The following is a 72,089-nucleotide window of genomic DNA, read 5'->3' on the forward strand; positions in this document are numbered from 1 at the left end:
CGCGGCTCAGCTGCTGTTCTCTCTAAACATAAAACCGTATGAGTGTTGTGTGAGTGTGAAGTGTGAACTGCTGCTGCTACGTGGTAATTTTGAGGTTTGTTTTTGTGTTATTTTCTTCCCCCCCTCTGTCCTAGTGGCCAGAGGTTGTAGCTGACTGCTCTAAGGGGTAGACCACAGGCTGAGGGGGGCTATTCTTTTTTTTGTTGTTGTTTAGTTTGTTTCCTCTTCCCTTTGTTAGTCTGTCCCCCCCCCAAATTCACACTGGATCCGATCCCCTTTAGCTCCCGGTACTAGTCCAGCCCTACTGGCCCCTTATGATCGAGCTTCCAGGGTACGCAGCCTCCTTGTTGAAACAGTCACTTGAGAGTGTAGTGAAAGTGTGTGAGATCTATCTGAGTCAGTGTGTGGGACTTTTGACTGTGTGCCACCTTACGGGTTTATTTGCCCCACTCGTGTGTAACAGGGGTTGCAGTGCTAAATACTTTGGACTATTTGTGTTCTGCCTTAGGGGTCATTTCCCTTCACGTGTGTATTACGAGGCTGGCCCTGACTGTTCCCTCTGTTCGGCCCAGTAGGCTAGCGCCGACCCGGGCATTGTAGGAGCCAGTGTGTCTTTGTCCAAACTTTCCCCCCAATGTATTTGTTTATTTATGTCTAACCTGTTGCAACACTTCATATAAATTTTAATGTGTATTTAATAAAATCTGTATTTTTATACTTTTCTTAACTACCGTTGTTGTGTGGACATTTGGGACAGAGTTCCCCTTGCTCTGAAAGTGTGGTTTCAAGGGGTGGCGTAGTCTTTACTGCAGGGGGCGCTATATCTACAAAGTCTACCGTAGGGGGCGCTACATCTGGTAATGAGCTATGATGCAGTTCGGCAATAACCAAATGGAATGTTCAATGGATCAACGGATGTCCCAGGCTGTCAAGCCAGAGCCGTTATGTGATTATCTAAATCAAACATGTCAATGTCGCGTCCAGAGCAAATACAGCGAATTCAAAGCGAAACTTCTTTTGCTACCTAGGCTGCGTGGTTCGCTCCTGGTCTGAACGCGGCATAAGTGCACTTACTGCAGTAAGTCTGAAAATGATATTGGTGAGATGAAAGAAATAGTGACAACAATGCAATAATACACATGAATAACAGATCATCACCTTGCGAGGTTCCATGGTAAAAGTGAGAATTCAAAACTGAGAAAGAGAGGCAGAAGATATTTGAATTGAATATATTGTTTATACAGACAAGCCATGCAAAATTAATTTAGCATTACACATCACTTATCAAGTGGCGAACATGCCAAATCTAAACTCTCACTCATTCTCTTTATACATACTCATACACTTCATACATTCACTTTAGGGAACAAGCTAATGTTGCATGAGCCCCCTTCTCTGCATGACATTGTGCACAAAGGAGTGACCTGTTGTGCAAGCGACTGTTTTGACATTGTGTTATTTTCATCCTGCTATCATGTGGGCACAATCTCCACTGCAATGCAGTGGCTATATTGCAATGTTAAGTTACTCTACTCTTCAATGTATTGTTCAAACAAAACAAAGACCACTGGCTTATATAGTGTTGTTGTGGTATTGTAAAGGCAGGGTGTCCCCAAAATGAATATTTAGTACTTTATTGTCAGTGCCTCTTCTCAAACTGTTATGGTAAGCACACGGCTGGAAACATGAAATTGTGATTGGCAGTGGATGGATACAATGAATCCCAAATTAGGCAGATTCAAGGACTTAGTCTCAATGTAGGCCAATGTTATCTGATGGGAAAGAACCTCCAGGCTTGAGAGTACACTTGTACAATGAACACAAAAAAAATACTAATTGAAGAAAAGCGTGTGACTTGCGTTATCAGACAGCCTGTACTGGAAGGGATGTCAGAGTGAAGAGAGGCGATGACAATGTAAAAAAGGATGTATTCTATTGTTTCACTACAAAATACCTGTACGGAGTTAAATAAACACCCACTTTACATGTGATTTGAAGTGTGAATACATTTTTCGGACAGCCTGTCTATGATGTAGGACTTGATATTAACTTCATTGTTCACCAGCAAGCGCAGCTATGAGTAAACCGACCGGTAGGCAGGTGCGAATGTCAACCACTGAATGTTACCACACCCACTCCCACACCACACGCACACTGTCTCTCTCTCTCACACACAAAACAGTTAAGCACGCATAAAAATGCACACAAAAACATTGTCTTTGCTTTTGAAACACACAGAGAGAGGGGAAAATTAAACATACAGCAGTGTCTTTTCTCGCTCACTCCTTTTCCAATAAAAAAGATATGTAGCCTATCAATAAACCTCTCTCTCTGTGCCTCAATGTCTCTGAAAAGCATGCGCAGCGCACCTAACATATATCACTGTCTATCTTGTCTCTTTCACTCCTTTGTTAAAAAAAAATATATATCCGCTCTCTCTTTCTCTCTCCCTCTCTCTCCGTTCATATACTCACAGATGAGCAGGAGTAGGGGTTGTGTATATGCATCCATAATAATCCTGTGACTATGTGATCCTCATTGAGTGTCTCACCCAACAGCGGTAGCCAAGGCGCAAAATATGGGTAGTCATGGGTACAATACTTCCTGTTTAACGGCGTTATGCAGAGAATCAGAAATCCACACGGCATATTTTCACCTTTCACCCGTTCACCACCAACCAACTCCACACGGGTCTGTGTGTAAACCCTTGCCGTAACAAAAAGTAATTGTGATGAAATGCAGATAGATGGCAATATCGATATTTAGACCTGTGAAGATGTTACTTTATAATACACTTCACAGTGGCCAAAAATAGTATGATCTTACTCCTCCAAGAGTTTCAGTTTAGTTTTGTAGTGCCAACTGATGCTGTGACAGGAATGAGGAAGTTTAGGTTGTGTTTGTAATCATGGCAGAATGACACATGTAGTCAGCACTTTGTGAATGATACGGCTTAGCTCTTTTACTTTATGCTCTCTCTTTCTCTGTGTCCACTCTTTACCCCACCCCACCCCTTTAATGTGGTAACAGTAAAAAGGGTCTGTCTCTGTCTCTGTCTCTCTCTCTCTCTCTCTCTCTCTCTCTCTCTCTCTCTCTCTCTCTCTCTCTCTCTCTCTCTCTCTCTCTCTCTCTCTCTCTCTCTCTCTCTCTCTCTCTCTCTCTCTCTCTCTCTCTCTCTCTCTCTCTCTCTCTCTCTCTCTCTGCGTTTTTCTTTCTCTTCCTCATTCTCCCATTCCCTCTTTTGCTCCTTCTCTCTGTGTATGTGCTGACTTCAGTACACGTGACTTCAACTCCTTTTTTTTGAGAGAGAGAGAGAAGCAGCCATGACAACTTAAGCAATTGCTGAACTGTGTGTGAGGCCTAAATCACAATGAATAATTTCCAGAAGTATGTCATTGTCAGTGTGTGTGTGTGTGTGTGTGTGTGTGTGTGTGTGTGTGTGTGTGTGTGTGTGTGTGTGTGTGTGTGTGTGTGTGTGTGTGTGTGTGGGTTTCACCTCAGAATAGACGTCTTTGGGCTGTTTGATTTTGCCTAGACAGAGAGAGATTTCATTTTTTGTGCGTTTTTTGGGTTAGCCCACAGAGGAAGCACTTTACCCTCAGGCCTGTTCCCTCGAAACACACCACACTGATCTGCAACAGGAAGTCTTAGACCACACGTCAATTCTTACTTTCCCCTCGTTGTGCTTTCCTGTTGCTCAACACTGTTCTCATCCGTTTTTACTCTTTGCAAATGCATGCCACAGGATGTGCATCATTATTATGAATTAATACTAAAAAAGAAATAATAAACTAAGGACTGTAACGCGCTCAACTCAAACAAAATAAACAACTGGGTGCTCGTTCCTCGAGAATATATGAAATAAAGAAAAGCAGGACAGCACTCCAAGTTTATGCGGTTTATTGCCCGTCAGACGTTTCGGGGTCAACCTTCTTCAGTGTCGGGCCCGAAGAAGGTTGACCCCGAAACGTCTTACGGGCAATAAACCACATAAACTTGGAGTGCTGTCCTGCTTTTCTTTATTTCAAAAGAAATAATAAATAAATAAACAAAAATATATATGGCTAAATAGAGCTTTTCAATATACACTCAAAGACTCTTTACAGAACATTTATATTATAAAAAACAAAAAATGAACATTGTGTTGTGGAATTTTACTAATGTAAACTCAATTAAATAAACAAAGATTATCACTGCAACTTTTGAAGAAAGTTCTTTGTTTGGAGAAAACAGTTGGAGCCAGAGAAGGAGACGCAGAGAACGTGTCAAGACATCAACCCGAAAGATTAGGCCACAGCATCCTCTTACTTCACAAGTAGCTTTGCTAGCTTATTCTACATATTAGTCGTATATACTCCACATAACTTACAACTCCATCTGTTTGCTGTCCATATTTGGTACTAGGCTACACCTCTACCTTATTTCTAGAACAGTTGACTGAAACCTACGGCCAGTTTTGTCTGGTCAGCGAGCAGGACACCATATACATAGTCAGGCACTTCTAGAATGGAGCCACTTAGTCTGCTCTTCAGTTGGATTTCCTGTCACTGAAGACATTCTTCTCTACTGCTATTCTACTCTATTTACAGTAACACACTGTAACTAAACACATTATTGTCAAATTAGACTCAGTGCTGTACATAATACCACCAGAGATTGAACCAACATGGTTTCCGAGGTAAAAATGACAAAGTAGTGACATTCTGCCTACTCACCAAGGCACGCAATATCAAAAGGCAGACTACTGAAGGATGTCTGTGTATCACTCCATACGGCACACTGATATTGGCCAGCCTCCTCTGGCAGTGAGATGGTAATGGTGTTGGTCATACTAATTTTCTCATTGTTGTCCTTGTACCAGCTGTAACTGTAATACTGCTCCGAATCACCACACGGAGTGATGTCACACCTGAGAGTGACTTCATCTCCAGGATGGAAGGGGGGCTGTCTGGACACTACCACAACTTCAGCTGTAGGGGGCACTGTGGTAATAATAATAATAATAATAATAATAATAATAATAATAATAATAATAATAATAATAATAATAATAATAATCATAATAATAACTGTATCTGTATAGCACAGTATCATACAAGGTATGCAGCTGCAAGTGCTTAACAAATAGATATACATCAATGCTGAAAATGAAAATAAAAAGTGAAGTAGAAAAGAGAGACAGAAACAAGAAAGAATAGCAAGAAGACAAGAGAAGAGACTAGACAGAATAGAGAAAATAAGTAGATAGGTACATACGTAGATGTAAAGAAAATGAAATAAGTTTAAAGAGCTTAAAGAGGACATAAGTAGAGATTACAGAGGCATAAGGTCCACAAGGGTTAGGCCCAGGATAAGTGATAAATAGTCACAGTGAATGGGGCGCTCAGATGTGGCCCCTGGTGGCAACAGGGGTGAGGAAAAACTCCCTTATCACTTGATTCATGGGTGCATAGAGAAACATACCTCATCTTAGTTTAAAGTGACAACAGACAAACCAAGCTCTTAATTAGACATTGGGATAGAAAAAAAACAAATGCTTCCAATGTGCATGGCAAAAACATTTAATGCAATTATTTTCACCATATCCCCTGATGGCTACAAACAAAATAAGGGCAGTTTAAGTTATTAAACAGGGAATGGTCCCAGGTCAAAAAAATGTGTACTTAAGTGTACTTTAAATATATTTAATTTTCTGAAAGTATGTTTTAAGTACACTCTACTTATCAAGTACAGTACTTAAGTATGGTATTTAAAAATATACTTATAGTTAAGTGTATTTTAAATATATTTTAAAATAATTTGTATTATTAAAGTTATGTACTTAAATATAGTTTTATAAAATATACTGTTAGTGTATTGTACTTTAAATGTATTTTAAGTATATTTGTATTTTAAAAGTAATGTGCTAAGTGTAGTATTGTCAAATATACTATTAGTGTATTGTACTTTAAATGTATTTCAAGTATATTTGTATTTTAAAAGTAATGTGCTAAAGTGTAGCATTATACAGTATACTGTTAGTGTATTATATTTTAAGTGTATTTTAAGTATCTTTGTATTTTAAAAGTTATGTACTTAAGTGTAGTATTATAAAATACACTATTAGTGTATTGTATTTAAATGTATTGTTAGTACAATTGTATTTTAAAAGTCATGTACTTAAGTGTAGTGTTATGAAATACACTATTATTGTATTGTATTTAAATATATTTTAAGTACATTTGTATTTTAAAAGTAATGGGCTTAAGTGTGGTATTGTTAATTATACTAGTAGTATATTCAATTTTAAGTCTATTTAAAGTACATTTGTATTTTAAAAGTAATGTGTTAACGTGTAGTATTATAAAATACACTATTAGTGTATTGTATTTAAATGTATTGTAAATACATTTGTATTTTTAAAGTAATGTGCTTAAGTGTGGTATTGTTAAATATACTATTAGTATATTCTATTTAAATGTATTTTAAGTACATTTGTATTTTAAAAGTAATGTGCTAAAGTGTAGCATTATAAAGTATACTATTAGTGTATTATATTTTAAGTGTATTTTAAGTATCTTTGTATTTTAAAAGTTATGTACTTAAATGTAGTATTATAAAATACACTATTAGTGTATTGTATTTAAATGTATTGTAAGTACATTTGTATTTTTAAAGTAATGTGCTTAAGTGTGGTACTGTTAAATATACTTTTAGTATATTCAATTTTAAGTCTATTTTAAGTACATTTGTATTTTAAAAGTAATGTGTTAAAGTGTAGTATTATAAAATACACTATTAGTGTATTGTATTTAAATGTATTGTAAATACATTTGTATTTTTAAAGTAATGTGCTAAAGTGTGGTATTGTTAAATATACAGTTGAGGACGATATTATTAGCCCCCCTCCTGAAATTAGACATTTCTCTTGATTTCTCAGTAAGAATGACCATTATTAACCGTTTCTGTTATTCTGGAAACAAATACACTGATGGAGATAATGTTCAATGAGTTGAATTTGGATTTTTCTATTGTTACGATGAGTTTAAACAAAAAAGGGCAAAAATGACAAGGACAAAATGATTAGCCCCCTGATCATTAATAGTCAATATGGCGGCATTTATGAACCAAAACTGACAACAGGCTCTGATAAGTTGCTACCTAGGTTGGCACATGCCCCACTAGGAATTTTGGCCCATTTCTTCACTGCAAAGTGTTCTAGCTGGTCCAAATCGCAGGGAGGCTGAGCATAGACATTAACTCTGTGCATAGACTCTCTGTGGGATTGAGGACTAGACTATGAGCGGCTCATTCCAGTATCATTGTTTTAGTGTCCTTGAAGAACCTTAACTAATTTAAATGTATGTTTTGGGTTATAATGTTGTGGAAGACCCAACAATCCAGCTGCAGACCCAGACTCCCTGTGTCTGAGGCTGAATAACAGACTAAACTTGATGCCCCACCACTGTGTGTAACTGTAGAAACTGCTTGGCCTCATTAGACTAAAGAAGCATTGGACACCTGCCTAGATGATTGTTATTGACCTGGCCTCACCTGGAGTTTTTTCCCCCACCAAGAAAGACAGTTGTTAGGGCTTGTCATCATATTGGGCTTTGTGGCCATCATCACAGAAGAACCCATTTACTAAAGGCAGTGCATATCAGAGTGTTATTGAGCTTTGCCTGTGAACATTTGAAAGTCAAAAATGAGTTTTGAACATCTCTGCTTTCATCTGATGATATTCAATTGCACCTGCTTTGATGCATGAATTCTGCTTCTGTCAAGTGAAGAAAGGGATAGGCCTTGAATCGTTATAAGATGGTTTCCACAATTAAACATGGTGGTGGATGCATCATTCTGTGGCAGCCTCAGCCACAGGAAACCTTGTTTGGGTGTACGGCACCATAAAAACTTAAAATTATGATAGAATGTGGAAAGTGACCTTGCAAAAATATGCTCATAGAGGGAGCTAAGATCTTCACTGGATCTTTCAATAAGATAATAACCCAAAACTTGCATCCAAAATAGTTCAAATGTTCCTCAAGGATACTAAAACCATGGTCATGGAGTGGTTCAGACCTCAATCCTTTAGATAGTATTTGAAGAGTGCTGAAAATGAATGTCCATCCTCAACATCCATGCCATTTGGACCAGCTTAACTATTTGCGATGAAAAAAATGGGCCAAAATCCTTGGTAGGACATGTGCCAACATAGTTAACAACTAATCAAAGTGCCTGGTGTCAATTTTTGTTCATAAATGGCACTGTATTGACTATTAATGATAAGGGGGCTAATAATTTTGTCCTTGCCATTTTTACACTTTTTTGTTTAAACTCATTGTGAAAATGGAAAAGTCCAAATTTAACTTATTGGATACTATCTCCATGGTGTATTTATTTCCAGAATAACACACATTTATTAATAATGATCATTCTCAATGATCAATGAAGAGATATGTCTAATTTCAGGAGGGGGGGCTAATAATATCATCCTCAACTGTACTATTAGTATATTCTATTTAAAGTCTATTTTAAGTACATTTGTATTTTAAAAGTAATGTGCTAAAGTGTTTTATTAAAAAATACACTATTAGTGTATTGTATTTAAATGTATTGTAAATACATTTGTATTTTTAAAGTAATGTGCTTAAGTGTGGTATTGTTAAATATACTATTAGTATATTCTATTTTAAGTCTATTTTAAGTACATTTATATTTTAAAAGTAATGTGTTAAAGTGTAGTGTTATAAAATACACTATTAGTGTATTGTATTTAAATGTATTTTAAGTACATTTGTATTTTTAAAGTAATGTGCTAAAGATTGTTTTTAGAAAATACACTATTAGTGTTGTGTATTTAAATGTATTGTAACTATATTTACAAAATAAATAAACTAATTACTGGCCAAAGTACAGTCATTTTCCTAGCAAAAAATGTCTATATCTGGAACATGGACAAGAACCTCAATTTATGATGATGATGAATGACTCCCCTTTTTCCAGCATGAATTTTGGAAATAAACTACAAAAAAATCATACACAGTACACCATTATAGTAATGTATGGTATTAGAAAATGTACTGCTAGTTTAATGTATTAAACTTTGTTCTTAAAAAATGTACTCAAACATAGTGTTAGAAAATATACATTATCAGTTATATATACCTAAACTTTATTTTACGACCTTTACAAATATGCATATTTTTTTGCATACTTACTATATTGCCTTTTTGACACTAATATTAATTGTTTTTAATGAAATGTACTCACTTATAAAGATTTTATGTTATTTTTCTTGTTGTCTTGAACCACTTCAAGTGTATTTTAAGTGTATTTGTATTTTTAAAGTAATGTGCTTAAGTGTTGTATTTGAAAACATACTGTTAGTGTAGTATATTTTAAGTGTATTTTAAGTGTATTTGTATTTTAAAAGTAATGTGCTAAAGTTTGGTATTAGAAAGAATAATTGAAACGTACTTAAAGTTAAGTATGATTTTAGTATATTAAGTACACTTGTACAAAGTTTGATTTTTAGTACCAAAAAGTCAACTTAAAATGTGTTAAAGCTCTACTTAATTATATTTCAAGTGTATTTAAGTATACTATAAGTTGTCCCAAAATAACATTCTTTAAATACACACTTTTGAAGTATATTTTAAATACAAAAATACATACTTATTAAGTATATTAAGTACACTTTTTTCACCTGGGTACTTTTTTAAACCATCATTTTAGTGTATTTTAACCTAGGCTTATTTATTCATTATGCTTTGTAACATTAAATAACCTTCCACCTTCCATTTTGTTAATGTATTTTCATGGTAAAAACACCATATTGAAGAGCACAAACAGATCTTAAAAAGGCATGTAAGGCCTTACCTATTAAACTTTTAAGCACAATACTGAAGTCTGTACTTAAGTTGTGTTATTAGTGTATTAAGTGCACTTTAAGTGTACTTTTTGGTGCACAAATTAAACATGTAAAAGTGTCTTTAATTCGATAAAAGCATACCACCACCAATGATTTCTAAGTATTATAATTAAGTATATAAAAGTATACTTAAAGTGTACTACTCAAGACTATTACTTCAAGAACGTAATTGTGCCTGTGAAAAAACAGGTAGTTGTGGTCTAGTGGTTAGAGTGCAGGTCTGTGGTTCAGTGAATTGTGGGTTCGAATCCTGATTGAGGCAGTGGTTGTTGTCTGAAGTGAAGGTGAAAGGAAGGTTCATGTGAATGGCTGATGGTTGTGAACAAGACAATGTACAATGGAAATGAGTAACTGGGGATTACATTAATGTTTTTTTCATATACTTTTGAAATATATTTAAAGTGTACTTAAAATAAATATATTTGAAATGTGCTTAAAGTAAAATCTACTTGTAGTATACTTAAAATACATTTAGAGTCAATACACTTAAAATGTACTTAAAGCGATTTTTGTGAATATATTTGAAATGTACTTAAAGTAAGTATGTTTTTAGTATATTAAGTACACTTGTACAAAGTTTGATTTTAGTACAAAAAAGTCAACATAAAATGTGATTAAGCTCTACTTAATTATATTTCAAGTGTATTTAAGTATACTATAAGTTGTCCCAAAATAACACAACTTAAGTATGTACTTCTGCAGTATACTATAAAGTACTTTCTCATGACATTGAAATAGATTTCTAATGTACTTAAAATGTGCTTATCCGCATGCTAAAGTTCACATTAAACACATTTTAAAGTGACTTGGTTAGTATACTTATAATGTACTTAAAGTTAAATATATTTTTAGTATATTAAGTACACTTGTACAAAGTTTGATTTTAGTACAAAAAAGTCAACTTAAAATGTGATTAAGCTCTACTTAATTATATTTCAAGTGTATTTAAGTATACTATAAGTTGTCCCAAAATAACACAACTTAAGTATGTACTTCTGCAGTATACTATAAAGTACTTTCTCATGACGTTAAAATAGATTTCTAATGTACTTAAAATGCACTTATCCACATGCTAAAGTTCACATTAAACACATTTTAAAGTGATTTGGTCAGTATACTTATAATGTACTTAAAATTAAGTATGTTTTTAGTATACTAAGTACACTTGTACAAAGTTTGATTTTAGTACAAAAAAGTCAACTTAAAATGTGATTAAGCTCTACTTAATTATATTTCAAGTGTATTTAAGTATACTATAAGTTGTCCCAAAATAACACAACTTAAGTATGTACTTCTGCAGTATACTATAAAGTACTTTCTCATGACGTTAAAATAGATTTCTAATGTACTTAAAATGCACTTATCCGCATGCTAAAGTAAACATTAAACACATTTTAAAGTGACTTGGTTAGTATACTTATAATGTACTTAAAGTTAAATATATTTTTAGTATATTAAGTACACTTATACAAAGTTTAATTTTAGTACAAAAAAGTCAACTTAAAATGTGTTTAAGCTCTACTAGTACAGCAAATAACTCAAACAATCTTTCACTTGGTGATACAAGCATCAAATTTGGTTCAGAGGTGCTTCAGACCCTACTCTTTTAGAAAAGGTCGCTATCCAGGTGAAAAAACAAAATGGTGGCCATTTTCCAAGATGGCCGCCATGCAGATATGAATTAGCAACTGAAACAACTGTTCAAATGGTGATACAAGCACTGGAATTGTCATAGATACTCCTTAGACACACTTCTTTTGAAAAGGCATGCAGGCCACTTGAAATCCAAGATGGCCGTCCATTTTCCTAGATGGCCACAATACATATTAGGGAATCGGTTATGGGACAAAAAGGGCACTACTGTTACGGAGCTGACAAAAGCGTGAAACTTTGCACGATGCTTCCTTAGGACCCCCTCAATGATTTAAGCCTAGGAGCCCAAGTGAAATGCTCAATTTTCATATCAATCAAGTGAATAATACATGTACATATCATGTGTCAGCTTGGATTATCTACCTCTATAAGGTCATTACAAAATAATATATATATTGAGTTGTTGAGTTGATATATTGTGTTCAGATATGTATATCTCAAGTCCTAAGTGTACTGTGGAGTGATAGGGGCCTTTATGCTTGGGAAATTATGAATAATCAATGTGCAATACACCATACAGTATATTGACAAATACTTTATGTATTGTATGTATTAGCAAAATGGTTTTCTGGTCTACTTTGTGCTTAAACTTAGATGACATGTTGGCTACCTAACCACTTAATGTATTGATTGCTTGTTATTTTTTATTTGTGCGTTAAAACATATCTGCCTGCCTTCCCTCTCTCACACACTCAAGTCTTTCAAAAACTTTAAACAACAGCATGTGGAAATGCCATTGGCTTTGGAGGGATACAGCTGTCAAAGTAGCCTACAAGTCATCAAGACTATACTGTACTGTACTGTGGCGTAGTGTACTCTGCTATACTGTACTGTACTGTACTCTATTGTACTGTACTATACTGTACTGTAATGTGATATACCACACTGTACTGTACTGTACTGCACCGTACTATATGCTACTGTACTTTTACTTTACTATACTGCACCGTAGGCTACTGTTGTATGCTACCGTACTGTACTGTACTGCACCGTACTGTATGCTACTGTACTGTACCATACTGTATGCTACTGTACTTTACCGTACTGTATGCTACTGTACTGTGCTGTACTGTAGTGTATTGTACTGTACTGTACTCTACTGTACTGTAATGTACTTTACTATACTGCTCCGTACTGTGTGCTACTGTACTGTACTGTAATGTACTGTACTACACTCTACTGTACTGTATGCGACTGTACTTAACTGTATGCTACTGTACTGTCCTGTACTGTACTGTAGTGTACCATACTGTATGCTACTTAACTATACTGTACTGCACCGTACTGTATGCTACTGTACTGTACTGTACGCTACTGTACTGTACTGTACTGTAGTGTACTGTACTGTACTGTACTATACTCTACTCTACTGTAATGTACTTTACTATAGGCTACTGCTCCGTACTGTATGCTACTGTACTGTACTGCAATGTACTGTACAGTAGAACTACACAGAACTGAAACATTTAGAGCATTCTGAGGTCATGTACAATATGATGCAAAATTATGTAGTGGGAATGAGTTATGTTACTGTTACCACTCAAAATCTTGAATTATAGTATATACCATATGAGAATTGTTTTTTAACATAGATATTTCTCTTAAAGGTGGCAAAGACCTACGGTAGGTAACATGTTGTCCATCAGCTGTCATTTTTGAAGTAGCAATTGAAATACTCAATGATTACTGAGTTTATTGTAATGCAACTTGTGACACAAGTACTAGGTGAGGACTTGTTTGCAAATTCAGGAGGAAAAAAAACAATTCGCACACCTCTGCCTACTTACTCAAGACCTACTTAGAAATCATTCCCATTTGATTTGAACTGAAGATATAGCCTACATGTACTGTATATTGAGTGATCTGAAATGCTATTCTTAAAGACTGAAATGCAGTCACTATAGACATAATGCTACTTGTGAAAATGTAGAATTAGGTGATCGTATGGGTTCTTCATACACATGGAGAGGTATTGTCCTTTACCCTCTCTCATACACATTAAAACATATCTGTTATGGAAATTAGAGGATGGAGAACCTGCTACCTTGGACATCATCTTGACACTTCCCAATTCAGATGCAGCTGAGCGAGCATTAGCAGCAGTCTATTCTCACCATAGTTTTAGTGTGGGAAATGCTCATTTTAATTCAGACCAAGAATCTTCTCAACATTTTCACAATGTTACATTTGCTGTCAAACATGTAAGAACAGACTCACCCATACTTTCACACTATGAACATTTTGGTAGTTGCAGCAATCTGGTCAAGCAGGCTACCCCTGCCCTTGCTTCATCTCTGCTGAGTTCAGGACTATATTAACATCGGCAGCTAAGTAAAATGTCATGTAATAACAAGGTAATGCATGACATATTGTATATGACATGGTAGAATGTTTTTCTTTTTCCGAGGGCTCCGAGGCTAGAATTACAGCATATACCCTAAAGAAACACCATGCAAAGTTTGGTGCTTTTGTCACTTCCGTAACGGTATCTGTATTATATCTGTATTGCGGCCATCTTGAAAAATGGCAGCCATCTTGTTTTTCCACCTGGATAGCGACCTTTTCTGGGAAAGTAGGTCCTGAAGCACCTGTGAACCAAATTTGGTGCTTGTATCACCAAGTGAAAGATTCTTATGGAATATTGACTTAACATCCTTCACTATACTTAATTATATTTCAAGTACATTTAAGTATACTATAAGTTGTCCCAAAATAACATTCTTTAAATACACACTTTTGAAGTACACTTTAAATACAATAAAACGTACTTATTAAGTATATATTAAGTACACTTTTTTTTACTTGGGGTGATTTATGTAATTGTCAGTCAAGAGTTTGTTACATTACTTTAAAGACTTGGAAGGTGCACACATTTTACATAGTAAAACACATATCATGGAAGTGATTGAAGTAATGTCCCTTCCTTAAAACTAACCATTTGTAAACTAAAAAATGACAAAGTCAAATGTATTGAGCATGAAATAATAGACTAACCATTGGAGGTGATATTAAAAGGTGGACTCCTTGAGGTTGCTATGGGATGAACATTTCTCCATCCATTGCAACTGTACTGACTCGACTCTTGAGGGAGAGTGATTGTGATGGTCTGTGCCTTCTTATTGGAAATAATTGTATTGTTTCTATACCAGTCATAGGAGTACCAGTCAGTGTACTCTTCAATGTCACACCTCAGAGTGACTTCATCTCCTGGACAGTAGGGGGGCTGAGGAGACACTACCACCACTCTGGCTGTAGGGGGAGGTGTGGATGCATCTGGAGCTATGAGGAAGGAGAATTCACAATGAAACGGCTCTAGTTAGTCCGCCATACATCTTACATTGGCCTATTATATATTTTTTTTTGAGCTTCTCTATTTTCAAGTGGTTGAGAAATTACTGTGTAAAGGACTTCTCAGGAGTGTAACCCGTGTGTTTTTGTCATGTAGCCTATGGACAAAATCATGCTCAATATTTGAACCTGACAATCTTGGATGCACCGAACACATGCTATCATTTACTTATTCATTTTTGAGTCCTAGCTCATTTAAAATAGCTCCATACAAAATAAATGCTTAAAAACTATATCTATCATCACCTTGGGTCTCTTGAGAGAAGACACAGGAACTCATTGCTGGAGAGAGAGAGAGTTATTTTTTGGTTGTCCTATGCCTCCTGAACAATTTCCCTTGCAATGATCATTGCAATGCAATGATTCCCTTGCCCAATGGCTCGATTCCAACCAAACCCGTCATATTGCACTTCTGAATTGAAATTCCAACAGTGCCAACATGACAATCTTTCAACACAGTAAGCCAAATCAACCCATTATTAGCTTCAGAAAGAATAAAATGAAGGTTTTTGAGCGACCATCTCACTCTCCTGATCTCAACATCATTGAGCCACTCAGGGGAAACCTCAAATGTGAGGTTCCAGCAATACACCGACAAATATTATAGGAAACAACCATTCTGCCAGGAAGAATGAGCTGTTATGTCACCTGAGAAAATTAAGAGCCTTATCCACAACTACCACAAACAATTTAGAGTGGTCCCTGATGTTAAACAGTGCCATATTCAGCATCAGAAACTAGGGTATTTAAACTTTTGAACAGGGTCATTTGGGCAGTTTGGGTTGTAATCATGCTTTTGAAAGAGTAAACAAAGAAGATTGCTAATAAATGTCTTAAGCCAGTCACTAGCAATGAGTGAAAAAAAGGTTTTGTGTAATCCTTCATATTTTGTGAGAAATTGCCAAGAAAGCGTATATTCTGCTGGGGTTTGTAAACATATGAGCACCACTGTATATAGCTTGAAGCTTGAAGCATTGAGCTACTGTGCATCTTAACGTGAGACGCAAGTATGTATCATGCATGTCATGCGCTTCAAGACTCAAAAAATGGCATGGCCTTTCCACTACCCATTAATGCATAATTCTGGCCAAAATACAGGGATGTCTAGCCTTCAGAATCAGAATGCTACGACTACAGAATGTAAGGAGCCCTATCTCACGCCTTTCGTAAAGTCTTCACGAAAATAATATATTAATTTTCGTGGTGCATTCACGTTATTGCCCGCCTTTCGTAAAGTCTTCACGAAAATAATAGATTAATTTTCACGCTGCCTATTCACTTGAATTGCCCCACTGCTGCTGTGGTTATCCAAACGTCTGCAGGGGCAGGGAGGGGGTGCTGACAGAACACTGCTGATACACTCGGGACTCACTAATTCGACGCCCTTTCGGTACTTACGCCTTATGTCCCCTAAACCTAAACCTAAACCTAAACCTAACCCTAACCCTAACCCTACTTAACCCCAAACCTAACCCTAATCCTAACCTTAACCCTAACCTTAACCCTTACCTTGACCCTAAACCTAACCCTAAATTGCTTGTTTGAAATGTTTGATTACCATGTGACGGTAGGCTACCGAAAGGGCATCCAATTAGTGGGTCGCCTGTAAGTAACCGGCTACTGGCACACTGCCCTTTCACGCGTCTCCGCAGGCGGGGTTTAGTCAAAAGATGCTTGCACGCGGTTGGAGCAACCTCATATGAATGACATGACACTTCGACCACTCACGTTGAAGCTTTGTGACGTAGGACGTGTCGTCACGTAAGCGCCGTCAGGTCGGGAACCAAAACAGAACAACGTCCTTTAGAAAATCAACTTGAGGTATTTTGGATAACACCGCTGAAATTGCTGCTTCCATCCCGACGCATGATAACTCCTCGCACGCCGCCATTACTGTTGTGATTCAGGGAGGGGGCGGGCACAGCCGAACTACCCTGGGGGAGGGTGTTGCGTTCGATAAACGTCATACCCACTGAAATCCCTCCCTACGATCCTGATTCGTCGAGCTGCCCCGTTTATTTCGTAAACGGAGGAGGAGAGCGAATCACAGGTGCACCAGAAGTTTGTGTAGCCCAGCCCCCTGGGTGTCAACACATAGCTTCTGGTTCACCAGGAAAGGGTCGCTAGGCAACAGTCGGGCAATTCAAATGAATAGGCAGCGTGAAAATTAATCTATTATTTTCGTGAAGACTTAACGAAAGGCGGGAAATAACGTGAATGCACCATGGAAATTAATCCATTTTTTTTTTCGTGAATACTTCACGAAATGAGTGAGATACAGTTGAATGTAAGGCCCTTAAGTCGTGTGTACATTAAAATGTGTATGCTACAATATGTTAGTAGAATATACTGCAGTATGAAAGCCCTCTCAGTCCATTCTCTGTGAATTCGTTCAACAAGGCATTTTGCCCAGACTATGCTCACAGAACACATGAACTCATGATAGCCAGGCGTGTTAGTCAATGATCAGTTCGAGATGTCTGTTCCAGGGCTTTAATAACCCACGTCGTCATAGTCTTCTCCATTATCGAGAAAAAATGACAATGTGGATTTGCTCATTTATTTGTATTTGATATTGACCACAACAATGATTTGACTGGTACTACTACATTTTTGTTTGATAACTGGACAAATTATGCATATTGCTATAAACTCAGTGTCAGTTTCTGCAATTAGTCAGTAATCTTTATCACATTTTCTGAAATGCAGAATTACAATTCATGAATAACCCATCATAAGGAAAAAAATACCATTAAACTCACAGAATTGTAAGCTTACTTTGCTGCAGATTTATGTAGTCTGTGTTTAGGCTGTTATAGACATCACTAGTCCCTGGAAACACAAAATGGTAATTTGTTTATAATTTAAGTCATTTCTGACATTTAATGTGTAAAAAATGTTAACATTGATGGGGTCTGTCTCACCTCTTTGCAGTGGCATGTATTGTGACTGGGTCCCATCTCCTCCTGCTGGGTCATTCTGGTCCTGATCTGATGTGTGATTGGTGCCTCCCTGCTTTTGGCCACTAGAGGGGGTTAGAGAACTGAAGGGATATGTCACCGTCTGAATGATGAAGTGAACGCCCAACCAGGAAAGTCCAACTCCCATAGTCATTGTGACACAGCACTCAACAGCACACAAGTGCACACCGCACACAACAAAAATGCATTCATGCCTCACCCATGCAAGTGGATAGCCCCCAATGGCGCCTGAAAAGAAACAGTGCAGCGGGACGGTACCATGCTCAGGGTACCTTAGTCATTGAGGAGGATGGGGAAGAGCACTGGTTAATTACTCCCCCCACCATCCGGATCGGGAGTCGAACCGGCAACCTTTGGGCAACAAGTCACTCCCGTTACTACTTCACCCTGCTTCACTAACAGGGACACTTCTTCCCCACTCCCTCCTACTCTGCCTATGGTCATCACTCCCACCATCATCAACAATGCAGCCGTACCTCCACCAATGCACACAGCAGGCTCACAAATCCCCACTACATCTATCCCCCTACCCTGCTCCTCACTTCTGCGTCTTGGAAAAACTTACCCATCACCCACCCCTTTCCCACTCCCCCCTTACCCCAACCCAGCACTTCCACAGCCGACAATCACCACTGATCAAGTTATAGGGACACTGAAAAGACTTAAGTCCAAGGCGGCCGGCCCTGATGGCATCTGTGCAAGACTGCTAAAGACATGTGCTGAGGAATTAGCTGAGCCCCTTCATCACCTTTTCAATAGGAGTCTTCAAGAAGGCAAAGTTCCTATCTTGTGGAAAACGTCATGCCTGGTACCTGTTCCAAAGAAAACTCACACCAAAGAACTTAATGATTACAGACCGGTTGCCCTCACCTCACACCTAATGAAAACTTTTGAACGAGTGCTGCTGCGCTACTTTCTCAAACCCCAGGTACGCCATGCACTGGATCCTCTGCAGTTCGCCTACCAAGAGAACGTGGGAGTGGAGGATGCTATCCTGTATCTCCTTCACAGGGTACATGCTCACTTGGATAAGGGTGGCTGTGCTGTGAGAATCATGTTTTTTGACTTCTCCAGCGCATTCAACACCATACAACCACTGCTGCTGAGAGTGAAATTGGTGCGGATTGGAGTGCAGCCTAGCCTGGTGACCTTGATCACTGATTACCTCACAGAGCGGCCCTAGTTTGTGAGGATGGGTGACATAACATCGGAGACAGTGATTAGCAGCACAGGAGCGCCACAAGGAACGGTTCTCTCCCCCGTGCTCTTCACCCTGTATACCAATGACTTCAGCTACAATTCTGGGACATGCCACATGCAGAAGTTCTCAGACGACACTGCAATTGTGGGGTGTATAAGAGACGGTCAGGAAGAGGAGTACAGGGGATTGGTGGATGACTTTGTAGGATGGTGCCAATCAGCTGCACCTGAACACCACCAAAACCAAGGAAATGGTGATCGATTTCAGGCGCTCCACCCCGCCCTTGGTGCCTGTTTCTATTGGGGGAGAGAATGTGGAGACTGTCTGTACTTACAAGTACTTAGGAGTGCACCTTGACAATAAGCTGGACTGGTCCACAAATTCTGATGCACTTTACAGGAAAGGCCAAAGCAGGCTCTATTTCCTCAGAAGGCTGAGGTCCTTCAATGTCTGCAGCCAACTTCTGCTTATGTTCTACCAGTCTGTCATGGCCAGTGTGCTCTTCTACGCTGTGACTTGCTGGGGTGGAAGCATTAGGAAGGGCATGGAGCTCGAGTCACTCACCTCAACAGCTGAGAGCAGAACACTGAGCAGACTGGACTCTATTATGGACCATCACAAACACCCCCTTCACAACACGTTCACTAACCAACTGAGTCTGCTCAACCAGACTCTGTGCCCTCATCTGCAGGACAGACAGGCTAAGAAGGTCCTTTGTCCCACGGGCCATTCAACTGTTTAACAGTGTGTCTGTGTCTGTGTCTGTGTTTGTGTCTGTGTTTGTTTTTATGTAGCTACTTAACACCTGAATTTCCCCCTGGGGATCAATAAAGTTTCTCTACTCTACTCTACTAACCCTTTACCCATGACTGCCCAAAATGTTAAAGAATAACTTCTGCCAATTTCAATATGCTGTTGTATTGCTCACACGCTACCCTTGACTTGTAAGTACCCGGTGATGCAGCATTCTTCAAGTCAGCCCTTTCCGAGATCTGAGCTATTCTAATGGGGGCAGATTGTGTTTACATTCAACATTTTCTTAACATAGGCCTACTACAAACACTATCCTAAAAGGTATCGCTGTTGTTCGTCTGCTGATGTTGCATAACCTTTTGGATGCTATTGGGAATAAATCAAGATGTTTTTTTAAATGTAAACATACACCTGCTCCCATTACAATGACCAGGATCTCTGAAAAAAGGCTGAAGAAGAAAAAAAAAACGTTGGTACTGACAAGTCCAGGGTAGTGTGAGTATTACAACTGCATGTTGAAATAGGCAGAATTTACCCTTTAATGATAAATGATAATATGACATGTCGATGCTTTTAGTGGAAAGGAAACTCAATACCAATTGACTTCATTTAGATTCAACAGTTTAATGACATAGTAAAGGGTAGAGATACTTGTTTGGGGATTCACACTCACCTTTGTGCTGTTTGACCTGTGAGGCCTGTGGAGAAATGAAACCAAATCATGTTTTAAACAGTATAGTATATTTTATATTCCTCATGAATGTCAAATACCAGTACCTTAAAACTTACGTTTGATCTTTTGGTGGTGATGCAGCAGGAGCGGTGTTGTGATACCAAGGATAATGAGTCCAATGATCACAATCACAAGTACCAGAGGAAAGGATCCAGAAGGTCCAACCACATTGGTGAAATCAGTATCTTTTGGGTGATAGAAATGTGTTATATTTGATAGCTGAGATCTTTCAATTTAACCCCTTTGCGCAGAGTCTGTGTTATAACCTTACTGTCAACAAAATTGTAATGGCAACATCTTAGTCTGTTACTTAAGGCTCTCGTTAATGTCATAGCAATGTTGGTATTAATGTAATTTAGTATTTTCAGCAAATGGTGAATAGGGCCGCTGGTGAGCCCATCTGCGCAAAGAGGCTGTGTGGTTGTAGAGTGTTTTACCCTTTACTGTGATCCAGCTCTCTGGTGACTCTCCTTTCTCTGAGCTCTTGCACTTGTAGAGGCCCTCATGTGACTTTGAGACTGCAGGGACGGTCATCTCTCCTGTACTGGAGGTGTGGAGGAGTGTCCCATCTTTATAGAAGTCAGCACTGATGTCAAATGGCTGATTGCGATATCTACAGCGCAGAGTCAGAGGATCTCCCTCAGTCACAGGATGGACAGGACTCTCCAGGATCACATCACCATCTAAACAGAAGACAGCAACATGACTTACCTAATTTTTCATCAAAATGTATGAGTTAGATTGGTGAACACATTATAATAATAATAATAATAACAATAATAATAATAATAATGATGATAATACTAACAATGATAATCATAATCATAACAAAATAATAATAATAATAATAATAATAATAATGATAAAAATACTTCGTGTCTTTTACATGATTCCAAAGCAGATGCATGTGGATATATGCACAACAACAACAATCATTGAAACAATAATATCTTCTTCTTCTAATCTTATACGGCAAATCGTATTGTAATGGTGGACTAAATGATCACCATCTGATCTCCTCGCCAGACTCAGACTGATACCAGTAAACTCCACTGTCTGATGGATGTGCTAAGTCAGTGTTGCAGTTGAATCTCGCTGGTTCTGTCCATGTCCAACCAAAGGGACACCTCCCCACCTCCCTCCATCTATTGAACCATCTGAATGACTTTCCAGTGGAGTTTCCATTACCCCACATCCCAGGGAAAGAGGATTAGGTAAAAAGTGTTGTTTTCTCTTGGGACTGACAACCATAACAGATGTAAAAGAATCATCTAAATGAAGAGTATGCTAAGGCATGTGAAAAACAGAACAAAGCTAATTTTCACAAAGATAACCTTTTATGAATAGTGTATATGGACAGTAGTGTCTGATCTGTGATCCAGAGAGGATCATGTTGGCTGAACTCTGTCTTATCGGCTGGTTCTCCTCTCTCTGCTCTGCACACATCTCTCTGTGCACACATCTCTCTGTGCACACATCTCTCTGCACACAGACTCCTGTGTGTCTGAGAGCAGCAGGGCTGAGAGTGTAGGAGCCACCAGCTCCTCTGCTGCTGTTTGGGCTGTTTCTACAAAGTAGGCCTATCTTCTGCATTCATGCCTCACATAATCCAACCCAGGCAACGGGGGCTTTGTGCAAAGCCTCTTGTTTTTGTTTTTTAGTATAGTGAATTAGTACTGATTGTTCTTGGGCTATATTAAGAATTTAGTATGTACCCCTTACACTAAATCCATAATCTAAGTGTATGCATCAAACGTGATAGTAGGCATGTAAGATCTAATGTCTTGTGTGCTGTGTACGCGGGCACCAACATAGCTCTGAGATCCCTGGACCAACGCCAGCACGAGTCTTCCACTTGTTGGCCAGCCCAAGCCTGAGCGTTCTCCACCTGTGCCCTCTTCCAACGTTCAAAGGTGTGGGGGAACCCCCACCATAATCCATAAAAGGCAAATGTCCATAGTAGGCCTACAAGTCCAAAGGTACTTGGAAACTCCAAAAGTCTGAGCATCTCTGTGGAGCATACGAGCTTCAACACTGGCCAAGCAGGCTTCAGCGTGCGAGCAGGTGCCTCCTGATGCTCAGCTGTCCACAAGTCTCTCTCCATTGACTTTCTGACCCTTGACCTTAAAGGCCCAGAGTCCCAGAAGCTGGTCGGCGCCCCTGTGTGATGTGGACATGTTACTTTGCTGTATATTTACCTCCGCCAAGGAGGTTATGTTTTCGGTTGCCTTGGATTGTCTGTCTGTTATTTGTCAGCAGGATAACTCAAAACGTGTGAACGGATTCGTCTGAAACTTTGTGGAGTTGATGGAAATGACCAAAGGAACAAGTGATTTCATTTTGGTGGTGATCCCGTTCATGAACCGGAACCAGGACTTTTTAAAAGATTGTTCACCATTGCTAGTGTAACATAGTGGGCATTTGCGTCTTCAAGTCCCAGCTGTCTGTTTGCGCGCTGGGAGTCATGTGACTAATAATGGGCAACAATTGGCAGGAGCGGCGTTTCTTTAAAACTGTGGCATCTACAGCTCAGAAGGAGTGGCAGATTTTATTGTTTTTATTGTCGCAATCATGTGGGCGTCCATGCCTGTAATTTGTGCGTAAAAAGGTGGCCGTGGCGTGGAATGTGCTCCCGAGCAGGACCTTTGTAGATGGACTGCTGTAACTAGTTCACCTGTTGGTGTGGATGTCGGTATGTAGCCGTCCCCTTTTCTGTTGCACATCGTAGGCATAGCCTAATTTATTATGTACTTAAAGGGGTATGCCACTATTTTGGGGTTTAATACAGTTAAAATCGTTGGCTGGGCTTTATAAAGGTGGTAAAGTGTCTTATTTTTCATGTTAAGCGTTGTCTTGCTTTAAGACAGGTTAAAAGAGGGAATATGTCGCTAAGCTAGTGAAAGTCAATGAATCCGTGTAGCATGCTACAATGCTACACGGATACATTGACTTTCACTAGCTTAGCGACATATTCCCTCTTTTAACTTGTCTTAAAGCAAGACAACGGCTTACATGAAAAATAAGACACTTTACCACCTTTATAAACCCCAGCCAACGATTTTAACTGTATTAAGCCCCAAAATAGTGGCATACCCATTTAACTTTCCACACACTAGTAATCTGTCGTGTCACCGCACCCCTTTTTGCCTGCTTCAGCACGGGATGACTTGAGCCCCCTGATCGTGGTATGTCCCTGAACTATTACGGCTATTATAAATCAGGGATGAAATGTTTGTTCATGTGTTGTGTGGTGAATTATGTGTGCAGCTGACCTGATCTCCGACTTGGTCCCGTTTGCTGTGTCAAGCTGCCGTTTTGTTCAACGTCAACTAACGTGAAGACTGCATCTGAATGACAGCGTGTGTCCGCGAGTGTGCAGAGTGTCTGGCCACACACAGTGACTGATGGGGCGTGCAAGTTGTTGCCTGTGTGCGTGCAGGTGTGAGTGTGGGGATTGGGGTATTTCTTTATTTTCGACCTTCCATGTGTGCGTGGAGGGTGATAATCTGTCTGCCTTTTGTGTGACAGATTTTGTACCTTTTTGTGAGTTGGTTAACTCACTGTCCTAATGGACTGGCGTAGTCGGGATTTAATATAAAATTACTATCTACAATCTTTCTAAAAAAACGTTAACCTCCCCTCTGTTACACTAACATACAAATCTAGACGCCCTTAGTGACCGCAAATTGAACTGCAGGACAGGGTGAATGTTGACATTCCAGTTTCTACCCACAAAAAAGAAGGTAGAAAGACTTAAAATAGAAATTGGGTGGATCATAGTCAAATGTTCTAACAAACAGCTTCCTTGGCGGAGGTCTGCACTCTGAGTGCATTTATAGTTCCACATATACTATACCTTGACAGGCTGTTTACACCAACATAAAATTGAAAGATTTCAAATTTTACATTTATATTGATTTAATATTAAAATGTTGAAACTTACCAGTGACATTGACCCAAACTACATTGCTGTACTGTGTGTAGTAGACTGGGTCTCCTCTCCCAGCTCTGCACCAGTACTGTCCTCCATGAGACACTTTAGATTCGTGGATGTTGTAGTAGTTTCAGTCAGTCTTAGCCATATAGTTTTGCCTGTACCAGTAGAACATCCATTCAGTAGACTGGGGTCTCATGTGGCATGTCAGGGTAACTCGCCTTCCTGTAAACACTTGCGTGTATCTGTCTGAACGTATATAAGGGACTGGCTTTCCTGTGGGATTCAAATGTAATGTCACTTGTGGCAAGCGCCGGTGCACAAAAATAGTGTAATTTTCTGAAAAATGTTTGCAAACTCCATAGGAGTTTTTATACTTTTAACTGTTTATTAAAAAAGAAAGATCCTAAGGACTGTGTGAACATAATTCATATTTAATGTGACGTCACTAAATCACAAAATTAGGATATTAAGACAGAAGCAGCATAAGGAAGGAGTACAAAGCGGATTCCAAAAAAGTTGGGACACTTTGTATTTTGTGAATAAAATCAAAATGCTGGCATTTTCAAAACATTGAATATGTTAATAAGGTAGAGCATTATGTACAGACAATATATCAGTTGTTAAAGTCGAGCAGAATTATTGTTTTGAGGTAATTATGTGATCATTTAAAATTTCACCCTTGCAACAAATCCCAAAAAAGTTGGGACAGGGCCAATAAAATGCTTTTTATATTGGATAAGACTAAATACAACACAAGGGATGAGACCGAACAGTTAAATACTTTGACTGACGGCATAATTTCTTTCAAAAATTAGATATTTTGATATGCGAGACATGATTTCAGCAGCTCAACTGATAGGTGTGTTCTTCAACTTGTTTACCTTTTTGTTATGCTTAATATGTGGCATATCCTGACTGCAAGAAAACAATTTTGTGACCTGTTTACTCCTATGATTGAACCGCACTGTTGGAACATAGTAGATGTTGAAATTTGCCACCATTATGGGGCAATATCTAAAGGAGGTGCTCCAAAATATAATGCCTTGGTAGCTATGTTTGCTGTTTAAAGTCTGTATGTATCATTCAACATTCATTTTATTGCTCTACATGAGTAAGAAGACCCTAACCAAGTCACCTCTGCACCCCCTTACCATCATATATGCTGTCTTTCAGACTGACCACTAAATCAAGCTGAAGTATTCATTTCCTATATAACCTGGAGGGTGCATGACTCCATAATTTTCAAAAAGGATTAAATATTTTCAATTCTGTAATCAGAGGACATTTTCACATGTCTACTAGGTCCATCTAGAATGAGCTTTGCTGCTTGCAACACTGTTTAATGTCTGCATCATGTGCATTAATCAAGCGTTGTGTTTATGGTCATTTTTTCGAGAGCTGTCATTGTTGGAGTGTCATAGTTTGCTTATTTACCACGAGCATGTCATGATCTCATAACTCGTGGAATGATTACACAGAACTCTATATTACGGAAATAGGCCTTATATACCTGCAATTTTGATAATTCAATATTTCTGTGTAATAGATAAGTAATTAGTCCCTCAAAATCTTCGCTGCTGAGTGCCACAGCCTCTCTGTGATGGTATATTATTTGTGCATTCATGTTGGCAGTCAATATAGTTCCTTTTAAAATATTCTTCCTCGTGTCATTTTTAGAATTATCCAACTATTACAATATGTTTTGAACCTGTCCCAACTTTTTTGAGATTTGTTGCATGGGTCAAATTTTAAATGATCACATAATTACCTCAAAACAATAATTCTGCTTGACTTTAACAACTGATATGTTGTCTGTACATAATGCTCTACCTTATTAACATATTAGATGTTTTGAAAATGCCAGCATTTTGATTTTATTCACAAAATACAAAGTGTCCCAACTTTTTTGGAATCCGCTTTGTATACCATTTAGATAAACTGCGTAACGTGTCTTAAGTTTTAGATATTTTTCTACCGTTAGCATATGCTAGACTCACCCTCCACCTGAAGAAAAATGCCATTGCTGTAACTGGATTTTGTAGAGGTGTTCTGTCTTTCTCCCAAACATCTGTAGTATCCCTGATGAGATCTCTCTATGTTCTGGATAATTAAGGTGTTGTGATTATGTGACAACGTCATTGTAATTTCCTGCTGGTTTTTATACCACCTATATGACCAGCCGCTGTCTACTCCAGGCACCATCATGGACTCTATCATGCACGTCATAGCGACTGTCTTTCCATCAAAGACAGGATTCTGGGGGACTACAGTCAGGGTAGCTGTAGGAAGGGCTGGGGGTGGAAGATAATATTACTTAAACAAATTAGAAAGGATAGAATGGCATACTCCATATCTAAGATAAAAAAATCAACTTTGGGTTTGCATGAAAAAAAACTATAAACTTAAATTCAACAAATTATACAGTCTTGTCTCACTCTGTATTCTTGAATACGTGCACAATAGTATGCATGATGGAGGGATGAAGTTATTTGGAATTCTCAATGAATTAAACACACACTTTATTTGGAATTTATTTGGAAGTGAAATTCCAAATAACTTTAATTCTGAATTGTGAAGTGCGTGCATATTTTTTTCAAAGCAGAATTAATTTTTGCTAGGATTCAAATTGAGTTAATCTGGAATTAAATGTCCCATGTACAGTAAATGAGCTGTCCCATGTAAAAAGAAGCATCACAGATTAGTCACCTGCTGCTGATCCAGTGATTATGCCTTTGGTCACGTCTGTAAAGAGGAGAAGCAATACAATTAGAAATCTCTCTCTCTCTCTCTCTCTCTCTCTCTCTCTCTCTCTCTCTCTCTCTCTCTCTCTCTCTCTCTCTCTCTCTCTCTCTCTCTCTCTCTCTCTCTCTCTCTCTCTCTCTCTCTCTCTCTCTCTCTCTCTCTCTCTCTCTCTCTCTCTCTCTCTCTCTCTCTCTCTCTCTCTCTCTCTCTCTCTCTCTCTCTCTCTCTCTCTCTCTCTCTCTCTCTCTCTCTCTCTCTCTCTCTCTCTCTCTCTCTCTCTCTCTCTCTCTCTCTCGTTATTTTTAATCCTTCTATTTCCTTTTCCATATATAACATTCAAGGGCAGCTGACAGGTAGCCTTATGACAGGTTATATTCAATGTCTCGCAACAGCACAATTAAAAAAGCCACCCAAACGTGGTTCTGCATAGGCTGACAGCGTGGAAACATTATTGTTTTCTCCACGGAGGCGAGGCGCCAACGAAGCACGAGGTAACAAGCTAGAGGAGAGAGGACGGGGTGGCACTAGTTTGAAATGGAAAATCTTTGTTCTCTTTTCCTTTCCTGTGAACTCTGGCCTTTTGCATCAGTGTTGCCCCACCTCGGTAGAGAAAAACAATATCCCTTTTCCCATTATCGGACAGCTTTCTTTCATACTGTAGACCTACATCATCCTGATTGCTAATGAGATAATTATTTTTTTGTGCAAGATATTGAATAAAATATGAGGACAAAGACTGACTGGCAATCCTTCTCTGACTTTGGTCTCATTCTTCAATAAGACCGGGTGAACACAGCGGCGGCAACAAGATTAACCCTTGTGTTGTGTTCAAAAGCTGCATACATCTGTGGTGTTCGGGTCATTTTTGACCCGTGATAACAAAACTCAGCCATAAAACACCTAAAAATACTAGTTCTCATCAAATATTGTTTTTCATCTCATAGCTAACTTGGTATGTATTCATATCCATGGAAAAACTAATTTATTTATTCATCTTTTTGACTTTACTGGTCTTTTATCTTACATTATGCAAATCGTTTTTGATGACCAAAACTATCAAAACCTGTATAAATTCACTATTAATACTTCCTAAAGTCATACAATTAGTGATTATGTTGTCCATGTATTACAGCTGATATGAAAGTACAACAACCCCCAAATTTATTTTATTAGTTTTATTAGTTAGTAAAGACCAAATTTCAACTAAATTAGTTTTTCAGTGCATAAAATGAATGTTGAAATATGTTGACTTGGTGTTTTTCAATATGTACATGACTTTAGTGTGGTAAATATACAAAATAACAATTCTGCCAGATTCACAGCTATTCCGCCTATCTAATGCAAAGATATATAGTGCAGCAAATACCTCAAACAATCTTTCACTTGGTGATGCAAGTGTAACCAAGTGGTAAGGACAGGAGAGTTTTAAACTCTAAATTTCACAGTTTTTCTTACTAAATAGACTACGCCACCCTGGGATAAGAATGGGAACTACAGCCCAGGGACTGTATGAAAACCTTAGATTTGACCCCCACACAAGTTCTGTTGCATTAACGAGGAAACGTGGATTCCGTAACAAAATAATCTCTATTAACAATTCCACATATAAATATAAAAATCCGGACAGTTAAAATATTTCTCACCACAATGCACACACACACTCACACTCACATACACACTCACACAAATCGGTACAAAAGGGAGGGTTCTCAAATACAGGGCAGGTGCACCCAAGAGGGGGGAATTATACTAAGCCCCCTGTATAGGCCTTGGATAAGTACACACAAACACTCGTGCCCATGCACACACTAAGTGAAGGTGAATTATTGCACTCACACACAGGTAACACTGCACTGCACTGCAATTCACTGCACACCACGTGACCGGACCCACCACCAGGGGGGTAAGAGGACCTCCCTCCAGGATTACCTGCACCTGTTAACAGAAAAGAAAGGGTAAATAAAGGGCTAATCAAGGGCCTGCCACTTGCCCAGCAAATAAAGACAAACAAAATGAAATAAACTGAATTGCAGGGCCCACCAGCAAAATCTAACTCGCCACAGAAAGAAGTTGCTACAGGCGAGAGCAGGACTGATGAGAATTAGTAACAACAATCAGGCCAGGGGCATTGGTTTAGGCTACAAGCCGTGCACACTCAGTAGTTACAGAAACAAAAACAAAATAATTCAAATTGAAGTTCCCAACTCAAGTCAAAAGAAAATAATCAAACAGAAGAAATAAACATCCCTCAAAGAAAATGTACGAAATAAACAAATGACTCGTGCTCTCACCACGACATAACATGACACTCATTCACACAGACTACAATCACGCACACACTGAACTCGGCCACATGCGCCACCTGCGCAAGTTAACTTGTGCTGGGCTGCTGAATGCTTTCGGAGTGATAGCCCTCGAATGACCGGACACTGCGACGCGTCAGTCCGAAGCGCGTATCGAGGGGGGACAAAACAGCAGCAATTCAGAGCGAACCGGGAGTCTGCAGCTACACCCAGGCGCCTACAAATACAGAGGATAATGCGATGTAACTGGGCTATTGTACCAATTTTACAACGTGATGAAAAGTTGAAGCGGTATACTCACGTTCCACAACAGCAGAGGAGGCGAGGAGGGAGACAATAAAGGCCGACGAGTCAGAGGAAACTCAAACCCACGCTACAACAAAATACATCATCGGTTAGACCCGAGTCAAACAAATCAAAACTTTAGCGAACGTGTGGCGTCATTTGGGTGGCCTACCTGAGCCAGAAGGAGAGAGCTCTCGGAGCTTTGGTAGATGAACAGGGTAGCCAACAAACAGCTGATGGCACCGGTAGATACACTTGTACGAGGCGGAGAGCGTGTCACGCCAAGTTGAATTTGGCAACAGATCGGAGTGCAAAGAGTAGACCAGAATGCACGTTTGGATGGACAAAGGAAAGCACGTTGACCGACAGCTATTCCTCCTAGCTTTGCGTCTCAGCTGGAATGAAATCAGCTGTGAGATCAGCTGATAGGTCGGTGTGACGTGATGACGCACGCACCGCAAATGAAAAAGGAACGTCAAAGCCCACTTTGCTACACAAGCATCAAATTTGGTTCAGAGGTGCTTCAGACCCTACCCTTTTAGAAAAGGTCGCTATCCAGGTGAAAAAACAAAATGGCGGCCATTTTCCAAGATGGCCACCAATTGAACTGCGTTTAAATGACTTTTATATATATTTTGACTGATCATATTTTGAATATCTATGTATGAAAATATATTATGTTGAGCATGGAAAATTCAATTATACACTCAAGAAAAAAACAAAATATTGAAAGTTATAGTATTTTCATAATTACATATAAATAAACTAACACTCACTGAATGATTCTAAATATTACAAAAACAGAAGTAGGCCTATAATGATTACATGTTTGTTGTTTGGGTAGGAAAACACTCTGATGCACATGTTGGATTAGTTATTTTTAGTCCTCACATTTGCAGGAATATAACTGTGTACAGTTGAGGCTAAAGCAATAGCATTTGCATCTTCCTCTGCAGTCAGTCTTGCATCCACATTTTGTCAGTTGCTGGCAACTCTCCGCAATTGCAGGAAGCTTTGACCAGAGAACTTTCCAGGCCTCACCATCTTTTTGGCGGAGGCACCTGTACCTCTTTCCAGAGGGCAGGAGACTGAACAGTTTGTGTGCAGTGTGACTCATGTTTTTGGTGATCATCAGTGCTTTTCGGGTGAGGCGGGTGGTGTAAATGTCCTGCAGGGAGGGGAGTGGCGCTCCAATGATCTTCTACGCTGTGTTCACAATGTGCTGGAGTGTCTTCCTGTTTTGCTCTGTGCAACCTCCTCCCCACACTGTGATGCAGCTGGTCAGGATGCTCTTGATGGTTTCTCTGTAGAATGCTGTCATGATGGAGGGTGTAGCACTTGCCTTCTTCAGTTTGCAAAAGAAGTAGAGGCGCTGTTGGGCCTTCTTCGCCAGTGATGATGTGTTTGTGGTCCAAGAGAGGTCGTCGCTGATGTGCACTCCAAGGAATTTTGTGCTGCTCACTCTCTCCACAACATCATCGTCGATGGTCCGTGGTAGCGGATGTTTTTGGCCCCTCTGAAAGTTGACAACAATCTTCTTGATCTTATTGACATTCAGCAGGACGTTGTTGTCCTTGCACCATCTGGCCAGCAAGTCTACTTCTTCTCTGGAGTGAGTCTCGTCACCCTTAGTGATGAGGCCCACCAGTGTTGTATCGTACGCAAACTTCATCTGATGGTTAGTGCTGTGGGTCGTTGTGCAGTCATGTGTCAGCAGTGTGAACAGCAGGGGGCTGAGCACAAAACCTTGCGGGGGCCCCGTGCTCAGGGTCAGGGTGCTTGAGGTGTTGTTCCCGACACTTACTGCAGATCAATGGATTTTTAGCAGACATCTTGTGTAATACGGTTAAAGGCAGAGGGGCTATCCTTTTACCACCCAACCATTCAAAATATCAAAGCACATTGAGATATGGGACACAACAAGGTTCAGTCATCTTCTGCCCTAGCCGGGCTCCGCCCTACTGGTGACGCAACGCCTTCGGCTCAGCTACACACAGTAGGGCCAGGAGCTTGCTCAATCCCGCTACAGCGGGATCTCCACCCACTTTGTCTGGAACCAATCAACTGAGCATTTCCAACCGTCCTGGGTTGAGGCGAGTTGGCAGTGACGTGGTTTAAGCAGAGACATTCTATTGGGCTAAGAAATGTTTGGTTTAAACTTCGGCACAACCCTCAACCAGTAACAAGCCGAGGGAGGCGGGTTAACCAGGCCATGGAAACAAAGTTCGTCCGGTATGGAAACGCTAATCGTTATAGTCCTAGTCAGACCAGAATCGCGGTACGTGATCTGAAGTCTATGAAAATCAGGCAACTTCTGCCCTACACCCAGCCGTTCATCCAGTGTCATTTAAGTCCATCCGGGTAACTGAAGCCCCGTTACCCTTGGCTCGGCTCTCCCGCGCTGGCACATCCTGTCAATTCTAACTAAATTTCTAACTACGCTAACTACATTTCTAGTTAAGCTATATACAGGGTCTTATTAGGTAGCTTATGGGAGACTATAAATACTAACAACTAAAGTGAGTATACTACTAAAAGAGTTAGTAAACTACAACTACAGCTATTGTACCACAAGCCGACACTGAACCCCATGCTGAGTCTCACAGCAGTGATGTCACCAGTGTGCCCTGGTTGTGCTATAACATCACTCTAATACAGAATAATGTAAACAAAATATTTTTTAGGACATTGTATGCCAACAGTGACGGCAAGGTTAGTATGTATTATTGAATACCTGCTATCGTACAGCTGTATGTCATAAATATACATTTTCAGTCATGTAAGGGCTGCCATTTTGAAAAGTGGTGGCCATTTTGTGATGAAATATTGATACTATTTAGTTGTCCTGGTCAGAATTCATAGATTTTAATATTTCCATCACTCAGATTTCTTGATTATTTGATATTTTAAGATGAAATCTATTTTTCTTCAACTGCAAAGAGGCGGCCATCTTGAAAAATGGCCGCCATCTTGTTTTTTCACCTGGATAGCGACCTTTTCTGGGAGAGTAGGCCTTGGAGCACCTGTGTACCTGATTTGGTGCTTGCATCACCAAGTGATAGATTCTTATGGAATATTGACTTAACATACCACACTAATAGGAAATGAACACCTCAATGAAAATGAAAAAAGTCACACTATTCATCTGAATCCACTATGCTATGAACCTGGACCATTATCTTATTGCCAAATCAACTCTATGGAAAGTGTAAGATAATTTCTACATGTTTGGGTGCTATTATGGATTTTTTTATATGCTTTTTGGACAAAATAATGTGCAAAAACTCATTTTGCAAAAGAAATGTGATGAGGAGACACCAAAAATACATCTGTACTCCTTTCACAACAGGAGATATGACACATTGTAGGGTATGGGACTGTCCGGCGGCCATCTTGGATTTGCTATATGAAAAAGCTGGGAGAAAAAAAAATTAAGGCAAGAAATATAATTTCCTCACCACGAATCACCAAACTGAAGACAAAGGGCAACCAACAGCTTTTCAAAAATGTCATTCAACAACCAAAAATCTATGCCGGGTCAATTTTGACCCGAACACCACAGATGTAACTTTTTTTTTTTTAGACCTTTAAAATGTACTAAAATGATACAACATATTTTTTCCTGTTGAAATGATTGTGACTGAGGATTAGATGAAGCCTCATTCCGGGACAATAAAGGAAAGTGTGGTTTTTTTACACTTAAACTTGAAAACGGGTCAAAAATGACCCGAACACAACATAAGGGTTAAGTAACAGAGAATCGCTGGACTGTGTAGCAAGAATGCAAGCATTCCGACCTTCGAATTGACTGTGGCGACTGTCGCTGACCCGCATCATAGCTCATTTGCATAATATTTTCTGAAATCCAACCACAATCTGTCGCTCAAGTTGCTTAGATTGCCTCTAATCACCCAAATCGCCTTTGTCTCTTCTCTTGACAGCGACTCAGTACAAAGTCAATTACTTACTTCCATCGCGTTCAAGTATCGTTTGATGCATTTGTGCCAAGACCCTTGATCAGGGCCGACAGCAGCCTCAACCACACTTTTACACACAGCACACAGTCATATTACTGATACACGTAATGAGTGAAATTACATTGATGATATGTTGTTTTCAGTTAAATAAATATTTGTTGGTACAAATATAGGCCTACGGATCGGTGCAGTCTAGCTTTCCTATCTTTTCCAGTTTTTGGGACCATCATGAACAATTCATGGTTTCCTACTCTCATATTCTAAGATGCTGACATGTGCACTTTTTCAAGTCATGCCATCACACTCATTTGCAGTCATCAGTAATCTCAGAAATGTCGACACTATGCATTTACCACATCTATGGGTCATACTACTACAATTGCTGCTAATAATAATACATTCATTTGTATAGCAAAATTCATGCAAGTAAGGTGCTTTAACAGTTTGCTTAAAAACACAGGTTTGGCTGTGTAAGAATAAGCGTGAGGCATGGCAGATAGTTAAAAAAAACAAAATGGCATAAAAGCATACATGCATGCAGATATCAAGCAATGCGTGCCAGACTTACGCAGCAGCAGAAAAAGTGAACTTGACCCCATGCTGTCTTCAATGCTGATTTGAATTATATCCTTTCTCTGATGCATTTTGCTGCATGGCTTTACTTTTTGCACTATTAATAGATGAAGGAAGTTAGAAGATGTCTCAACAGTCGGGCACTCTCAACGATGTCTCAATGGTCGCACCTACACACTAGCACCCTAAACACTAACACACTCTCAGCCCTGGGGTGAGAGTATTCTCAATATTGGAGGTGAACCTACCCTGTGTGATCTTTGTGGTAATCTCTTATCAATTAAGCATATTCTATCTTGCTCTGCTCTCTGGAAAAGACAACATTTTTTTTAAAGAAGATACTATCTTTGGTATTTTTTTAATAAGGTCCCACCTGTAAAGGTTTTGAACTTTTTAAAATTGATGCAGCAACTAGACTATAGTTGCCTCACCGCCAGATACAGTAGCCTGGTGATTCCCAATACGCTGGGCTGTTTTGTTTGACTGATGTGCGCCGAGTGCCTGTGTGTTATAGGGATTTGGGTAGCATATGGAATTAGTCGTATGCTGGAAAGAAGCATCAGACGTGGCCTAGTGTGTGTGAGTGGGTGCATGTGGACATTTTCTTTTAGTTTGGTTGAGTTTCTGTCATTCTTTGCTGCACTTTTGTGTCGGTATACCACACCAGAGCCACCATATTGTCTGGGTAGGGCTACCCTATGCCCCAAGCTCCCTGTTTGCAGTGCTGCTATTTAGTATAAGCAAATCGTGTGTTTAATTAACAGTGTGGGTTGCCGTGTGTGTTTCATCTCTTTTATAACTTTGCTGTGCTCATAAACTTGCTGGGCAGTGTACTGTCACATTGAAACAGGAGTGTGGGGAAAACCGGCCATATGGCCTCAACCATGCGTTTGTGTCCATCTGTTCTGTTAAGTGTATTTGTGTAATTTTAAAGATTTTGCACCTGAAAGGAGATTAAAAGAAAATAAGTTAATTGTCCCCATACAACCCGTCTCCATTGTCTTTAAAGTACCTGTGTGCCTTCAACTTTCTACAGGGGAAAACACCTCGCTCTAGTGGCGTAATAGGTAACAAAGTCAAACATTGGCAATTATTAACTTGATTAACAAATGTTTAATGTCCACTCTGCTAAAATAATAATATAGTACACTATGCTTCCTCATATGTAAGGTGGGGGTGGGAGGGTTTATATTAGTTTTGTATTGAATTGTTTATGTGAGCAGAGAGCCAGGAAGTGAGTTTTCAGATTTTACTTGATGGTTTGCAGGAATTCAAACATTCAAACAGAAAACTGGACTCATCAACGCTCAGAAGATACACTTGGCAAAATGGAGTTTAACGTAGGAGTAAAGCATTCGGTCCAAAGGAAAATAAAGCAGAGTCAAACAATTCAACAAGATCAAAAGTCCAAAATGAAACTTAACTTCAGGGATTCTTCTTTGGGAGATTCAAACGGCAAGGAGCTTGGAGTCCGTGTAGCTCAAGACGAAGCCAGACAAAGAATGAACAAAGACAGGGGTTTACATAGGGCTGGCAATTAAGAAAACAAAGGGCAGGTGAGAGGTTTGGTAATGGGTTAACGAGGGTAACAGGTGGCAAATTAGTGATCAGGGGAGAGTGAGCGTGAAGCTGTGATTTCAGGTGATTGGAGAGTGGGCGTGATTGGTGGAGAGCCTGGTGTGGCTGTGACAGCCACAGTCCTGAATCTGAATTTTACTCCCATTTCTCTCATGAATAGAACTCCATTGTCACGTGCAAACTGTCATATATTTTCAAAACTGGCCACTGCTAATGTTTCCATAACAACAAGGACATGATAGACGTTTCTTAAACAATCACACCAATACAGCTACTACCATGATTGGGAGAAAACACACTTGAAGAGGATGTGATCATCTTAGTCTGGATCCTTTTTCAACCGGAAGTATGAAATGACAAGTGGCCTGAACCAGGTCTGAACAAAATGAAAACATGTGTGCTATCTGTGGCCATAATTTGCAATCACTAACACTTCAGGTTGGGTATATCTCTCGATGCATTCACGTGAGAGTGAAATCTTCTCTTAAACAGTCTGATAAAAAGGCAACATAGGCTACTAAGAAATAGACAAGTGAATATCTGTTCTGTCCTGAAAGTTATCCACTTGATTCGCACCCTAACCTCGGACACTGTGCTGGTCACGGTTTTGCAGATCGGCCCGTTTATTGCAGGGAATTTGAAAAACTGGCCCTCAGTGACTTTTAATTGAATGCTGTTGCCAAAGAGTGGATGTAACCAAGAAGCGTCATTTTGTTTCCTTTCCGGTATCCACTTTATGTCGGGTGAACGCCCCTTTAGGAGACCTTCGGTTAGGAGACCTTCGGAGTCCTGAGGTTGAGAATCAATGAAGTCCCCTTAGCGCTGTAGATGGCGGTAGCGCACGTCTTGCGCAAACACCTCAAAAAGAGAAGAAGTAGGGGACAACGCCCCCTTAGGAGACCCAACTTGAGCACACGCTTTTGCATTGAGTGGGCGTGGTTTGCGATATCTTTGTTTGATTCAGTATTTTTGCTGTTGCTATACAGCGATGGACAAGAATTGTTTAATTTCAACTTTTAACAATGTTACGTACGCTAACATTGACACTTTTACTGTGTGATGTCATGGAGGAGAAAGGGAAGTAAGGATCTCACAATGACATGAAAAACTTACTTACAAACAATAGAATCCATAGAGCCTGAACCAATGAGGTTTACAAACAATGACGTAGTTGTCAGTTGCTAACTTAGTTAGGTGGTGGGGCAATTTTGACCCGTCCCCCCACCCCCCTCCTCCCAGGCCCAGAAATGCCAAAAAAGCCCAGTCTGAATAGGGTTAATGTATGACTCATGACTCATAACTCATGACCGGAAAACCGTATGACCACCAAACTTGGAGGACATGATCTACATAAAGAAACATCTCATGAAGAAACATCTGATCACTCTAACACTCCCAATCACACACTTAATCAATCTCTCTATAACACAAAGTTGTTTTCCTGATAACTGGAAGCAGGCAGTTATCACTCCCATTTTCAAGTCTGGCGATCCCTGTGAAGCTAACAACTATAGACCAATAAGTATATTACCAGTACTTTCAAAGGTTGCAGAGAAGGTAGTCATAAATCAGTTAACAACACACCTAAACACCTGAAACACTGGTTTGAACGATATGCAGTTTGTTTCGGGAAGAATTACTCTACTGAAACAGTTGTTTTATATTTTACTGAAAAAATCAGAGTATAGCCCGAAACAGGGGGTGTTGTAGGGGCTGTATTCTTAGATTTACACAAAGCCTTTGACACGGTCAATCACAATGTCCTCTTCTTCAGGCTTTCTCATTTTAATCTGTCAACACAAACACTGACATGGCTGTCCTCTTATTTCTCAAATAGGGTACAATGTGTCAGAGTCAAAGATGCATACTCCACTTATGGAACAGACACAATAGGTGTGCCTCAAGGATCTGTGCTGGGACCTCTTCTTTTTAGATTGTACATCAATGACCTGCCACAACACTGTAATGGAGTGGATGTACAGTTATATGCAGATGACACTGTGATGTATTGAAACGTGATTGGGGTTTGGGTAATTGGGAAGTCTAATTAAGGAACACCTGACACCTGTATGTTGCTTCCTGCTTAACCTGAAGTAAAGACACAACTCACAGCAAAAGGGCTGACTGTCTCCGTGTGCGTTATTCTCTGTGAAAATACACCACAGAAAACTGGCGACGAGGATAAAAAACTGGAATTCGGAAGGATGGCTTTAATTGGGACAATAGGAGAATTTGTCCCGAAGTCGGAGTCCTGGACGGCGTATGTTGAAAGAGTGGAGCAGTTCTTCCTAGCGAATGAAATTGCAGAGGAGAAACAGGTGCCCACATTGTTGAGCGTAATGGGACCGACAACTTATGGACTTTTAAGAAATTTAGTGCAGCCAGCTAAACCGAAGGACAAAACATATGACGAAATTGTTAAAACAATGGCCACTCATTTTGAGCCTGAACCCCTTTTGATAGCAGAGAGATTCCGTTTCAATCGCCGTAATCAGAAGCCAGATGAGAGTGTCACTAATTACGCAGCTGAGCTGAAGCAGTGCGCAATGCATTGCCAGTTTGGTGCGACGCTGGATGACGCGCTACGGGATCGCTTTGTGAGTGGCATAAGAAATGAAGCGTGCCAGCGCAAATTGCTTTCGGAAGCGAACTTAACTTTTGTAAAGGCGTTCGAGCTTGCTGTAAGTATGGAGACGGCCGCAAAGGATGCCGAGCAGCTCCAGAGACCAGACGCCGGTGCGGAGGCCGTGCACAAGGTGGAGACGCGTCCCTTCAACTCGACGGGGAGGAAGTGTTACCGGTGCCACGGGAAAAATCACAGTTCTGAGATGTGCTACTTCAAAGACGCGAAATGCCACGGGTGTGGAAAAACCGGGCATATTAAAATGGCTTGCAGAGCTACAACTGCTGCTCAATCAAATAGGAGACGCCAGGAAACAGAAAGGAACACAAAATATGTGGAAGCAGATGAATTGCCAATGTTCACACTAGCCAGTGAGGCCTGCAAGCAACCTTTCAAAACACACTTTAAAGTGGATGGCCAAGACATCGAGATGGAAATCGACACTGGCGCGGCCGTGAGTATTATCTCTGAAAAAATGTACTTGACGCAATTCCCAGAAAGGCCGCTAGATGTCGCTAGTGTCAAGCTAACAACATACACGGGGGAAACTATGCCCGTGTTAGGTCAGTTTGAAGCCACAATTGACTATAGGCAGAAAAGAGAGCAGCTACCACTAATTGTAGTGAAAGGTGCTGGCCCTGCATTATGTGGCAGAAATTGGCTACATAAAATTACACTGGATTGGAAGGAAATAAAACATGTGAGTGAGATGCATGAGCCAAGGTCCATAGATGAAGTGCTTCAGTTACATTCAGAAGTGTTTAAAGAAGAACTGGGCACACTGCATGGCTTCAAAGCCAAGATTCTTGTAAATCCAGATATCCCCCCAAAGTTTTGCAAGAGCCGCCCATTGCCATTTGCCATGAAAGCCAGAGTGGATGCCAAACTAGACCGGCTGGAGAAGGCAGGCATAATATCACCAGTTAAGCATAGCGAGTGGGCTGCACCAGTAGTGCCTGTAATCAAGAAAGACAATACAATTCGCCTTTGTGGTGATTACAAATTAACAGTTAATCAAGCTGCCAATACTGAAAACTTACCCCCTGCTCGCATTGAGGAGCTGATGGCGACCTTAAGTGGAGGAAAAATATTCTCAAAGATTGACTTGGCTTCAGCATACCAGCAAGTGCTACTGGAGGAGGAGTCAAAAAAGCTGTTGACCATCAACACACATCGAGATCTCTTTGTGTACAATAGGTTAGCTTTCGGAGTTAGCTCTGCCCCCTCCATTTTTCAACGCATTATGGAGAACCTCCTAAAAGATCTTGATGTAGTTACCTATTTAGATGATTTACTTGTAACAGGAAAAAATGAACATGACCATGTGCAGAAGTTACAAAAAGTGCTTCAGAGACTCCAGGAGTGCGGCCTAAGAGTGAAGAAATCCAAATGCGAGTTCGGAAAAAAGGAGATTGAATACCTGGGCCATGTACTGGATAGCCAAGGCCTTCATCCATCCCAGAAAAGGTAAAGGCCATCAAGGAGGCCCAGCGCCCTCCTCAGTGAAAGAATTGAGAGCATTTCTAGGCCTAGTCAATTACTATGGCCGGTTCATGCCCAACCAAAGCACCCTTATTGGCCCACTCTACAAACTGTTAAAAGACCACACTGAGTGGGAGTGGACGAAACCACAGCAAAAAGCCTTTGAGGCATGCAAAGAATTGTTAGCAAGTGACCAGGTGCTAATGCACTACAATCCAGACTTGCCTCTTGTACTGGCCTGTGATTCATCAGCCTATGGCATAGGGGCTGTCATTCAACATGAACTACCATCTGGAGAGAAGAGGCCCATTGCATATGCCTCTCGTACGCTGAACCCTGCTGAAAGAAATTACTCACAAATAGAAAAAGAGGGGCTGTCAGTGATATTTGGAGTTAAAAAAGTTCCACCAGTACTTGTGGGGGCGGAAATTTAAAATAGTGACTGACCACAAGCCCTTGCTGACTCTTTTTGGAGAGCACAAATGTCTGCCCACCATGGCTGCAGCACGGATTCAAAGATGGGCCATCATACTGTCTGCTTATGATTATACCATTGTGTACTGTGCATCTGAGAAACACAGCAATGCAGATGGACTGTCAAGAGTCCCTTTACCCGAGACAAGTGATGCCGGCACAGCAGCCATCTCGGAGAGCATTCATGCACTGTTAGCAGAGCACCTAGAACAAGCACCCGTGGATGCTGACCAGGTGGCACGCGCCACACGGACAGACTGCATGCTGTCCAAGGTCCTGAAATTCATCATGGATGGCTGGCCGGCGGTCGTGGATTCTACTCTGAAAGCCTTCCACTTCACGCCGATATGAACTGTCACTGAACGGGGATGTGTCCTATGGGGCACCAGGGTCGTGCTACCAGAGAAACTGAGAAAGCTCGTCAAAAAGGAGCTGCACTCGGGACACCCGGGTATAGTGAAGATAAAAGCTCTCGCACGCAAGTACGTGTGGTGGCCCAAGATTGATGAAGATCTAGAACAGGTATGCAAAGCCTGCGAGCCTTGCCAGTTGGAACAACGGAAGCCTCGGCAGGTACCATTACATCCATGGGAGTTTCCAGGCCCAGAGCTGGAGAAGACTACACATAGACTTTGCCGGCCCCTTCCTAGGTCACACTTTCATGATAGTGGTGGATGCATACTCCAAGTGGCTGGAGGTGTTCAAAATGTCCAACATCACCTCACAAGCCACCATCACCAGACTGCGTAGGCTGTTTGCAGCATACGGCCTTCCGGAGCATGTTGTTACAGATAACGCAACGCAGTACACGTCTGAGGAATTCAAAACCTTCATGAGGCAGAATGGAATTCTACACTCCACCAATGCCCCGGGTCACCCTGCTAGCAATGGTCTCGCCGAAAGGTATGTGCAAACATTTAAAAATGGAATTAAGAAACTTGGACAGACTTCCATGGATATAGAGGACAAGATCTCTGTGTTTCTAATGCAATACCGCTGTACTCCTAACTGTACTACAGGCCAGTCGCCTACTGATTTGTTTCTGAACAGGCACATGCGCACCCGCCTGGACCTGATTCATCCTGACACAGCGCTCACAGTTCGAAAGAAGCAGTACATGCAGAAGTCCTACCATGATCGGCGAGCAGTGAGTAGATCTTTTTCTCAGGATGACCCTGTGTATCTTCAAAATACAGCAGGGGGAAGAGAGAAATGGATTCCAGGAGTGATAATGAAGCAAACAGGACCAGTGTCTTACCGAGTTCAGGGGACAGACAGAGACATTACTGTACAGGAGACATGGGGATCAGTTGCGGTCTCGTGTCGCAGCCGAGGAGCTGGATCTGAATACGGACTGTACACCTGCTGACCTTGCCGACCAGCCCACATCCGACCAGCCCAGTGAGAAGCTGGACATGCCAGCAGATGATGGTCCCCTGCACATGGACAGCGAGGTGCCCGCTGCCTCTCCAGACTTGCGTCGCTCAGGCAGAGACCGGAAGCCGCCTGAGCGTTATGTTCCTTAATCAGCAGTTACTTTGGCAAGAATGGATTCCACATTGGACTGCTTTTGTATAGTGTGCTACTAGTTTAAAAAAAGAAAAAAGATGCAAAAAGAAAAAGGAAAAAAAAAAGACATTTGGGTTTTGGGGGTGTTGGGTACACTGATGTATTAAAGTTCATTATTGCTGGGGTAACAAAGTTCTTTTATTTTAAAAGGGGGGTGATGTGATGTATTGAAACGTGATTGGGGTTTGGGTAATTGGGAAGTCTAATTAAGGAACACCTGACACCTGTATGTTGCTTCCTGCTTAACCTGAAGTAAAGACACAACTCACAGCAAAAGGGCTGACTGTCTCCGTGTGCGTTATTCTCTGTGAATATACACCACAGACACAGTCCTGTATGTGCATGGCAAAAATGGTGGCAGCGGAGAAATTAACAAACGCTATGGAAGGTGTGGCCCAATGGCTTGAGCAGTCTTGTCTTACTCTGAACATCAGTAAGACAAAAGGCATGTTCTTCTATAAAAACAAGGGGCAGACTTCAACAGCAAACATTAAAATAAAAAATGAATCTATTGATATAGTCACTGAATTTAAATATCTTGACGTTACACTTGACTCAAATCTCAACTTTAAAAAACATATTAAAAATATGACTAAAACAATTAAATATAACATGGCAAATTTTAGACATATCAGATCCTCACTTCCCATGGATGTAGCCAAAACATTCATGCATGGTCTCATCTTTTCTCATATCTCAGGGAAGATAGGGGACATGAGTGATTTGTTTATTGTACTTTTTTTATTTACTTTTTTATTCTATTGTATACTATTTAATTTTTAATCTCAAGGACTACTGATGAAAACTAGCCTAAGGCTAAATCTGGTGTGATGCATGAAATGGAAACATTTATGTTTTAATTGCACATGGTCCTTGTTGATTGATAGATTGAACTCTATGTTTAACATCATTTTTGTGTCATTATTTGGTATTATGACATCATTATTACGTCATTATCTGATTTTAATCTCCAAAATGTCACCAAAATGTATTTTCCATCAAATGTAGGTAATGCACATCATCAATTTTAATGATTTTGTGCTTCAGACCACTTCAATGTCCACAAGGTATTCTGATGCTAATGGTAATACCAAAAAATATGAAAAATGATGTCGCAAAATGACGTCATGGATATGGCAAAGTGGCTTCAGTTTCTAATAGGCTAACATTGCACCAAGCGGTAAGTCCTCAACAACAGGATATATCATTACCAAATTTGCAGGGCATGATATACATAACACTCATAAGCAATGAGAAATAAAAAGAACAAATGAAATTGAGGTGAAATGTGCAGTGGTAAAGATAAAGTCCACCATTTGATTATAAATATGATGACATAATCGAATTAGCATAAATTAATTATAATTCATTAAGCTGATATTAGATTAGGTACAGTTCTGCTAATGTAATGGACTAACTGTAGTATGTGATGAGGAAGGTACACTGAGGAGAGTGATTTTTGGTTGGACATACCTGTCAGAAAACCATTGCCATGGCAACGGCAAAAATGCTAAACCTAATCTTTTGGCACTAAATTGTAACCAACTAAATTTGAGGAAAAGTCACCAAGTTTCTTAGTCATGGCGTAAGTCGTTTAGGAATTATATGACATCAAAGCTGGTGCGGGCACTTTTAGCCAGCATTACATACGTACACACACGAAATGCCATACAACCATACCAACATACTACGGTATACAATATACACCATCAGGAGGGACCATAAAGGGTTATTGTGGAAGATGCTATCTTAAAAATCAGTTCAAAAAGATGTAGGGAAATTGTATTTAAATGGCTTTTATAGTATTCTGGAAAAGACAGGTTAAAATCCTAAAGCAAATGTTGAACTGCTTTGATCCAACCTTGCACTCCTCATCTTATCAGCAGTCAGTTTATTACAGGGCAATAAACATGGGAAAGGAAAGGGAGCATTTGGGTTCAATGCATTACATCCAGGGCTGTTTCAAGGTATCCCCACCCTAAGTATACTTGCCTCTAGACTGTAAATGTAACAGATGCCAACTAGCAGAGTTTGGCCTTTTTAAAGGCTTTTTCTAAGGTACTCACAGCTCGCTGGGCCCAGAAAGACGGAGCCCTTTGCCCCCACCCTTGGCCTTCACTTATCTAATCTAAAGCACATCTTGCTATCTTTTAACCATTTACAGTATGTTGGGTACACAGGTAAGAGCCTTCCTTGTCTTTTACGTTATACAGGACGAGTAGGGAAGAACACACCGCAGTTCTTGAAAAGACAACATTTGACAGACACAGTAACATGGATATGTACACCCAAATGGTCTTGAATCCTATTTGCAAAATGTAGGATTTGTATGACATCAAGCTAATTTCAACTGGTAAACATTTGTTGTGGATGAGAGCGAGGATTTGGAAATCTGGACAGGTACGTATTAAAGGCTTTCAGATGGCAAGGAAGAGAAAAACCCAACAGACTGAGCTGCTACGCAAAAACTGAGGTATATTTGTCTCAAAATGTTTTCCCCAAGTCATACCATACAGTTTCATCTGCTACTGTTTGTCTAGATAGGGTATTCATCAATCATCGGTAGAGGGTATTAGGCAGTGCACTTTGACCTGAGAGCATCCGTAAATGCTTTTAGCTGGGGATTTTACAGGAAACATTTCAACAACGGTGAAGCTATTATGACTCAATAGGCTGCTTCATTGACTGAGAGCATAGCCCTAAATCTGGGCTCAAACTACATGACTACCTACTGACACGATTCTCGTCTGAAAACCCCCTTGTGACAATCAAGGGAGCATTCCTCCCCCTGTTTGACATTAACGATTACAAATAGAACACCAGGGTATTGTGTACGTGCTTACGATTGAAGACAAGATCGTCTGTTGCGATTCTCTTTCAGTAAAAGCCGACATCAAAATCGAATACGATTTCAAAGTTGTGTAGCTCAGCTCAACTCTAACCCTTAGCCCAGTAGCTCTTTGCTGCTCAGCTCGACATATTGTCTGGACAAAAGCCAATGGTTATTGGAGATGCATTAAGAACTTTCTTTAAAAAAAAGTTTGTTTATTCTTTTTTCAGAGAGAGATGGCCAACAAGAAGATGTTCTGGGCTTTGGTGGTCATCAGCACAATCACTATACTGTCTTACTGGGGACAACATGGCAGGTGAGTGCATATGTCCATAGACAAAAAAAACTCAGGAGGAATCCCTGTAAATTTAAGATAAATACCTGTTATTTTGTCTGTTATTGGTCTTGAGATTTCCACACTTTGGAATGGCCACAAAATCATCAGAATTCTTTTTATCAGAATGCTCTGTGTAGCATCATTGGGAAAGCCTGGGAAGAACACTTTTAGAATCTATGTGGAAGTCAAAATGGCCCTGGGCCCACTTGTGCCTTACCTGGTTTTAATACGGCATATGAGCAATGATGGGCAACCTGGATTCAGAAACTATAATCCAGTGCCATATATTTCACATTACCTGGTTCTACCTGTGGCACTGGATTATAGTTTGTGAATCCAAGTGGAGCTTTACTCATGTGTATGTTTCAGTTTAATGTTAAATGTTAAGTTAAATGACTTAATTCATCTTCCTTTTTTGGGGTTTGTTGATCACAAAAATATGGTAAACATCTTCAAATGCATCTTTTTGTGTGTTTTTAGATATGCTGGGTGGGCTTCTAGCATTCTGGAGACCATCAGCTGTTCCTGGGCCCATTCTTCATCGTCTGGCAAGGCCAAGCACACCAGCGTGGTCTTCCTGAAGACCCACAAGACGGGCAGCAGCACGGTCCAGAACATCCTCTTCCGCTTCGCAGAGCGCCACAACCTCACTGTAGCCATGCCCGTGTCCAAGTGCTATTATGCGTTTTGCTACCCATTCCCCTTCAGCGCCCACTTCGTGCACGAGAACACCACGCCACCTGACGTGCTCACCAACCACGCTCGGCTCGATGTGGCCGAGATGCGACGGCTGATGCCCAATGGCACGCAGTTCTTCACCATCCTCCGTGAGCCTGTGGCCATGTTTGAGTCCTCTTTCAGCTACTTCAGGTCAGAGTCTATGAGCTTCCGGCGTGTGCCCAATGGCTCCATTGAGGAATTCCTCCGACATCCTCAGTTGTACTACCGGAGCAAAGAAAGAGACTCCATGTACGCCCGCAACAGCGCAACCTTTGACCTGGGAGGAGACAAGGACCGTCCGCTGGGTGACATGGACTACTTGCGGATGTTCACGAGGCATCTGGAAGACGTCTTCTCGCTGGTGATGATCACAGAGCACTTTGACGAGTCGTTGGTGCTGCTCCGCCGCCTGCTCAACTGGGACCCTGAAGACCTGGTGTACCTGAAGCTGAACATGCGGGCAGACGAGTCCCGCAAGCAGCTGCACGGGGCACTGCCGGCTAAGACCCGCGCCTGGAACTGGCTGGATGCGGAGCTCTACGACTACTTCAATGCCTCGCTGTGGCGTCAGCTTGAGCAGCTGGGTCCCGCCTGTCTGGAGCACGAGCTGATGCTGCTGCGCGAGGCCAGGGACCGCGTGATGCTCGCATGCTTTGGCACAGCCAGGCCGCAGATGAAGGCGGCAGGACAGATACGTAACAAGGAGCTGAAGCCTTGGCAGCCCAAAAGCAAACTGTCTATCGTTGGTTATGAACTGCCAACCAAAAACCTGACATGGCAGTGGGCAAAGAAGGGTGAAGAGAAAATTGGAAAAAAGGATGGAGGAGGACAGAAAAAGGGGGGCAGTAAGAAAGGGGGAGTCGGAGAAGGAGAGGGGAAAGGCACAAAAGATTTCTGCATTAAAATGATTATGCCAGAACTTCAGTACTCAAAGCTGATGTTTCAGACACAGCCTCTCCCACATGGACACGGAACTGGTATTACAGGCCAAAAGCCCCCCATCATCCCCTCAGACTTCTGGTAAATGCCACAGCCACATACCTGTACTGCCTCTCCACTCACTCGATCCATGTCTGCAGTTCACCTAGGGGCGCTGTCGAGAGACAGCGAATGGAGTCTGCACTCCCTCTAGAGTGCAGTACCATGTGGTGGGTGGAGAGCATAGAGGTAGAAAATAACACTAGAGAGGACCCCGCCCCCCTTTTTACAGCAATCTGTAGCGGCCATTATTTGTAGGTAGATCAGAGAAATGGAAATTAATGGAGAACGAGGCTCACCTCTGTCAAAAATGGCTTAATGATGTGAAAATGTCCATCAAAACACTATACAAGGACAATAGTTGAAGTGTGTTGCTAAATATGTTCATAAAATATATTATTTGATTTTTAAATGTATTTTATCGACTATGATTTAAGAAGATATTTAGCCTGACATTTCAAATCTGGTCTTTGATTAAAGTGTTACTTCATATTTACACAGTTTTAGTTAATTTCTTGACAGGGGTGGGCGTGTTCTCCATTGACTTGCATTGCCTGAAAGTGCCTACACTACCTACGGAAGTTGGGAAGCTCCAGCTGCCATTTCCCAGTGCTGTCGCAAATTGCTGTGTCCTCTCTAGTGTTATTTTCTACCTCTATGGTGGAGAGGCTGTATGTAAACTGGCTGGGTGCAGCCTATAAAAAATTACCCTGTTTCTAAACTATCAAAGTTCTCTATGCCTTGGTTTACATGTCAACAACCCCACCACTCTATGGAATTAATTATTGAGTAACTAGCCTCTAAAATGGATGGAAAATTGAAATTTATAACGATGGCTACTTCGGTGCTGACAGACTCTGCAGACTCACAGCAAAAGCCCAATTTTAGCATCGGCTAACTAGCGGTGGAATTCTGAATGCAGGGGACGTATGGAGGTAAGGTATGTGTGAAAAGTTAGCGCTCAGCATCACACAATTTAAACCATTTCACACTGGTTTCCCCCTTTAATTTAGTCCAATAAAAGGATTTCAGTTTGTCTTGCAGCAGTGGAGTGATATTCATAATTTGCCTTTTTTGAATGATGTCATCTATTAATTGAGTTCCCTCAAATAGAGCGGCTACTACCCTGTTCATGCACTGCTTTACAACTTCTGCATCAGTGCTTGGCCCATGCCACTTGCAGCTAAAATTCTGTTGCATGCTCTAGAGATACTGACCAGACTATCACAGTTAGTAGAGTAGAGCAACTTTTCCGAAGGGAAATTAAGAATTAAGTTTGATGAGCTATGATACTTGGATATGGTTTATTTTTCTTGTTCATACCACAGAGTTTGTGGTTTGTTTTGTTCGAAGTGCCCATGCTTTGTTAAAAAATCCACTCACACTTCCGTTTCGGACGAGTGTTCAGATTAAATACAGTATTCAACGCAGTATACATACTACATCTGTCTTAAATCCTACATTTTCTCAACCCACCTTTTGTTTCTTTTTTCGGTTTATTGAATGTCATGACTTTTTTGTTTGCAGAAACCAATGCTAGTCGCTATGGACTGATGCAGAAAATAATCACACTCGCTGTCCGCACTGGCCTCTTGTTCGCTCACTGAGTTGTCCTAGTGATGATAAGCCACTGACCTGTTATTTTGCATGTGGACCAACAAATAACCTACAGTAGATATTTCCATGGTGCCAATAGTAAGTAATTGCCAAGCTTAAAGGGTTTATGAAACGAAAACAAAGTAAAGGAATTTGACCATTTCCAGGACAGATTCTGAAAGTTCTAAGCCTTGTGAATAAAATGGGATATTGTCTGGGTGATATTTTATCCTAAAAGTCATGTTAAAACGTTCCCAAAAAGTGTTATGTCTACTTTTTTTCGTGACATGTGTAACCTAGCCCCTTTTACTTGGGGCTGTACCAATCCCACTCAGGGGTCAAGTGAATGACCACAAGGCTGATATCACAAGAATAGTTATTTTTATTATTAAATGCAATTATCACAAGGTACAAATAGAATTTAAAAGTCTTTCTTCAAGGCAGCGGTCAACAGGCACCCCAAGACCAACACTTCACACAAAACACTTCTAAGTGAAAAGAAAAATAATACCACAAACCACCACTCTCACATAGTCTTGCAATCGCCAACAGAACAAAATAATGGAGGAGGGAAGGGAGAGGCTAGGAGCTTGAAGGAGATTAGAAACAACACTGCACTCAGTAGTTCCACACTCAGAGGGCCCTCTAATGGACACCAGTACACAAAGTTGAATTTTCCAGCACACAATGGTGACACCCCAATAGTTGGGCAAACGCACAATAGCTACTCCAAGCTCAAACAAAAAGGGGGAAAAGGGATAGCGGGACAGGGCAAAAACAATTCCAATATGAGAGGGTCACTAAATAAACAAAAACACAATAAATGAAAATGAGGTGCACTGTTCACTCAGGTACCAGGGAAAAGCAGTGATTGACTACTCTACAATTCAGGGTATTGGGGCGGTTCACGCACACTCCCTAGAAGAAACCAAAATAAAGGCAGACATACAAAATATAACCAACATTAGTATAGGTCACATTTAAGACTCAGACATATTATTAAAATCAATGCTGTTTTACATCCTTCCATGGATTACAAAAAAAACCTCATCACAGCAGCCCTACATAGGCTATAATAAAAACTTCACTGAGCAATGTTCAATCTTTCACCAACTCATTAATTCATTCATTCATTCATTCATTCATTCATTCATTCCTTCACAAACTCATCCAATCATGCATTCATTCATTCATTCATTCATTCATTCATTCATTCATTCATTCATTCATTCATTCATTCATTCATTCATTCATTCATTCAATCATTCATTCAATCATGCGTTCATTCAAGTTATTTTCCATGGTTGTACTGAACAAATTGAGTCATGCCTACCAGGGTATGAGGATAAGTCCAGACTCTGTTGAAAGACTGCGAGGTCCAGAATCGTGGGCTACAAGCCCCCCAGTCAAGCTCAACAGTGCGGTGTGATACACCGCTGGTCCTGCTCAATACTCGCACGCAGGTGCACTAAAAATCAACAGAATGCAGCGTCACCCTCTGTTATGAACTTCCCACCTACATCAGTTTTAGTATGAACGCTTCAGTGTATTTATTCACAATAGTGCCTACCGGAATGTTATGTTAGTCGTGCGTCTCTACACACGTCATTAGGAATTCCCGGACAATAGCTGCTGATGGCCAAGGATGCACTAAGAACGAAACAGCGAAGGATGGAATTAGTGACTACTAACATCCTGTTAAATATCATAATACTTGGGTAGTTTAAAAGCCTCCACCAACCTGAAACATTTCAACACTAGGACAGACGCGTCTTTTCGTTTACGCTCACACCGTCTTGGGAGGTACTTGTGTCAACTAGGGATCAGCAAAGCGCGAGGTAAGTATTCATTACGATGCATCACTGTAGCGGATAATATAATATTAATTAAAAAGTGTATTGATACTTTTAATGATTGAAATTGACCTACCCCAGATGTATTTTTAAACGGCAAACAGGTAAGTTCCCAGCACATGAACTTGGCGTTGCCTACACAAACGCCGACAGCAAACAATTCTTTCAGTGACGCCCCCCAGGTGAATTGAATATCAGTGATTACCTTGCGCGCCCTGACTCAAGGCTCATTGCACCGCCAGGTAGAGGCGGTGCCCTGGAGACGCCATAATAATTTGTAGTTTTCCCCAACAGGACTTCCTGGCTACACATGCAAATGATATGCGTGACATAGAAGGGGAAAGTTCACCTCATTCCACCTTGTTCAGATCAATGGCGGCTAGTACCAAAACAAAGCGCAGTGTCAAGCAGTGTATTGCTGGAGGGCCGAACGGTGCCAGCTGCAAAAATGGCTACTTGACAGAAGGAATATCTTTGCACAAGTTCCCTTCTGTGAAGAATGATGGAACTGTGGCCGACAAGGAGAAGGCTAAAACAAGGGCTCTGTGGATCCAATTCGTACGCAGGCACCGGCGTGGTTTTGAAGCAAGCTCGTGGTCACTGTTGTGCTCGGCACATTTCCACCCCTCGTGCTTCACCACAAATGTGGAGATCGCGGGCATGGTCAGACTGAAGAGAATGCTATTGCCTCAAGCAGTTCCAACAATTGACATCGCCGGCGTGCAGACTGACACTGCCCCTGTAACTGCTCGGGCACGAAGACAGGTGAGTGCACTGCTTTGCTTTAGGCTACTCGTTTTACCTTGTCCATCTGCTTTGTATGTTGTTTTCAGGAAAGGGTAATGCACATTACATGCAAAACCGGTGCGAATGCTCTCGGGATATGCACTTTTTGTTGATTTCCATTCAACTGGTCAATAAATTGGTTTTGGGAGGATATCCGCGCTTCAGCCTCCGTGGTGCTCTCGGTCGAGGACAGCCAACGCACAGACTGGGCTACTGCTTAGCGAATAAACGGAGATGCATATAGCGTAGGCCTACTTTGAAGCGTTTGATTGTTTGTTTTTAGTATTGTGGTGCACGTGTGGCTGACGTTTGGACACACCTCGTCCTCAGAGTCAGGCTGAGGGACACGCGACGCCTGTGACTTTGAGCACAAAAAATAATAATAATAATGATAAACGCTAAAAATATGTTGAGGACTCAGGCTATATAGGGTGTTTTTCAAACAGCCTAATACCTCAGTTTTTCTGTAGTTGATGACATTTTTGCATGTACATGCATTTCAATCACACTATATCGCGCAATTGAATCAAAATGCCCCCCATTTGTCAACAAATACACACGCCACGTCATCTTTGGGTCATGGCAAAGTGCCCTTAGCAACCGTAACCATAAACAAAACGAACTGTCAGGCTATGTCAACAATCGTCACTTCGCCTGTCTGACATGTCACTTTCTGCAGATGTATCAGTGCCTCTGAAATAGATTTGTGCTGCTGTTCGACTCGCTGATGTGTGTATGAGAATTTTGGTTCCTTTATAAGATGTGGGTCCATCAAATGTGTGTTGTTTTCTCAGATCGCCATACTAGCAAACTAGGGACTTTCCTCTATGACATCACAGCCCAGCTCATTAGTCAAACCAAATTTCACAGAATTCACACTTTAAGTTGCCATTTTCACAAGTTCCTCCAGGATGATTGGGTTCAAAGTCTCATCGACGCTATCAGAAAAAACAAGGCTTTAATGGGAATTACCGTTTGTTTTCGTTTCATAACCTCTTTAAACATGCATGGCTTCCCCACACCTGTATAGAAAAAAGCTTGGAGACGTGAAGGATTCTGGGTATTTTGTCTGTCAAAGGATGCATCAAGTGTAGCCTTGGACATGCTACGAATCAAGTGCTAGGGACTTGAAGCATGCTTAGATTTTGAAGCATGCTTCACTTTGGAAGAGTGCTTGGTGAGTCGTGATGACGTGAAATTGAGCGTTAGGCCTACTTGTCCTAACAAGGCCAGGATCCTTCACATTGAAAAATAGCCATATAGTCTAGGCAATGGGTGCAATATAATGGGAGAATTGCTCAGAAGGTGATACAAGCGTGAAACTTGGCACAAGTGTTCATTAGGACATACTTATTAATTTCAGGGGTGGAGCCACTCAGAATTCAGAGTTGCCTAGCAACGGTTGCTAGTTGAAGTATCTTCCTTAGTAACCAACATCAGAAATACAGTTCCCAGCAATTTTGTGGTGTTGTGATGTCTAAATATTGACTCCTTGCCCTAATTTTACTTAATATCAGGGGTAAACCCACTCAGAATGTAATGCTGCCTAGCAACCGTTGCTAGGTAAAGCATCTTCCTTAGCAACCAGCCTCAGTAGTACAGTTCTCAGCAATTTTGTGATTTTATGATGTCTAAATATTGACTCCTTGCCCAAATATTACTTCATATCAGGGGTGAAGCCACTCAGAATTTAATGTTGCCTAGCAACCGTTGTTAGGTAAAGCATCTTCTTTAGCAACCAGCATCAGTAATACAGTTCCCAGCAATTCTGTGGTGTTATGATGTGTAAATATTAACTCCTTGCCTAAATATCAGGGGTGGAGCCACTCAAAATCCAATGTTGCCTAGCAACAGTTTCTAGGTAAAGCATCTTCATTAGCAACTAGCATCAGTAATACAGTTCCCAACAATTTTGTTGTTATGTCAAATATTGACTCCTTGCCCTAATATCCCTAAAATAATGCATCATAATGCTTCAAATACTGCAATATGTATGATTATGACCTTTCATAATCAATGAACTTTCCTGAGCAACAAACATCAACAACACAGTTTTTAATCAGTTCTGTGGTATGATATGTGTATCTTGACTTCGCTATATCACTGTATTAATACATTAAAGGTTTTATAACAAATGGGGCATTGTGACTCCTTTGGTGTCATTCTAGAAACCACAAAGCATTGCAATAATGTGAATATTATTCTCACTTAAGTTCTTCTTGAACACATTTGTAGTAATTAGGGGCTTTAAGTGTCACTTCAAGTCAGGCCTCTCTTTATTTCACTGCATTTTACATGTGCCTACTGCATACTGATCATTCAGAGCACAAAATTAGAACTTTGGAAATAAAGATGCCTGCATGAACAACATAATTTGCCTGTGTTGTGTCAAATGACAAAGCGATTTTTGACATGCATCAGGAACTAATTATAAAATCCTAAATGGATTATGTGTTACTAATCATTTAGACAACTGTAACATGTTTTCAAAATGAATGGAGTCTGTCTGAAATTATATGGTTTAATAGCAGCAGATTATAGTCATGAAATGCAAAGAAATGTTTTTCTCTTAACCAATAGTTGTCAAGTTAGCAGTTGGTTACAATCATGGGTACTGTTTGCCTATTACTGTATTAATATATAATTACTTTGTGTATATTCCAAATATCCAAATTTAAAACTAACTATGTATGTGCTGTTACACTAGTCTGGACACACTCATAATTCTTGTGACGAACAAAATTTTGCTTTGTGGATTTATAAAAGTACTCTAACTCGGACTGACTGAATTTTGCCTTCAAGTCACATTGTCTATGTATTGATGGTATATGTGGGCCAACTGTAATACAAATTTGCAAAGATCTTGCGGGCCTAATGGCCGAAGTGGTTCCGTGGGCCAAATTTGGTCCCCTGGCCTGAGTTTCACATTCTTGCCTTAACGTAGCCTCTTACTGCAGCAGGGGTCGCCGGCGACCCTATTCACTTGCTGAAAATGCTTAACTACATCATAACAACATTGCCATGACATTACAGAGAGCCATAGTGCTGCGCTAAGGGGTTAATTCTTACAGTATTTACACTGAACCTTTATCAAATGGAATAGAAGCGCTGTACTGTTTCTCTATCCAAAAACCTACTGACCGTACCATCCAAAAACCTGACTGTACCATTCTATCATTAACCTGATTATTGCAATGTGTACAACATATACAATTTCACTGCCAAGTGCTTAGGCATCGCATTGTTACAGTCATCTTTCTGTGCTAGTTAATGACAGTTCCTGGGGCTCAAACTCTCTTCAGCCATATATGAAGGTGTGGGAAACACTCTTATTAACCTTATCCTTACTTAACCTTAACCTTAATGGGCTGAATCTAGACAAAAACAGACAATCTGGGTTTGAAGGAGTGCTTAAGCCACTGCTGCCTACACAGTATCAGTTGTGTTGTCTTAGCCTGGGAAATCCCATGTTGCTTTGCACGTTTCAGTCTGAAAAGCTTGCATGGATTCTATCCCTCAGCGAGGCAACTAGATCTTGGGGGCCAATCAGCAAGTGGGGAGGGGTGGAAAGATGATGACGTGTATTACAGTACTTGAGAAACGGAAGCTCAGTTTATTTCAATATACAGTAACTGACACAATTGGCTATGGGCTACATATAGACCAAATGATAACACTTAATGATAACAGAAAATAAATGGCCATTAGCAATCGCAAACCACTCCTCTCTATGAGAAATCAGTAGGCGGTCCACAGACCATATTTAACTTGTGGTATGGTCTGGTGTGAACCAAGCAAGCATTGTCTATGGTTATTATCTGAATTCTATGTGTTTTACTGTCAAGAATTTGAAAGTGTAATTCCTAAATGTTGTATGTTGTCAGGCAATTGCCTTTTTCTTTGCATACAGGAATAGCAACTGTAAAATTGTATGAGTGTTTAAACTCTCTTTAATTTAGATGAGTACAATACAAGTTAGAATGGCAAGAATAACAAAGAAGAAATTATCTCCAATACTGAAGGTTTATCAACTCTTTAACCATTATTGCAGTGATATTAGGACAAGTACTCTAGATTCAGACATCATGACACCACAAAAGTGCTAAGAAACTATCAGTGATGGTGGTTGCCAAGGAAAATGGTTTGCATAACACCATTGCTATGCAACATTGAATTCTGAGTGGTTCCACCCCTGAAACTGATAGGCATGTCCTAATGAACAAGGGCAGACATAATGACACCACAAAAGTGCTAAGAAACTCTATCCGTGATGCTGGTTGCTAAGGAAAATGCTTTGCCTAGCAATCGTTGCTATGAAACATTGGATTCTGGGTGGCTCCACCCTTGAAACTGATAAGCATGTCTTAATGAACAAGGACAGACATTATGACACCACAAAAGTACTAAGAAACTCTATCCGTGATGCTGGTTGCTAAGGAAAATGCTTTGCCTAGCAACCGTTGCTATGCAACATTGAATTCTGGGTGGCACCACAAAAGTGCTAAGAAACTCTATCCGTGATGCTGGTTGCTTAAGAAAATGCTTTGCCTAGCAACCGTTGCTATGCAACATTGAATTCTGGGTGGCTCCACCCCTGAAATTGATAAGCATGTCCTAATGAACACTTGTGCCAAGTTTCATGCTTTTATCACCTTGCGAGCGATTTTTTTACCCATTGCCTAGACTAATAGCCTTTGAATGAGTGCTTGGATTTGCAATAAATCTTGTTTGTTGACACTCTTTAATATGTACATGAGCAGTGTACAATTTGGAGGGCAGTGCTTGTGTAATATGGTGAATGTTTTGCATCTTTAAGGCATGGCAGTAGTCTGCGATTGGTGTAATCGTGTGATTGGTTGGCACCTGCAATTACCTGTTTCCGAGTTCATTTAAAAGCCTGGCACCGGTCACTGCAGGGTGTGGCTGATTTGTTTGGTGCCATCTCTGCGTCAGTTTGTACGGTTGTGTCTGGGTGCACACACCGATATGAAGTGGTCTGAGCCATTTGCGTTCATACGTTACTAATAATTAAATACATATCAAATAAGTGTTCAATTAGTGTATTGTAGAGAGTACTAGGACAACAACAACTATGTTCACAGTTTTAGGTAGGCATGTCATACCTACAATATTAAAACGAAAATGGCCGCCAATGCATTAAAAAAGCCACTATAGAGTCTATAACTTTGCTTCTGTTATCGCTATGATGACAAACTTGGTGTCAAAGTATAAAATATTTGTGTGAAAATATTTTAACTTCGAGCGAGGCGAGTAACCGAGTGAACGTGTGGAGCAAGTGAGCTCATTTTAATTCCTAGGTGTACACATCTCCGCTGATCTCTCCTGGTCGATTAACACCACGGCTCTGGTAAAAAAGGCCCAGCAGCGATTGCACTTCCTAAGAGTACTAAAGAAAGAACAGTTAGACTCAAGCTTGCTGGTGACCTTTTACCGTTCCAGCATAGAGAGCCTGCTGACCTACGCACTGTCAGTGTGGCACCAGAGATTCTCTAAGCTATGAGAAAGGCATCTCTCATTGGCTCCCATTATTGCCCCGTTGGCGAACGCAGCCAAGTAAAAGATGAATGGGAGCCTATTGGGCTAAATGGCTCAGCAGGGATTTGTGACGGTTCTGTTCTCTGGTTTGTAAAGATGTGTGCACATTCTGTACCTTATCATGGAAGTTGTATTAGAAGTGAAGTTAAGGGTTCCTGACATGGCTTTGTTCTCCCAAAGACGTGTTAGTTTTGTCCTGCAACACGCTAGCATTCGGCTAATACCTGCTGGCTGAGGAATCTCTGCGACTATTCACGACCAGAGCTGACGAGAGACGTACTCTGACTGATCCTAGCAGAGACATCTACGGTCACACACCTCAAAACCCCCCACCACCGTCCAACATGTTAATTGAAGGTGCCCAAATTCTTAAGGATGAGCGCAGTCATTTCCTTAACCCCATGTACACATGCCGCTTTTCCACCACCTTAAATGCAATAAATAACAGTTGTCCGCAACAATCCTAGCATAACTTTAAACACATCGACATCTGAAGTCAGACTTAACCCTCTGAGGTCTAAGGCCTTTCAGAGGCTTTTAGGCTGCTTGCACCACCCTGACATTTTCAAGTATTTTCAACTAACAGGAGGCATCTATGCAAAAGTGGAATATATGGTTGTATTCTGAAAAGCCTGACAAGAAATAATCTGAAAGAAAATTGGATGTCATACAAACATGTTTTATTTAAATTGAGTATAAACACAACTGTACAAAAAAACAGGTTTCAGAGGTCTTCAAAAAGTGCAAGAAAACACACAATAAATATATCTAGCCAAGACTTTTGAAGTTTGAATCTTGTAAACAAATGTGTTGGCTGCATAAAAGTAAAAAGGGCATTTAGAAATGTTTTGATGTTTTCATACAAAATGCAAAAAAGAAAGACTATGTCACTGCCACTGCCTGTCTCATTTGAATACTAATGAGATAGGTGTGAAAAACCTCTAATGGCCCACACCCCCCTGTCAATCTCCATGTGCTCTGATAGCACACACCCCTGTCACTCCCTTTGTCCTGTGGCAGGACACTGTGTTTTGCCTAGCTGAAAGGGGTGTGTTGTCACCTCTGAATGGCCACTCAAGCACCGGTACTTTACATGTGAATAGCTATAGGTGTGGCTGCTACAGGCAGAGAGTACAGAATATGCGAAGATTTCTTTTCACTTTCTTTAAATTGGGCCAGCTATATAATTTATTAATTTATAATTTATTAATTTATTTTAATATTGAAATCTGGAAGGTCTGAGGTTTCTAATGGTGTGACTTATATGTTTCAATGACAAAAACTCACAGAGTTACAGATTTGTTTTTGGAGACATGTCAAATTGCCCTCTGGAGGGCATTCAGTCCTCTGTGTGTTAAAACTACAAAACAAATGGCGTAGTGCCGTAAAGTCGATTGTCACGTGTTATGTCATTGCTATAGTTGAAATAAGGGTCATTTTCACTAATCTAACACCTGACAAGATGCAAACGTGTCGGCAAATGCTTTCACTTACTCATATCTATCGAACGCGACTTCATTGTTTCCAGGGAAAAAATCACACGGGCAGATAGTTCTATGAGAAGCGTACAGCCCCATTGGCACCCATTCATTATTTACTTGGCTGCGATAACATAGCTGCAGTGCCACTCCTGGCCACAAGCTAGTGGTCGTTCTTGTACAATATTCCATTTTCTTTGGTGGCACTCAAGCTCATAGAGGTAGAACATAACACTAGAGAGGACACAGCAATTTGCGACAGCACGGGGAAATGGCAGCTGGAGCTTCCCAACTTCCGTAGGTAGTGTAGGTACTTTCAGGCAATGCAAGTCAATGGAGAACACGCCCACCCCTGTCAAGAAATTAACTAAAACTGTGTAAATATGAAGTAACACTTTAATCAAAGACCAGATTTTAAATGTCAGGCTAAATATCTACTTAAATCATATGGGTCGATAAAATACATTTAAAAATCAAATAATATCTTTTATGAACATAGTTAGCAACACACTTCAACTATTGTCCTTGTATAGTGTGTTGATGGACATTTTCACATGATTAAGCCATTTTTGACAGAGGTGAGCCTCGTTCTCCATTAATTTCCATTTCTCTGATCTACCTACAGATAATGGCTGCTACAGATTGCCGTAAAAAGGGGGGCGGGGTCGTCTCTAGTGTTATTTTCTACCTCTATGCTCAAGCTGCACTGAGGCTGACAGGAAGAGACTGCAGAGGGTGACCAAAACAGTGCAAAAAAATCATAGGCTGCCCCCTGCCTCCCATACCCACCATCTACAACTTCCGCTGCTTAAGTAGAGCCAGGAGTAGCATTAAAGGGTTTATGAAACGAAAACAAAGTAAAGGAATTTCACAATTTCCAGGACAGATTCTGAAAGTTCTAAGCCTTGTAAATAAAATGGGATATTGTCTGGGTGATATTTTGTCCTAAAAGTCATGTTAAAACGTTCCCAAAAAGTGTCATGTTTACTTTTTTTCGTGACATGCAAATTTTATGCAAATGATATGCGTGACATAGAAGGGGAGAGTTCACCTCATTCCACCTTGTTCAGATCAATGGCGGCTAGTACCAAAACAAAGCGCAGTGTCAAGCAGTGTGTTGCTGGAGGGCCGAACGGTGCCAGCTGCAAAAATGGCTACTTGACAGAAGGAATATCTTTGCACAAGTTCCCTTCTGTGAAGAATGATGGAACTGTGGCCGACAAGGAGAAGGCTAAAACAAGCTAGGGCTCTGTGGATCCAATGCGTGGTTTTGAAGCAAGCTTCACCACAAATGTGGAGATCGCGGGCATGGTTGGACTGAAGAGAATGCTATTGCCTCAAGCAGTTCCAACAATTGACATTGCCGGCGTTCAGACTGAAACTGCCCCTGTAACTGCTCGGGCACGAAGACAGGTGAGTGCACTGCTTTGCTTTAGGCTACTCGTTTTACCTTGTCCATCTGCTTTGTATGTTGTTTTCAGGAAAGGGTAATGCACATTACATGTCAAACCGATGCGAATGCTCTCGGAATATGCACTTTTTGTTGAATGCCATTTAACTGGTCAATAAATTGGTTTTGGGAGGATATCCGCGCATCAGCGTGGTGCTCTCGGTCGAGGACAGCCAACTCACAGACTGGGCTACTGCTTAGCGAATAAACGGAGACGCACATAGCGTAGGCCTACTTTGAAGCGTTGATTGATTGTTTTTAGTATTGTGGTGCACGGTGACGTTTGGACACACCTCGTCCTCAGAGTCAGGCTGAGGGACACGCGACGCCTGTGACTTTGAGCACAAAAAATAATAATAATGATAAACGCTAAAAATATGCTGAGGACTCAGGCTATCTAGGGTATTTTTCCAACAGCCTGATACCTCCGTTTTTTCTCTAGTTGATTATATTTTTGCATGTAGCCTACATGCATTTCAATCACACTATATAGCGCAATTGAATCAAAATGCCCCCCATTTGTCAACAAATACACACGCTATGTCATCTTTGGGTCATGGCAAAGCGCCCTTAGCAACCGTAACCATAAACAAAACGAACTGTCAGGCTATGTCAACAATCGTCACTTCGCCTGTCAGACATGTCACTTTCTGCAGATGTATCAGTGCCTCTGAAATAGATTTGTGCTTCTGTTTTTTTTTCCTCATGAGGTTGGATGTGTGGTTTTTCGACACGCTGATGTTTGTATCAGAATTTTGGTTCCTTTACAAGATGTGGGTCCATCAAATGTGTGTTGTTTTCTCAGATCGCCATACTAGCAAACCAGGGACTCTCCTCTTTGATGTCACAGCCCAGCTCATTAGTCACACCAAATTTCACAGAATTCACACTTTGAGTTGCCCTTTTCACAAGTTCCTCCAGGATGATTGGGTTCAAAGATGCTATCAGAAAAAACAAGGCTTTAATGGGAATGACCGTTTGTTTTCGTTTCATAAACCCTTTAAAGTTCCCACACATCCTGGCTTCCATCTCTTCACACTGTTGCCCTCTGGCAGGCGCTGCAAGGCATGAGATGCCAAACGCACACCAGAAAAGAAGTTGCTGGCAACCAGTAAAAAACACTAGAAAGACGAGTTGCATGAATACGTTAATATTACAACATTTCAGCCTGTCGTCCTTCCTCAGGTCATGTGTGTGGTCAAGGGTGGGTAATGAACCTGCATCACTGTGATCTTCACTTTAAAGTCTTTGACCATTACTCTGCCCTCATTTAGGCCTACCCATCTGGACCAGTCAAACAGAATTACAGGATATCCCATCTTTGACTTTCTTTTCCTAGCCAGAAGATGAGTATACTCAGAAGTCTTCTTGTGGATTACATTACATTATTAGTGCTTGGAGCGAATGAAAAATGTAATCGTATTAACGAGAGGCTTTGAAATGAATTAATTTAATCACATTTTAATCATATATATACATGTATACTATATCTGACTTGAGAACAGTGAGAATTATTTTTTTCACATGGATTTTGAACAATGAAAATACATAAGCTTAATCAACAAAATATTGTTTATTTTTCTTAATGTGGGTGTGTGGAGAGGGTATCAGACGTCCACTTCCTGGGAGTTACATTACATTTTATTACTTTTGGCAGACGCTTTATAACCAGAGCGACTTTCAAAAGAGGACATAATCTAGCCAACATCGCTAGCAGATACAAAGTGCACAGGAAATATAAAGAACAACAAGTGCAAGGAGTTCATATCAGGGAGGACCTGACCTGGGGCATCGACACATTGAGCTAGTGAAGAAGGCACAGCAAAGACTTTATTTTCTAAGAATACTTCTGCCAGAAGCTACTTGTGTTCTTCTACCGCTGCTCAGTGGAGAGCATATTGACACATTGTCTTTGTCTGTGGTTCCCAGGCTGTACTGTGGCTCCAGGGGGTCATAAAGACAGCAGAGAACATCCTCTTCCCTCTCTCTTCCCTCTCTGGAAGGCTTTACAGCACCCGTTATCTAAAAAAGGGAAATTCTATCCTTAGAGACATGTCACACCCAGGCCACAACCTGTTTGAACAGGTGATCTATGAAAACCAGGGTAAATAGACTGGAGAACAGCTTTTTTATCCAGCGGCCATCTCTGCACTTTCTGCTACCAAAGAATAGTTTTTATATCTATTTTTTTAGAAATATATTTTAGATATCAATCAACAATGAATGCTCAGTTTCGTTGTACGCGTTACAATGACAAATAAAAGATATTCTATTCTGTTCTACAGTATATTCTATTCTAACCAAGATCAACAGACCAGTCCAAGTCAAGTCAAGTCAAGTCAAGTGACTATATTAGTACTTTTTATTTGGTACTGGTTTTGCCGTTTTAAAAGCGTGACACATGAGTATAAAATCCAAGACATTCAATATAAACAACATCATAAAAGTCAAATTACAATGCAATGATTAGGCTATGGGGCCCTCACCCCACCCACTCAATCCCACCAAAAACCCACATAAATCACAGTATGTAATAGGCCTGCACGTATAAAACAAATGAGAATGAAAACAACAGCAAAAACAAAGCAGAGCAGCCCCACGGACGTCCGCCTATATGAAGGAACCGACAAAGAAAAGGCAAAGAAACAACATGTAAAACACAAAGACAATCGTTTACTTCAGACCTGTACCTCCAACAAGTAGCCTAGATCTGGGATTATCATTAAATAGAAAATTACTCATATTTGGACTTTCTTGCGCTATGCAGGAACAGTATGGAGTCAACTGTTCCCGGGTTACGGCGATTCCTCCTTGCTTCAATCACACGGCCAGCTGCGCTGAAAGTGCGCTCACTGGCTATACTGGATGCGAGAACACAGTGAATCCTCTTTGCTAGGGCGCGGAGCCGAGGGAAGGTGACTGACTGCCTCTGCCAAAAGTCCAGCAAACGATCGTCACAGTCGTCCAGCGTGAAGTGCGCAGCCAGGCAGGGCTGGACTGGGATCTGAAAAGGCACCGGGCACTTTTTGACACCTGAGGGATATCGGCAGATAGATAGATAGATAGATAGATAGATAGATAGATAGATAGATGAAATTCTGAATATGTTTGGGGGTAGGGGATAGAGAGAGGAGGACAACTAAGTTGATTATGTGGCCAGTGAATCTCAATGTAAAGCATTCATACGATTTTACACACACACACACACACACACACACACACACACACACACACACACACACACATTAACCGACATGGGCAGACATGTGTACACATGGACACACACACACACACAGGGGGGCACTCGCTATTCCGACATAGCGCTATTCCGACATGCCGCTATTACGACACTTTTTATCCCCAGGGTTAGGGTTAGGGTTAGGGATGTCGGAATAGTGGCGGACGGTGGAAAACGTGTCGGTATTCCGACAATAGACATTAATGTCGGAATAGCGACATGTCGGAATAGCGCCACGTAACCCACACACACACACACACACAAAGGTGTACGTTTGACTTGGCAAGTGGTGGGGACATTACGATGGGATATTGTCCATGGTAAGCTATTTTTGCAGTATATTTGTGAAAAAAAGTGGAGCGGACCAGTTAGGTTCTCAAAAGTGGACACGTTCCCTCCATCCACATCTAAAATCACACCCATGCACGCACACACAAACACCAAATTGCTCCAGTTCAGTCCACAGATATGGTCAGTGAGCCAGTTTGCTAAATGCCATGTTAACACGCCCCCCCTTTCCAAACGCCCCCAAAACCGTTTCTAGTTGTCCAGGCATAAACTGTAGAGGTAATGCAGCTTGAGACTCATCAAAAACCTAGGATTGTCATTATGTCTGACAGAGTGGGGTATTGTTTTCGGACACTCGCCATATTTTCACCACAGCTAAACCAAGTGACCGCTTCGTATTGCGCCCAACAAACACATTGCCAAAAAAGTTACGCTTCCATGTTTCACAGCACGTAATAAAGTGAGCGCGTAGCAGCGATTAACGAACAACATGCGTCGCAGCGGCTTCTTATCCATCTACCATGGAAAGACAGAGCAAGCTAAACATGGGATAACATAGTTAAAGGATACATTTTTAGATTCCTGATACTCCTGACAGTATTTTAGAGTTTAATATAGGCATCTCTGATGCTCCCTGATGCCACAGTATGAAAAGACAAGAGATGATATCGGCGAAAATGGAAAAAGATGTGTCTGAGTAAATGTTTGAAGAGCTGCAGGGAGGGCTATACTTAACCAAAATGCTCTCGAAAGGTGTCAGATTAAAGCTCAGAGTCTCCCCTTCGCAACACACATAACAAAATTAACCATCCCTATATGTCTTAAACAAGGGCCAGTAGAAAGACAGGCACCCATCTCAAAAACCTTTATTTTTGATGGAGGGGATGTTACTTTAGCGGCTGATAACCCTAACTTGGCTGAACTTCCAGAAGGGTTATCAACAAAAATGTGAACTTCAGACATGTATCTTTTAAAAATATATAAGCAACCTTTGCCCCTCTGAGTGGTACCGACATCTCACGTGGCCCGTGGACTATTTAGGGCAGCTTTAATGTTGGCACCCTGCTCACTAACGAACACAACCTGATCCAACGAAATGCTGAAGGAGGTCAGTTGCTCATCAATCTGGTCGAGGATGTTTACTGCTGTTTTGGGCAATGTTGAGTCGAACTCCAAGGGTGCAAAATACCAGACTTGCCAGCTGCCAGCTCTCCGTAATGTAATGGCATGTCAGGACGGTGTAAGACCTTCTATTAAAATCATCAGTCCACATGTCAGTGGTTATGGCAACTCCTCCATTGTCACGAAAAACAGACTTCAGGACTCCTACCTAGTCTTCTCTCTCCACCATTGCCTGTTTTTTTGGTTGATCACACACAGTCTGCCTATGTGGAAGCACTCCGTTGGCATCAACTGCGCCGTAACGGGCTCCAGTGTTGATCAGGCCTTTGGCCATTTTTGTAAACCCTTTGCCCGATATCATGTCAAAAGGGCGCAGGTCTGCGCAGCAAAATTCCACACATTCATCAACAAATTTACTCTTTACTGACAGAGGAATTTTGCTATGATCAGGTCGCATGAAGACATCTATGGTAGCATTTGGTTGCGATGACTTCCTGTCACACTTGTGCCGGACCATGGTGGTTGTGCCAGTTTTGTGGCTATCCAACACGTACATGGTTTCACATGAGTTGCACATCTCTGCAAATGACTCCCAAACTTTGCTTTTTCTGTTGGTGTAGGCTATTTGCGGAGCTTCCAATCCCCCAACTTCACCTTCTCTCTCGCTACCTACTGTAGTTCTGATCACATGGACCAGGTCATCTCTACGTAAGTTATTCAGCCAAATGTGTATATTTAATAGAAACATTGGCCTACTGGTTGAATTACAAAAGTTTTCCACATTATTATTAAATGTTAATCTCAAACGACCCGACAGACTGCAACCCGAATATCATTCAAAATATTTTTTCATGACCCGCAATTGCGGGCAACTGCAGTTACCTGCAAGCGCCCGCTGACTTCAGGCCAGCCCGCGCATCACTGGTAAGCATTATGACTGGTGCTATATAATAGGCTGTAAAATAGGCTGTCAAATGTTTCAGGTGTTTAATTTTTCCAGCAGGGCAGAAAATTTCGACCTGTACTCGCTAGCGTTGCGCTAGGTTACGGGTTTGGCCTCATAAATTGAGCTCCGTGACCCAATATCATCATAATCTAGTGCCGCAAAAAAAAAATCGAGACGATACTCGAATGAGGTCTTATTATTGCTAGCTTTGAACTGAATATTAATATTTCAGGGCAAAGCATTATAACAAATCAAAAAGATTATAATAGTAGAAAACTCCATTGACACCCCTTCATTTATTTCAGTTGGTTTTGGGGTAGGGTTAGCCAGTTGTGGCTAGTAGCTAGTTCTGGGAGTGAACACCCCCTGGTATTGGTTACAGTCCCTGGACCAGTGCGGGTTTAGGTGCCGTGCTCAAGGGAACTTAAGGCATGTATGTAGGCAGTGGAAAGGTGGTGTTTAAGCGGGTAACCCTCTTATCTAAAACCCATCTCCTTAAGGCCATGATTGTGAATGTTATTCATTAGACCAGGAAGCCTTTGACTGTTTGACTATGTGGCTATTACTTCATTAGTGCCAATTAAGAACGGGTGAAAGCGTGCTGAGCCACCACAGCACAATTCCCAACAGATTCCATATAGATGTGCACACCAACGGATACACTGAACTTAATGAGGTCCGTGCTGGATATTCATCTATCTGTGTCTTGAAGGGTATTCTCTATCTGTCTCTCTCTCTGTCTCCCCCTGTCCTTCTGTGGTTGTGGGCTCGCATTTCGCTAACGCCCCGCCTCTTTGGAGAAAACAATAAAGTTTCCCCGCTGTCAGCCAGGTCACAATAACATTTTGGGGGACTATTCTTCATTCACCATACCGATTGCAAATGAGAAAATGACAGTATAAAATGTGCTTTTGCAAGGTATTTAAATACACTTCTGTCGTCAGTGACATCATCTTGAGGCCATAAGCATGTAAGGGACCACGGGAGGACGGGAGTTAGTAGAACAGATACACTGAGCTACTTATGAGAGAGAGAGAGAGAGAGAGAGCTTTGTGTTTGTTGGCTTTCTCAGTCTCAGTAGCCAGCATTCCACATGTGAGACTTGTCACACTGTGCCTGACTTGTAGGCATAAAACACACACACACACACACACACACACACACACACACACACACACACACACACACACACACACACACACACACACACACACACACACACACACACACACACACACACACACGTCGTCCCAGGAAACACTGGTTTCTGTCACTCCTAAGTGTCCCTATCTGCAGAGAGTACATTCTCATAAGCATATTCTGTGGCCATACAGAAACATTTTTATGTTCTCCTATTTGAAATATCTATCCCTGCATTCCTTCTTTCTGAGTCATATGAAGAACCTCTCCTATCTTCTCTGAACTTGTGTAATGATCACTGCTCTGATTTTGCATGTACACTCTACTAATATAAAAAGCCCCGTCTTCCATTCTGCCTCACAGTAGACTCTTTCACTCAAACGTCTTTTTCCCGATGTTTTTTTCTCTCTCGCTTTTACGCTTTCCTGCCTTCCTCTTTCTTCTTTATGCATCCCAAACTCCCCCCATCCCCATCTCCATGGTTCCTCCCTGTCTTGCTAGGAAAGGGGGGGTCACTTGCACTCTGACCTTCTTGGTGCTCCCAGGCACGAACCCCCATCAATGCCCTCTGTGTAACAGAATTCCCAGAGAATTTCCAGACATCGTTTTGCTGTTTTGTCTCCATCTGTTCTCCAACTGACATCCATTCTCCATCCTGGCACTGCTGGCAATGTGAATCACACACGATTCTCTCTTGGTATTTCTGTGCATTCGGTTTCATTGGCTGCCAGCAATTAAGCTACTGCTGTAGGTCTCATAGCGTAGATCAGTGATTCCCAAACCTGAAATGACACTCCACTTTTTCTACTACGACCCCCTTTTGTGCCTGAATTTTTTCCGCAACCCCCCACCTCCCTTTTTCCAAATGCAAAAGCACAGTTTTGCTTAACTTTAATGTGAATCAAAAGGTACATTTATTAACCATTGAAGTGAATATCATTACTAATAATGTACAAGTATGGAAAGGTTATATGCAAACAGTACCTTCTGTCCGCGACCCCCCTATAGTACCTTTTCGACCCCCTTAGCCTTAGTGGGTCTCGACCCCCAGTTTGGTAACCACATTGACACAGATGATTATGAGGAGAGCCACATTCTTTCATCGTATCGCTACCATCGGAGGGCCACATGACCACGGATCTGACTGCAACTGGAGTTTGAGGGGCAGTTGGTTGCTCAATGCCCATATTGTTTGGAAGGAATAGAAGTGTATTCTATTGGCTAACAGTATAATTACAGGGGGTTTAGTAGTTGTCTAAAAAAGTATTGTCAGTATTTTTTTAATCATGTCTTATCTATGGGTTTCACTCAGGGAGGTGGCATGGGTGGCATAAACATAAGTCAGCTTCAGTTGACAGTTGACAAAACCATTTAATGATGTCTGTAAATTTTATAACACATTGAACATTTTACTTTAACAAACACCTACTTACAGTAACAATTATTTTTATATAGAGTAGTACATGCCCTCTGTGTGTGTGTGAGTGTGTGTGTGTGTGTGTGTGTGTGTGTGTGTGTGTGTGTGTGTGTGTGTGTGTGTGTGTGTGTGTGTGTGTGTGTGTGTGTGTGTGTGTGTGTGGATTGACACATTAAAATCCCTTTGGGTAGCATATAAAACACACTACATTACAGCAGTTTACATTTAAAGTATGTGTCATCAACATTGTTTTGAAGGCTGGGGAACACAATTTAAACCCTTTCACGATCCGTAGCCTGTTGCTTCATGGGCATGCGCACCCGAGGGCATTGTGCTAAGACAATATTCCCCTCACTAGAGCTGGGCGATATGACGATACATATTGTGAGGACGATAGAAACGTGTCTATCGTGATCATTTATATCATGATAAAAAATATTTTCATTATTACAGCTAATAAACATTTTAATATAATTTCACCTCTTAATATAGCCATTTTATGATTGTAAACATGTGCAAAAATAATTTATAAACTACGTGTGGGCCAAGCTATTTTATTTTTTTACTCCCATGATTTATTTCTGGTTGTATGCTGTCGAGAGAGCGCACGCAGTCTATTCAGTCTGTATGAGTCTGCAGTCACTCCTCAGTTGGCGCCCCCTAGAGTGCAGTACCCGGAAAAGTGCAACTGAAGCGGCTAAGCACACCGTAGCCTGGGGTACGTCATCCAGTTTACTGCCAAAGTAAAGTTCCCTCATTCAAAAAAATCTGTTTACTGCCACCAGATTTCTGCTACAGTAATAGTTGTGTTTTCAGTTGTAGTGGGGTTTGATATAACATTGATTTGTTGTATCTCCTTATAGTTGAAATAATATAATAGCGACACATTTTGGATGTGGGTGGTGAGTGACATTACTAATGTCTGAAGAAACGGAAGAACATGTTTTACCATACACGAGATGAATTAGCAATGCAGCTCCCCATTGCTTGCTAGCAGTGCTGAGTAGAGTGTGTAAACCGTTTGGATTAAAGTTGAATACTTGCAAGAAGTCCTGCGATCAAGACAGTATTTTAAGGTAGACCGTTTGGTTATTAATTTAGCCCGCTGTATGAATGTCAACTTGGGGTGTTTTTGCTGTGGAGAAGTAGTTTCGCTGAAGCAGGTTCAGCTCTTTTTCTTGGTCTGTTGCGCTATGATAGAGAGTGTGAAATACCGCTGTAAACGGTAGGCTATTTCAATGCAAGCATGTCAAACCAACAATACAATGGAGTGCACATTTCGAGTCGCGTGATGCTTGAGTAACCTGTGTGAATGCATTCACCACTTCAGTTATTTTGACAGCACTATCTTTAGTAGTACTGTAGCCTAGGATCGCTGGTTTCGTGGATGGATGTTGGTGCTGTGAAGGATACCACTGAGCTACTCTGGCAGCGTGCGTGTGTGTGCGTTTGACAGTCAACAATCGGCTTTCGCTCAGGCCATGTGTGTGTGTATGTGAGTGTGTGTGTGTGCGCACGCGTGTGTGACTACGAGCTTGTGTGTAACTGTCGCGTCCATCAATAACCAAAGCTAGTAACCGCATCTGATGATGATGGAGATGGAAGAGTCACGTGATGCTTAATAGCTCGGTGAATCCACAATTTGTATTCATATTAATGTTTTGCATTTGAGACGCAACGTGCAACTGAATGCTTGACATGAAAGTGACACCCAAACGCACACACTCCCACCACACACATTTTGGAGACTCAAACGCTTTTTTCCGTCTGTGCTTTTGCTTCTGTTTTGTACTATGATCGAGGTGAAATAACAGTGAAAGTGTGTGTTTAGGTGTGTTCATGGTGTGTAGCCTAGGTGTGTAGAAGTACATTTGGGGTTCGGTATGGTGGGTGTGCGTACTTGTGTGAGTGTCTCGCTGCTCAGATCATTCCAAAATAGTAATAAAAAATTACTTCCATCATTATTGACAGGGTCTGACAACGGCCTAATACACGACAGTGGCCTAATACACAAGCCCTCCATTAGCGCACCTAAGTATACGCGCGTGCATGCGCAAGCCCGCGCCCTCTCATAAATGAATTGCCCCCTTCATATTTCTTTGCTGCCGCCGGGTCTGCTGCTTACTCTCATGGCCGCAAATTTGCGCATCTGTGGTGTTCTTGGTCCGTGGGACTCTCACATTGGGAAACGAAATGACTGGTGAAAATAGGCGATGACCGATTTTTCTCGACCCTGTCCGTCAAATTGGCGGACTATGGAACATTTTTAAGGTAGGCTATATCGTGATACATATCGCTATCGTGATATAAAATAATCCATATCGTGATATATGTTTTTTCCATATCGCCCAGCCCTACCCCACACTATTACACTACCAGCCTGAACCGTTAAGTAAGGGTTAACGTTCGGCGAGAAGGTCGCTACCGTGGAATAGCAGCACGACAGAGAGAATCTTTAGACCACGACGCGGAGCGGAGGGGTCTTGTTCTCTCTGAAGTGCTGCTATTCCACAAAGCGACCGACTCGCCGAAAGTTAACCCGCTTATTATATGGATATACTTAAATGATTCACACATGGCGGGGACATTTCTTTAGGCCTATTTAATGTTAAGTCTATTATAGTTTTTAATTTCAAAAGATTGTTGCTGCGCAAAACAAAACAGTGCCGTTGTGGAACACCGCTAGGCAACAGCTAGGTAGCCAGGACAACAGGTGTTGTCTATCACAGTAGCTGATTAGAGTCTTGTTGAAAAGTTGCTTTAGCAGTGAAAAGTCTTGTTGCCATTGACAGCGGTCTGTTATAGACCAACCCGTCCGTTATCGAAAAATAACAGACGTGCGAACGTTGGGGAGCCCCGTTGAAATGAATGGAGCATTCGACCGATGACGTCACACCATATAATAATACAAGATAGTGTAACCAAGTGGACCGTATGTTAATTAACCCAGAAATGAGTTCCTATTATATTTGTATGTAATTGCACGACTACACCACTGGGGACTTTCACCCTCAGCGTAAACCTAACAGTAAAAGGCAACACAGGTTCTAATAGACTGGACAGAGACAGTTTCCTTCTTTTGAAGCGTAAAATGTTTTCTTTTATTTGTACAAAAATATTTGGAATACTAAATGAGCCGCACCGCATAAATAAAAACACATATCAAGACCCAGAGTTGGCAATCACCAGCGAAATTTAAGACATTGACAATACCAGGCCAACAGTGCAGGTCATCTAGTTGAAACTAAAGGTGTGGTTCACCACTCGTGTATTTCAGGTGCCTATGGTGTAAATACACACACTCAAAGACTCACAGGCACATCACGCAAAGTGATTCAATCACAGCAATCCACTAGAGCTAGTCTAGGCTACACACAGGTGCGTCAAGTCAATTTACACTCACTACGATACTAGACACCTGCTCGGTTAGCGACTGGGTTAGTAGCCAAAAGAATCAAAACATGACTGGTTATTGCTGGTGGCCAACCCATAAAACAAAAGGACAGGAGAATTTAATAGCGGTCGGACAGAAGGAATGCCACTAAACAAAACAAACAAAAATATAAACTTAACTAGGGCAATACAGCGGCAGACAATCGGCCTACATTTCACATCGTACCCCGACGGATATGGGAAAACAGGCAAACATTAGTACAGTGCCAGTATATAAAATAAAATGTTTTACAAAATTACATACAACATACAGCGGAACATGAACACATACCTTACATCAGAGGACACCGGACACAATGGGCACGTAAATGATCCAAGCACCAGAGGGCAGGGGATAAGTCTCTGGACGCCACGGGGATCTCCAGCTAGCCTGTTAATCAATCGTATTTTAATTACACAGTTCTACAGGATTGCATTTCTCTAAGCATAAACTGTTGGTACATACCTTGCTCGGCAGCCCAGAGCCCAACAGCAGCAAAACCTCACCACAGAGGGACCTCCAGCTAGCCACCTCTCTCAGCTGTTTTTATAGAAACAAAGGCCTAGGTGCCAATACCGATTGACCATTCATAGGCTAGCGGAGACTGAGTTCCGTGACGTCATTTAACTACGGCAGATGACCAGGGACAATATTCATTGTACGTGGACAGCCGTTACATTCAGGTGCGCCCTGCTACAATAGGATTGACTGACAGTCCCTAAATGTTAAACTGGCTCTGGCAGCTAGGCTATATCGCCGGTTGCACAGCCTGTAAGAATAGCATTGTGTCTAAACAAAC

General features: G+C 41.0%; 4 protein-coding genes and 1 pseudogene across 5 annotated transcripts in view; 2 read left to right on the forward strand and 3 right to left on the reverse strand.

Annotated features, from left to right (window-relative positions):
* LOC134436994 (basement membrane-specific heparan sulfate proteoglycan core protein-like) overlaps positions 1-2,610 on the reverse strand; it is a 15,336-nt gene extending 12,726 nt beyond the window's left edge. The window contains exons 1-2 of the mRNA XM_063186424.1: positions 2,475-2,610; positions 1,159-1,194 (exon numbers count right to left, since the gene is read on the reverse strand). Of these exons, the coding sequence (XP_063042494.1) occupies positions 1,159-1,194; positions 2,475-2,511 (73 nt within the window). The 5' untranslated portion in view covers positions 2,512-2,610. The remainder of the gene's footprint in view (positions 1-1,158; positions 1,195-2,474) is intronic.
* Positions 2,611-17,669: 15,059 nt separating this feature from the next.
* LOC134437299 (high affinity immunoglobulin gamma Fc receptor I-like) lies at positions 17,670-24,643 on the reverse strand (the record flags this gene model as incomplete). Its single annotated transcript, XM_063186792.1, has 6 exons — positions 17,670-17,743; positions 17,836-17,936; positions 20,520-20,544; positions 20,636-20,764; positions 21,017-21,262; positions 24,523-24,643. Coding segments are annotated over 6 exons (696 nt in total), but the record flags the coding sequence as incomplete, so codon positions are not given.
* Positions 24,644-40,922: 16,279 nt separating this feature from the next.
* Positions 40,923-42,079, forward strand: LOC134437300 (uncharacterized protein K02A2.6-like; annotated as a pseudogene).
* Positions 42,080-45,188: 3,109 nt separating this feature from the next.
* Positions 45,189-47,033, forward strand: LOC134437301 (galactose-3-O-sulfotransferase 3-like). Its single transcript, XM_063186793.1, has 3 exons — positions 45,189-45,268; positions 45,770-46,783; positions 46,895-47,033. Exons 1-3 carry the CDS (start codon positions 45,189-45,191, stop codon positions 47,031-47,033), a joined length of 1,233 nt encoding a protein of 410 aa, XP_063042863.1.
* A 23,912-nt stretch (positions 47,034-70,945) lies between these two features.
* LOC134436996 (uncharacterized) overlaps positions 70,946-72,089 on the reverse strand; it is a 16,673-nt gene continuing 15,529 nt past the window's right edge. For both annotated transcript variants that reach the window (XM_063186428.1, XM_063186429.1), the window contains one exon: positions 70,946-72,089. This exon is cut by the window's right edge and continues 495 nt beyond it. The gene's annotated coding sequence lies outside the window, so the exon portion shown is untranslated.

The sequence above is a fragment of the Engraulis encrasicolus genome, chromosome 21 (assembly GCF_034702125.1).
Source record: "Engraulis encrasicolus isolate BLACKSEA-1 chromosome 21, IST_EnEncr_1.0, whole genome shotgun sequence".
Taxonomy (NCBI): domain Eukaryota; kingdom Metazoa; phylum Chordata; class Actinopteri; order Clupeiformes; family Engraulidae; genus Engraulis; species Engraulis encrasicolus.

Bases quoted from the DNA above. Each gene is read 5' to 3' on its own strand.
- LOC134437301 (XM_063186793.1), top strand. From the start codon at position 45,189: ATGGCCAACAAGAAGATGTTCTGGGCTTTGGTGGTCATCAGCACAATC. The intron at 45,269-45,769 runs GTGAGTGCATAT...GTGTGTTTTTAG, and splicing joins TACTGGGGACAACATGGCAG to ATATGCTGGGTGGGCTTCTA. The intron at 46,784-46,894 runs ATGGCAGTGGGC...GGGGAAAGGCAC, and splicing joins CTGCCAACCAAAAACCTGAC to AAAAGATTTCTGCATTAAAA.